At 32.5% G+C, this 72,089-nt stretch overlaps 1 protein-coding gene across 2 annotated transcripts; it reads left to right on the top strand.

Moving 5' to 3' along the window:
* The first annotated feature begins 42,936 nt into the window (after positions 1 to 42,936).
* On the top strand, positions 42,937 to 46,499 carry LOC126883879 (uncharacterized). 2 transcript variants are annotated; one of them, XM_050649581.1, is made up of 5 exons: positions 42,937 to 43,830; positions 43,898 to 44,070; positions 45,843 to 45,914; positions 45,974 to 46,040; positions 46,275 to 46,499. In XM_050649581.1, exons 1-5 carry the CDS (start codon positions 43,751 to 43,753, stop codon positions 46,321 to 46,323), a joined length of 441 nt encoding a protein of 146 aa, XP_050505538.1. In that variant the 5' UTR covers positions 42,937 to 43,750; the 3' UTR covers positions 46,324 to 46,499. The 2 variants fall into 2 exon arrangements, with proteins under 2 accessions (XP_050505538.1, XP_050505533.1); XM_050649576.1 differs by having other exon boundaries at positions 42,945 to 43,830; positions 45,974 to 46,027.
* Positions 46,500 to 72,089: the final 25,590 nt, after the last annotated feature.

Below are 72,089 nucleotides of genomic sequence, written 5' to 3'. Positions count from 1 at the left end.
CGAAACTAAAATCGTCTCTAGACCTGTAGAGTAACTTTATACATCAAGCTTTCTGCAGATAATATAATGTAGTTTCGATGAGTTTGTTAGTTTGAAATAAGATGGCTCTTATTAGTTATTACTTCTTGTTTAATGGGTTTTCGAGAAGGTGACAGGTGCTATCGTGGCCACGTTCCGTATGTACTAAAACTTAGCAAATGTTGTCCGAGTTTTACAATTTGCGTAACGTCCAACAGTCAATTTAAACAGGAACGAATTGTTTAATTTGATACATTTGATACATATAACTTGTTTTGTTATACAGTAATGAGTGCGGTAATAACCGGCAAAATAACGCAATAGATGAAAAACATAATAGGGCTTTTCATCGATTATCATTTGTTTCGAGCTTCTGTCATATGTTTTATAATCTGTGTATAATTACCACAGAACGGCAGATCTCGCCAGTGGCGCACACCAACACCCCCCTTCACGCGACACTATATACATATACACGAAATTTTCCATTTTTTTAATCTGACTGATTTGAAAGATGTGCCAAGTCCCATCTTAAAGTTCAGGAAAAGACTCACTCATTCATATGTCAACCATCCATTTTGGTTCAAGGGTGTGGATTTTACGGCCCTTTGTATTTAGGGTCTGTTTTTAGTTCTCGTCCCCAAAACTCCCAAAAACTTCAAAAATTTAAGTCCGACCTTTGCGGCTTTTAATAGTACTGATGTACCTTTCCAACACATGTCTAATTTTAAAAATCGGTTATACCATTCAAAAGTTACCGAGCTCAGAAGTATGACTCAATTTTTATTTAAAAAAGGGAAAATGTTTGTGGATATGTATGTGTGTTTGAAAGTTAAACCGATTTGAATTTTTTTTTCTGTGTTTGAAGAGGAAGTCATGGCCGATTCAGAACCGGTGTAGTTTGTGATTTTTGACCACCCATAAGCAAGCTAGAGGACTTGGCAAGTACAAAACGGCATATTATTGGGGGGTGTTGAGTTAAGCTTTCAAATGTTGACTAAGCCGTCAGGATCAGACATACGCACGGCTCAGTATAGCCAAAAAACTGAAAAACTATACTTTGAAAATTTTGGTTTTTCGACAATTACTAAAAATTTCAACTTACGAATTGCTATATAACTGAGCGTTTGTAGAAGGACTCTAGACGAATCTAACGGTTTAAACGTCATATCCGGGAAAAATTCGAATTTTTAAATTATAGGCTTCATAAATATGATCAAATCTATTTCCTTTTGGAGAAAACGGTTCCTCAAGCTCAATAATTCCTGTAATAGCTTCAGTTATCCTACTTGACCTTAGATCCATCAGATACTACTGCTAAATACGTTTCAAACTCATGTTTACTGATCAAGATCGATTAAGCCTTTTAGAAGTTATTAAGCTACAAAATTATAATCCAATTAACGATTATTCCCGAAATGGTTTATGTAGTTGTAGTGATTACGACGCTAAATTTTATCTGGCAACGGGCAATCCGACTTCATTTACCGGTGATCTCAATATTTTTTTTCAATCTATTTCGAATAGAAAAAAATCTAGTGTAGATTCGATGGACACTAGATCATTTGGGAGATAATGCAACAAAGGTGACCATTTATAAAGCTTAACGGGTAATAGAAGAACATTGCATTCAACTTCATACATTTAGTTTAGAAATAACTTTAAAAAACTCCTGATACAAGAATAAAAAACCGCTAAACGCCTTAAAAATGAGTGGTGCATACAATATTCCAGTTACAAAAGATCTGATATGAATATTACGTGGCGAAAATGTATTTTTATTTTGATGTAAAACAAAATTCTAGGTTTATTTTAAAAGATTTTTCCATAATATTTGCTAAATTTGAAGTAAACGCGACACAAAAGAGTTTCAAAATTCAAACTGTATCAAAGTTACTCTTTTGTGGCGCGTTTACTTCAAATTTAGCAAATATTATGGAAAAAACTTTTAAAATAAAACTAGAATTTTGTTTTACATCAAAATAAAAATACATTTTCGCACCACGTAATATTCATATCAGATCTTTTGTAGCTGGAATATTGTATGCGCCACTCATTTTTAAGACGTTTAGCGCTTTTTTATTCTTGTATTAATATACACGGATCATACGACATATGACAGAAGCTCGAAACAAATGACTGTGAATGAAAAACCCTATACTTACGTTGTGAAGTTAAAAGAGATACACCTAATACAGGTGAAATTATCGATATATATGTCTATATAAATGTGGTGAAATTATCGATATAAACGTGAAAATTAACATTACATTAATTAGTATTCCCCCTTAAGACGTATCGGAAGAGTATGAAAATGAAAACTGTTACTGTGGCAGGAGAATTTTACAAACTCCTGTCATAGACGTCTAAAGGTGGAAAACTGTGTAATGTAATGTTAATTTACACGTTTATATCGATAATTTCACCTTTACTAGTTTCATTCCTTTTTACCTCACCATATATTATGTTTTCCATCTATTTAAGAGTATATACTCGATCATAGTTCTTTGTCCTCTGGTATTTTCAAAAATATACTTGTGTTGTTGTGAGTTAGAAAGTTATTATTAATACGTAAGTAATTCATTTGTAATCTAGAAGTCTGCTAGTTGATCATCGTTTTCATTTCTGATATCCCCGTTATATTGTTGTTTTATCCCTATACTCTGGGCTAATTAACAAAATTCATGGAAAAGTTATTTACCAGCAATTTTATTGCTGGAATCGGATTATAAGATCCTATATATTAATAATATAGGTATGCAAAGTCCGCAGATAGTGTGCTACTTTTTTTATAAACAAAATGGCGCCGACAAATCGTATTTTTTTCAATTATTGCTCTATAACTCCGAAGATTTTAACTTTACAACAAAAACACCCAAATAAAAATTCACCGTAATTAAATTCTGCATAGAGATATGTTTTTCACGATTTGCTCCGACGAAAATTTTCCTCGGAAAATGCGGGTTTTCCTAACAAAAACTATAATTTTCAAATAAAGTTTTAGGTAAGTAATTATTAATCAATAATTAAATAACTTTGTAACATCAAAGATTTCTTGGTATAGATTGTAATTCCAGAAGCCGGTGAAAATTAAACGAATATTTTAGCAACAATTCAATTGTTAATTAACAATTTACGATCGCAATAATATCCAAAATAATCATGATACATTGATCAAACTTATAAAGATTATAAAGATGAGATGCTTGTTTAATATTTTATCGACAAAATATAAATTTTTCTTTTTTTTTGCATAATCTTTAAATTTTGAAAAAAAATAGTTATAATACGTTGGTCTAATTAGTAAAGTACAAAGAAAGGTTATTTACCAGCAATTTTATTCCTTTAATCGAATTATAAGATCCTATATATTATTAATATAGGTATGCAAAGTCCACAGATAGTGTGCTACTTTTTTTATAAACAAAATGGCGCCACCAAATCGTATTTTTTTCAATTATTGCTCTATAACTCCGAAGATTTTAACTTTACAGCAAAAATTCTCAAATAAAAATTCACCCCAATTTAATTCTACATAGAGGCATGTTTTTCTCGATTTGCTCCGACGAAAATTTTCCTCGGAAAATGTGGGTTTTCCCAACAAAATCTCGAATTTTCAAATAAATTTTTTGGGCCAGTAATTATTTATCAATAATTATATAGCTTGGTGAAATAAAAGCTTTCTTGGTATAGATTATAAATTCAGAAGCCGGTTAAAATGAAACGAATATTTTAGCAACAATTCAATTGTTAATTAACAATTTACAGTCGCAATAACAACCAAAATAATCATGAGACATTGATCAAACTTAGAAAGGTTATAAAGGTGTGATGCCTACTTAATATTTTGTCGACAAAATATAAATTTTTCATTTTTTTGCATAATCTTTAAATGTTGAAAAAAAATTCTTATAAACAAATTAACATTTCTTAGAAATTGTTTATTATATTCTAATTTTAAAAAATACTTAAAATGCGTATTTCATAGGTCATGAAAATGAATGCTTTAAAAAAATTTTGCAACCATTTGCAAAAAAGTTAGGAAACAGCAAAATAAATATACGATATCTCCATTGTTTATAATTTGTTTTAATTGTTTCAAAGCTTAAAAGTGAGTCTATGGTACAATCTAATTACTCAAAAAGAATGTCAAAAATTAGTGCAATGGTTATATTTTAATCAAAGATTAAAAATACTTTTTTTTGTAATTTTTAGCGCGAAAGTAGGCTTGATACAGAGCCGGAGATAAAATGTTCACTCGAAGCGGCTGACACGCTTAAACTCGCGCGAGTTGTGCGCGAGTTGTGTATGTGGGCGGGTAGCTACCGTACTGTATTATTCTACTTTCCCGCGTTTAAATTACAAAAAAATATATTTATAACCTTTAATTAAAATATAACAGTTAAGCTGATAATCGATATTGTTTTATAAATAATTAGCTTGTACTTTAAACTCACTTCTAAACTTTGAAAGAATTAAAAAACATTATTAACACCGTAGTAATCGTATGTTTACTTTGCTGTTTCATAACTTTTTTGCAAATGGTTGCAAAAAAGTTTTAAAGCATTCATTTTCAAGATATTTGAAATGCGCATTTTAGCTATTTTTAAAATTATAATATAATAAAAACTTTCTGAGAAACGTTAATTTGTTTATACCTATTTTTTTTAAACATTTAAAGATTATGCAAAAAAATAAAAAATTTATATTTTGTTGACAAAATGTTAAAGAGGCATCTCACCTTTATAAGATTTCAAAGTTTGATCAGTGTATCATAATTATTTTGGTTATTATTGCGACCGTAAATTATTAATTAACAATTGAATTGTTGCTAAAATATTTGTTTAATTTTTACCAGCTTCTGGAACTATAATCTAAACCAAGAAGGCTTTTAAGTCACCAAATTATTTAATTATTGGGAAATAATTACTTATCTAAAACTTTATTTGAAAATTAAAGATTTTTTTGGGAAAACCCGCATTTTCCGAGGAAAATTTTCCGGATCGGGAAAAGATCGGGAAAACACGTCTCTATGCAGAATTTAATCACGGTGAACTTTTATTTGAGTATTTTTGTTGTAAAATTAAAATCTTTGGAGTTCTAGAGCAATAATTGAAAAAAATACGATTTTCGGGCGCCATTTTGTTTACAAAAAAAGGAGCACACTATCAGAGGACTTTGCATACCTATATTATTAATATATAGGATCTTATAATTCGATCCCAGCAATAAAATTTCTGGTAAATAACTTTTCCCAAAAATGGCCTATTCTCCGATAATCAGCCCAGACTACTAGTACTATGTCATACCTAACACGAGCGTTAAAGCGTCATAATCAAGTGCATTTTTATTTTATGGAATTTCGTTTACTCTGGAAGTGTTCGTAGAAGCTTTTTCTTGTAGTATATCCCTGTTGATCTTAGGTGCATAAATTTATATCATATTTAAGGTTTAATGTCCAATTTACTCTATATGCATACTATCCTTTCTGAGTTATTTGAGTGGCTTAATATCAAAGACGGACATGTGTCATGCAAGAAAAATGGAGATAAATGGTTTTTTTTGTACACAGCTGCTATTATTCTTTTTATAAAAATGTCACTTCTTATAATTTTAGTGAAGGCTTCAAAAGTAATCTTGTGGACATTCTGATATCAGAAATATATGAAATTATTATAAAATTATTACTTGAAAATACAGATGTCCGCTTTTGGAACAAAATTGGGTAAATGTCCATGTTTGATACAAATATGATGGTAGGTGTCCGTTTTTGAAACCAACAAATTGTATTTGAAAAAGTGAACCCTCGTTTGGACCTAACTTAAATTTATTGCTTATAACATTCATATAGGGAATCAGGTATTTTGAATAAAAATTCCAATTTTAAAATATTTTATTCAAGTTGCATTAGTACCTACCTACAAAGCAATTTAACTAAAAATATATAAAGTAAAATATTTGAACTTATAAAATATTTTTTAAACTTTAGTAAGATTCAAATTGAAATTAATACAAGATCACCATCAAAATCAGCATGATCATTATTTTCACACTCACATGAATCGTCACATTCAGCCGAAATTTGAGGTTTTGCTTGCATTATATTTTTGTACCACTGCAAAGTATCATTCTCCCTCCAATTTATTCCAAAATGTTTTCAAGCAATTTTGCTACGTCCTTAACCTTTTCTGCTTTCAGGGGCACACCAATACGAATTTCTTTTCGGTTGATCTGTCCAATAGTGCAGTTGGCCTTACATATTTTTCTCTCTGCACCAGTGTCAACGTTGTAAGCCATCTCTCCTTTCACAACTACGTTTTCCAATTTAGTTTCCCGAAGTACTATTCGGCGGCAGGTGGAAATTTTGAAATGAAATTGAGCCGCTGTTTTCATAAAACTTTTCGTTTCTTGTTTCCAGTCCAACGGTACCCAATCCCTTCCAATCAACTTAATCGTCCCATATTTCGCAAAAATTTCATGATATTCTTCTTTTGTCACAATTGTGTTGATTTTTTTATTTGTTCTCTATCATCTCAAATACTCTGTCGGTAGGAAGGAATGAGTGCCCGGTTACAGGAAAAACTGTTTCAATTTTTCGTACGTTTGCTGTAGCATAGCTATCCATAAACTTGCAGCACATGGTTAAAATATTTATATTCTTATTTTGTCCAGTGCAATCATCAGACACCAAATGAATGGGGTCATATCTTGAAAGATCAGCTGATCTCAACTCATTGAATACAATGGAAGCAACCTCGTTAGATGATTTTTTGCTTCGTCTTCTGTCCAGGAATAAATTGAGACAGCACTGGGATTCAGAGATTCATTTGACAATCCTTTAACTACTGCAAGGTTTGCAACCGAATATTGGAAGATTGTGGTTTTCCCCTTTATAGGATCAAGCTTCTTTCTTCTGGGCTTGGGTGGACCAGCCCGACAGTATTTCAAAATGAACGCATCTTGCTTGATTTTTTCTGGGATGGAGTAAAAGGCTTTGTGGAACTCCATGATATCACGCATTGTTAAAAGCTGGCACTCGTATCCAACTCGGTGATGACAGGTGGGGTACCTTTGGCTGAGTACCTGCATGAACAAACAAAAAGAGAAAATAATTAAACTCTGGTTAATTTAATGAATATACTAAGTAAATAGATAGCATTTTCATTAGGAATCTCTCAATTTTATGAAAAACTTCAACAAGTGGTACTAAGGGGGTCATGCTTTTACAGCCAACTTTCAAGCTTCATATTTTAAAACCAGACATTATCATATTACTTAAAAACTATTCATAACTCGGATAAATATATACAGTAACTTTTAACATATATCAAACTTCCACCCAACTATTGACATTAAAAGTTTAAGTACATGGTTGAGTTCAATGATTAGAATTACCTTTGCCTTTCTGGATGTTTCTTTTCCATTTTTAGGGATCGCTCTTCCTCTTACTAGTCATCCCTTGACTCACAGATATATTTGACTCCTTGAATTTACTTTGTAAGCTAATAATTTGAACAAAAAACAGTTTAAACTAGTAATAAACAAAAATAAAACGATTGACATCAGACAAGTTGAAAGGAGTGGCGGCCATTGTTGATTTCGCAGTCATGTGATCACAATACAGCATTCTCATTGGCTGTTAGGGAGATGTCCATTTTTGATATAAACCTTCATAGTAGTCCGTGTTTGAAGGAAACTATTATCACCGTTGAAAAGAACAGGAAAAATTCTATGATAAACTACTTCTAACTAATTTTTTATTTTTTTGCAAGTGTCTGTCTCTGATATGAAGCCACTCATTTATAGTTATCTACATTATTAGCAAGTTTCTGGTGTACTAATAGGGTGACTCATTTTTTGACTCCAGTTTTTCATTTGCAACTCCACTGTAGAACATTAGGAATTACATAACATAATTTGTTTTCTTCCCGTTCTCTCCGTCTATTGAAAGATACAGATCTCAATATTATCCTCTAACCAAATCATCTGAAGTTCCAACAACTCTATCTCTTTACAGTGTAATTTTAACCAATTTTTTTGGCCTTTTTTATTTCGGGTTCTTATTTGTCTTTGGATGTTGTACATTATTTTTTTGTTCTTTGATTTTCTTCTTTCTTCCACACGTTGCAGTATATTGTTATTCATCCAGCTCTTTGTTTTCTATTACATGTTCTTCTCTGATTTCTTTTTAAAGATTTTAAAGTTTTTCTGCATTATGTATTCTTCATGTTACTTAGCTTCTTTAAAAGAATCTGTGCGACTCTTTGGCGTTTCCTTACATTTTAGTATTTTTGTATCGCATTTTTTATTACTATTTATTTTTGCAATCTTCTTAGATCCAAACCCAAATTTACCAACAACAGAATGGGCCTAAAATGTTAGTATTGTCCTTAAGAACTTTCGGCTTCAATGCTATTTAAATGGGATTCAGTTTTTTCGAATCCTCAGAAAACTAATAAGTATTTTTGAAACATTTAAACGCAGAATGAAAGATTACGTTATTAATGAGGGCCAAAAGTCCCTGAAAACTTCTATAATGTTTATTTTAATAAGTTACAGGGGTGAAAACTGAGAGAAAATTTAGTGATTTTTAAGTTCAAATATCTCATTCAAAAGAAACTTTTTATTCATTTTAAGGGACTTTCTGCCCTCAGCAATAAAGTAATCTTTCATTCTGCGTTTAAATTTTTTAAAAATACCTACTTATTAGTTTTCTCAGGATTCGAAAAAAAAAAGATTACATTTAAAATACATTAAAAATTTTGACAAGCGTCAAAATGTTCCTTTCGCCTTAAGCTATTTTCTTGTGCCATTTTAATATTATTTTCTATTATTATTAATCCAGAAAGCCTAGCAGAAAGCATCCGCTAGTAAAAATATTCTAATTCGGATTCTTTGCACAATCTTACTCAAAAAGGACTCCTTTTAACAAATTTGCATGTTTCCAGGACCAAAAAGTGGTCAAAAATTTTTTAAACGTTTTTTTTTGTTTTTTTCCTAAAATGATTTTTTTTGCACAGAAAAAAGTTTTTTAGGTTTTTTGGATCATTCCAAAGAGAAAAGGTCTTTAGTGACTTTTCAACAAAAATGATAGTTTTTGACATATATATATATATATATATATATATATATATATATATATATATATATATATATATATATATATATATATATATATATATATATATGTATATCCAACACTTTGAGGACTTAAAAAAGTATAAACCCTACACTTTGAGGACAAATGGTCAGTTTGGGGACAGTCCCCAAACTACCACTATATAATACCCTACAGTTTGAGGACAGAGTACCCAAAGTGTATGAAATATCAAAATATTTACAAATCATGTAGTTTGAGGACACCTGTAAGTTTTTAATCCTTAGTATTGTGTATAAGGCAACGAGTATACGTATAGTGAAATCGATGTGTTTTATCGCCGGAAATTGTGATATTTTTCTTGGATGCGCCAATGTGTTCGTTATACAGGACGTAGTCAGAGAAGTCCTCTTCTTCTTCTTGAAATTCTTCTTCTTTTTGGAATTCTGCTTTTTTTCCCGTCATATGTCAACACGTCAGCTGACATTCATCATACACAGAGTAGTAAAAACGTTCTTCTTTCTTTTTCAAATTCTTCTTCTTCTTTTCTTTTCTTCTTCTTTACGTGCCATCTTTGCGACGAAGGTTGGCAATCATCATTGCTATTCTCACTTTCGACACTACAGTCCGAAAGAGTTCAGTTGAGCTGCATCCAGACCATTCTCTCGAGATTTCTGATCCAGGACATTTTTCTCCTACCTATGCTGCGCCTTCCTTGAATCTTTCCCTGCATAATTAATTTTAGGAGTTCATATCTGTCACCACGTGTTATATGACCAAGTATTGAAGTTTTCTTATTTTGATGGAATCCAGTATCTCCCTGTTGTTCTGTATTCTCCTTAGTACTTCCTCATTGGTTATTCTGTCTGTCCAGGAGATTGTCAGCATTCTTCGACCCGTCCACATCCCAAATGCTTCCAATCTATTGAGGCATTGTTTATTGAGAGTCCATGTTTCCACACCATACAAAAGAACAGAAAATACATAACATTTTAGTACTCGCTTTCTAAACTGTTTTTTTAACGTCATTTATATATCTTGTAACAGAGTAGTGAAAACGTTCTTCTTTCTTTTTAGAATTCTTCTTCTTCTTTTCTTGTAACGTCATTTATATACCATTCAGTGCTACCTTCATGTCAAACGGCAACTGTCATTCATTCAAAATATACAGAGTATAATCAGAAACTCGTAACATCCATATACTGGGTGTACTCAGAAAGGCAAAACAGATACAGTGTGAAGTTGAAAAATAAAAATAAATCAGGAAATCGTCACGGCAAAGTATTGAATATTCGCTACTTATCAATTATCTAATAGGTCTTCTATTTACATGAACTACTCAACACGGGTATCCTACCGCATGTCCACGCTTTGACGCAGACCTTCCATTTAACGTCCACTGCACGGCACGGGTCTACGTTATTTCATATTATGGCCAAACCATCGAAGGTCTACGGCTAGACACGTCTCCCGTTGAACGTCCACTACACTGGTGACCAAACGACTTAACGTACAAAGATACGCTACAAACCACGTGATTAAATATATCGAGTAGAATGCAACGACATAGAAAAAGCAAACACGACGTCATGTCAAAGAGTCCTTAGGCTTATAGCGACCAAGCGGCTTAGCGTGCAGAGAGATATGACATACTAACGCTCGGTTTCATAATCAGTTAAAGTGGGCTTTAAATTTTAAGTTGTTGTTACCTTTATCAATGCAATTCATATGTGTAAATGTCAACGCTAAAGTGAACTTTAGTTCACTTTAAGTTGATTATGAAACCGGGCGTGAGTGTTAGAATTAAACAAGTAGAATGGAACGACATAGAAAATTTCAACATGGCGTCATGCGAAAAAGTCTTAGGCTTATAGCACTTAAACAGTTTAACATAGACATATGACTAGTGTCTGAAATATATGCAAAATGCATGTGCATAATGCATGCAGCATATTTTTTGGGTTTCTTTATAAATGCTTATTATGCTATTCATATTTACTTGATTAAGAGCATATTGCGGCATACTTTGATGTATTTAAAAATCTATATAGAGGGTGTTTCATTAATAATGTCCAATCTCTGAGTGCTCAGTATATTAAAACTATTCGACGTATCATTTTCATACTCGGCAGAAAGTGTAGGTACTATACAACCTATGAAATTATGTTAAATAATGGTTTCCGGCTATTACCAGAGGCGAACGACAGGGGAAGTGAATGGTTGACCCTTCCCAAATTTTACGCCACTGGCGGAATTACCATTTTGTCACAATTTTTCGATTCTCCAATACTCTCTATGTAAATAATATACTTTTCACTCGTAACGATATAGTCATTCGTTTTAGAGATATTTCAAGTTAAACAATTAAACATGTAACAGGTATTTTGATTAATGAATTGTGCCGCTTCATTTTTAATTATCAAAAATAAACAATAATTTTAAACTAATATATCTGATAAAGGAATAACATGAGGCTTTTCATAAGCAAACGATGTGCGAACATACTTATGGGTTATCATTTTCTACGTTAAACGAAAATTTGAAAAAAAGTGACATGAGGCCTTTCATAAATAAGCGATTCACTTATAGGTAACTCGAGAACGACTAAAGAGAATTTTATAATTTTTATGTTTTTGGAGTTGCCTTCGTCGAGAATAAAATAATAGGTATTAAAATAAGTTCGTTTCATGCTTGTCCATTCCCTTAAAGTATTAATTTTAAAATAGGGTTTTTATAGTTGCGTCTATAAATATTACTTAAAGTATTGCCAATATTTTACACTTTATTTAGTCATCATCCAATCTTCGCTTGTCCACTGCTGGACATAGTTCACCCTCATAAGTTATTTCGGTCTTGTGCCTTGTGCATCCAAATCCTATGACAACGTTTTAGATTATCAGTCCAACGTGTTGGTTGACGACCTCTGCTTCGGTAGGCATGATCTCTTGGCCTCCATTCCAGTAGCCGATTTGTTCATTTGTTATCTATCATTCGAGCCACGTGACCTTCGCAGTTCCATTTCAGTGTTGCTATTCTCTCTATTGCATCAGCCACTCCTGGCCCTGGATTCCGTGCACTGTAGATATCTACATGTCGCTTTCTATTGGTGTCAATTTTCGTAAAAATATTTGAATTTTAGCTTTAATTGAATTATTTTCTAGTTTTGCTAGGTTATACTCTAATTGATGCTGAAGTGAGACTTAGTAAAACAAGAAAATATTTGAATTAAAACTAAAAATTCAAATATATTGACATTAATAGAAAGCGATATGCGCAGTGTCAATATATTTTAATTTTTAGTTTTAATTCAAATATTTTCTTGTTTTACTAAGTCTCACTTCAGCATCAATTAGAGTATAACCTAGCAAAACTAGAAAATAATTCAATTAAAGCTAAAATTCAAATATTTTTACGAAAATTGACATCGATAGAAAGCGACATGTAGATATCTACAGTGCACGGAATCCAGGCCCTGATCTTTGTAGTAGCTGGCGGTTTGGGATCTTATCTAGTAGTGAAAGGCCCAACATAGCACGCTCCATCGCCCTTTGAGACACACAAATCTTTTGCACTGTTCTCCTTGTCATGGTCAACGTTTCCGCTCCATAATTCAACACTGACAAAACACATTGATTAAAGGTTTTTCTTTTGAGGCATATTGATATATGTTAGACGATTTGAAAATATGATTCAGCTTGCCGAAGGCTGCCCAAATCAGTCTTATAACGGCGGAGAAGCTCAACATTTTGGTTATCTTTTACTATGCGAATCTCATGACCTAGGCATTTATATGCCTACTTCTTATGGATGTCTAGGGCCCCATGATGCCTTAAACATGTAATTCAAAAAGTTAGCAAATAGCAGTTATTTGTAAAATTATTAATATCGCTAAAATTATTATATTATAAATTAGTATAGCAGTTAATTGTTAAAATTAAATAACATTTGTTTCATTCGGGGGAAAAGTACAGGTGATAACAAAAGACTAAAAAAGCAGAGTTGAAAAGACATTATAAGTAAAAGAACAAGCAAAATAATACTGTAACTGTAACAGTAATAGGCTACGGCACTGAAAAATAAAAATATGAAGAATACAACAAATAGACTAGATCGTTCAATTCTCACATTATTCTCTTATACTGAAAAAGTTAATGTCATGTTCTTAACTTGGATAAAGTTGGATTAGTGAATAATATTGACACTACTCCATATTCATAATAAATCTCATATCTAAATTCCAAACACTCACTTTTCTAGCTTTTTTGGCTGCAAAATCTTTAACCAAATCGTTAAGTCTAAGGCTTGAAAAAGCTCAGCATTTGAAATAAAACTATCCAAACTAGACAATCTAGAATCGGCTGATATTTTTTTTACTGCATCGTAATGGTTATATTAGTTAAGTAAAATAGCTTTTACAGCATGTTATTTGACATCATCTGATATCCTGTATACCTGATATCTTGTAAAGTTTACTCTTTTTGGAAGGAGTTTCTTTTCGTTATTGCTATTTTTTGACAATGTTTTCCAACACGGTACTGGAGTAGATTCACTCATGAAAACGTAAAATTCTTGAATCAACATGAATATTTTTGTTACTGCCAAACAACAATCAGCCGCATGTGTGCCTACTAGATTCAGTTAAAGAGCGGAGCATGGAACATACTCAGCTAAATTGTTAAGTTATTTTATTAGAGCTTGTAAACCTATATATTTGCCTGAAATATTCGAGGCATTATCATATGACTGGCCTCTCATATCGCACAATGGAATATGCAATTCTGACAGTGTATTTAAATAATTTCCGCCATGTGTGCTTCAGAGTGATCATGAAATTTTCTACAGGCATACCATCACTTAAAACATACAAACATAGTATGATCACTGTCAACTGGTCTGAATGGGTGATGTATGGTGTAGAATCAACACTGAGAGAATAGTACTTACTTTTCTTTAATTCATCCCCAATAACAGAAGCTATTTTTTTGTACGTTAACTCTATAAACTCATTACAAATTATAGTTTTGGACAGGCCGCGGCCTAGTGGTAAATCCGGCACTGGTGGTACCTGAAAGAATACGGGAACCATGTTCGTTCGGAATCCCTGTGACTTGAAAGTGTTTGTTCAGAAATTGGATTAAAATAGCCTACAGTGTTTCAGGAGAGAATAATAATTTATTAATTCTTTTCACACAGATAGATAGTGTTACATTATTTACAAAAAATCCGATGGCGTCATCACCTTAATGTGTATCACTCTGTACAATTAAATTTGGTTGTCAAATGTAGGTCATTAAAATTAAAAATCGACGTGTTTTAAATTTTTTTCAACAGGCTTTGAGTTTAAGAAAAATATTCAATTTATTCCATACCAAATTTACGTAATTTACTATTTTAATTGAGAAATAAGCCACAATTTAAGTTGAAAAAATGACTTTATTGACGCTTCGACTTTCAATTCGGATGTCGTGTTCTAAATACAAAATGTTAATAAATTTAAAAAAATTAGTTGTTCAGTAAAAAAATTCTTCTAATAATTTAATTATAATCTGACTCATTCATATCGGCAAGACATATATTATATATTTTAAAGCAGAAAACTTTAAAATGATAGTTAATATTTATGAGTTGCGTTTCTGGGACGACTTTATTGAAATTTTCAAATGGCAACTTTCTAGATTATATGAAAACTGGCAAGGTGTTACCTACCAATTCATAAAAAAGGTGACCCAAATCAAGTAAGTAATTACCGTCTAATAACAATTTCTTTGATATTTTCAAAAATTTTTGAATACAGCTATTTACAAAGACTTAATTCATTTTTACAGACAAATAAAGTGATTGTTAGTAACCAACATGGTTTCCAGTCCAAAAATCTACCCATACAGCAATGCATTTCTTTTATGATACTCTCACATCTTTTAGATAGTGGAGAAAGTTCTGTTGAGATATTTTGTGATGTCAATTAAAAAATATCGACATTCAAGGACGTGCATTGAATTGGTTGACATCCCATTTAACTGCACGTCGACAATACGTCAGCTTAACAGAAAAAGGCAAATTATCAAATGCGAGTCATGAATCTACTCTAAAGACGGCTGCTTAAAAAAGGAAGGGAATTCAATAGAACTATCCATTATCTCTTCATAGATTTCCGACAAGCATATGATAGCATTAAAAGGGATCAGATGTGGAATGCCATAGCAGAACTTTCAGTTCCAAAAAAAAACTTATCCAGAGTTAAGATATGTGTAAATGGCTGTAGACTGTAGATCCAGAGTACGGATAGGTAACAAACTCTCAGAATCATTCGAAATAAGCAATGGCCTGACACAAGGAGATGCGCTGTCACCTCTCCTTTTCAATATAATTCTGGAGAAAGTAGTAAGAACAGCACAAATTACAACAGAATTACTGACAGTAAATGGACCAAAATTACTACTAACATAAGCGGATGACATTGACTTTGTGGGAAACACAGTCACTAATGTGAAAGAGACTTTCAATAAATTAGAGGCAGAGGCAAATAAAGCTGGTTTAAGGGTAAATTAAGAAAAAACCAAATACATGTGCATCAACAGACAAAAGTGACGAGATAGAATAGGGCAAAATGTTACGATAGACCCATATAACTTTGAAAGAGTGGATAGTTTTAAATATCTCGGAGCAACAATCACTACAGAAAATGATAGCACCGAAGATATTAAAGGGAGAATTCAGGCAGCAAACAGATGTATGTATAGCCTCCACAATACTATTAAATCTAAGAGCCTAACACGAGCATCAAAGATCAGAATAGGTATATAAAAACAGTGATTAGACCAGTGCTCATGTATGGATGAGATGTGGACTCTGACCAAAGCAATTGAAAGAGAACTTGGATGTTTTCAGAGGAAAATCATCAGAACAATCTTTGGACCTTATCGCTACCGTAATAGCAACCAATACCGAATGAGAACAAATGCTGAAGTCAAGCTGATGTATAGCGCGGGCGACAGTCCAAGAAATTAAATATCAACGTCTAAGATGGGCTGGCCATGTTCATAGACTTTCTAATAACCGCCTTCCCAAGTTGATCTGGGAGGAAGCCCCCACAGGAAGAAAGACGCCCACGAATGCGATGGAGAGGCAATATATGGTCAGATTTAAGAACAATGGGACTACCCACTGACCCAACTATCATGGATGACCGTTCGAAATGGAAGCGAGTTGTGCAGTCAGCCAAGACCCACCCCGGGTTGTAGTGCTACCAAAAGAAGAGTCATAAATCCAACTGTCTCGATATTGACATCATCATCATCATCATCATCCAACCAATTCACGTCCACTTCTGGACATAGGTCTCCCTCAATTGTTTCCACACTTCACGGTTTTGTGCTGATTTTTGCCAGTTTTTACTAATCCGCCTGATATCATCTGCCCATCGTGTAGGCGGCCTTCCTCTACTTCGTTTATCTTCTCTTGGTCTCCACTCCATCAGCTTTCGTGCCCATCTTGAATCTTTCAGCCTGGCGACGTGTCCTGCCCAGTTCCATTTGAGCCTGGTGATACGTTCTACAACATCTGCGATACCGGTTGTTTGTCTGAGATCTTCATTTCTTATTTTATCCCGTAGAGTTACGCCCAGCATGGATCTTTCCATGCGCCTTTGAGCAACCCGCATTTTCGACGCTGTTGCCTTGGTTAGAGTCAGTGTCTCTGCTCCATATGTCATTACCGGTAGCACACATTGGTCAAACACTTGTCTTTTTAAACCGATCGGTATACTGCTCCTAAATATGTCTCTCAGAGCTCCGTAGGCTGCCCAAGCAAGAGTTAATCTTCTTTTTATTTCGCATGTTTGGTTATCTCTGCCAATTCTAATTTCATGACCCAAGTAAATGTACTTTTCCACTAGTTCTACTTCTTGTTCGCGTATAATCAGCTGCCCGCTAGGAATCAGATTAGTCATAAATTTAGTTTTAGAAAAGTTCATTTTCAGGCCTATTTTCCAGCAGATAGCGTCTAACTCATTTAGCATTTTCTTTACTTCTCCTAGGTCATCAGTTATAAGGACTATGTCATCTGCAAAACGAAGATGATTTAACTTTTCTCCATCTATTTTGATCCCTTTATTGTCCCAGTTGAGCATCTGAAAGGCATATTCCAGAACAGTTTTGAATAGTTTTGGCGAGAGTGTATTTATATTCTGGAAAGTTGTATATATACCTACATTTTAATAACCTCGAAAATTTTAAAACCCATGGGCAAATTCACAACTTGAATACTAAATATAAAGATACCTTACGTGCCCCAATGTGTAAGAGAAATATATATTTTCAAGTCCCCTAGTATAATGGGACAAATACTTTATATGGACTACCAATGCATATAAAATTGTGTAAGAGCCTGACAAGCTTTAAACTAAATTTAAAAGAATTTCTGATTACACACATTTTTTTATTCAGTTAAAGAATTTCTTCAACTCTAAATGTATTTTCGTTGTTAGTTTGCGTAGTGTGTACTGTACATAGTGTGGTTGTTTATTTGTTTGTTATATTTACTTAATGTACCTAATAATTGATTAATTCTATACAGACTATGCCTGTCTAAAAGAAAATAAACTATTTATTTATTTACAGTTCATTGGATTACATGAAATCAACCTTAACTTAAGAATATCCGCCACAAAAATCATAGCATGCGATTTGTGTTTAACCCCTTAATGTACACATTAATTTTGAAGGTTCGGTCAATAGACCAGGGCGCATCTGTAAAAATATTAGTACATTTGGACGTTGAGAGGTGACTCAAATTTTTTTGCAGAAATTGCTTGAAAATAAATCAAATAATAATATTTGAGTTATCCTCCCTCTCAAAAAGGTCCGGAACATTGTTTAAATAATCAAAATGTCAAAAAATTAAGGAAAAATTCGATTTTTTTCTTGGTTTTTTTTATAATAACTTTAAAAGTATTCATTTCCGAGAAAAGTCGTGCTGACATAAAAGTTGCGTAATTAAATTTCCTACAATATAGAATTGGCTAAAAATTTACAAAATAGTCACCCTTGTTGCAAAATAGCAATAATTGTGAAAAAAACATACAAAAACAAGTATTCGCATTTTACGTTTTTCAACCATTTATGCTACACTTATGACCTTCATATTTCACCCTGAAAAACTTTATAATACAGTAAAACAATGCTGTAAATTTCATTAAGATCGGTACAACAGATTTTGCAAAATAAATTTTGCAATCCAGCTTTCGTAAAAAAAATTCATTTTTTCAAAATGTTACAGAACTGAAAATAAAGCAGATAGCAAGTTGAAAATTTTTTTGCGTATAGAAGTGTACTGTATCTTTCATTTGCAATTTTGCAAAATTAAAATAGATTAACATCACGGCGTCAGGAATTTTTTTAAATAAACATTATTTATTGGTGCTACGCGCAGGACAGCGGATAGTTTGCTCTGACTGGGCATTCCAATGACCTTTGATAATGATTGATACATTTTAATTTTTTTTACATTTCGATATAACTAAATAAATTTGTTTATTGCAAAATAAAAACACATACTATATCCTTTGAAATAACACTTTTATCAGCAAAAACTTTCTTTGTTCATATATTTTAACTTAAATAATAAAAGTTTATTATTTTTAAACATATGCAATTGTTTAAACAATATTTCACAAACAATAATAAAATTAGTTTTAATTTTTGTGGAATTAAAATATTAAAATACAACAAAATATAGAGTAAGAAAATAATATATTAGATAAAGATTGAAAGAAATGTTGGTGGAAATCAACTTGTGTGAATCGAACACCGCTGTCCTGCGCGTAGCACCAAAAATTATTGTTTATTTCAAAAATTTTCTGACGCCGTCGTAATTAATCGATTTTAATTTTGAAAATTGCAAGTGAAAGGTACAGTACACTTCTATAAGCAAAAAAATTTTTAACTTGCTATGTGCTTTATTTTCAGTCCTGTAACATTTTGAAAAAATGAATTTTTTTTGCGAAAGCTGGATTGCAAAATTTATTTTGCAAAATCTATTGAACCGATCTTAATCAAATTTACAGTATTGTTTTACTTAAAGTTTTTCTGAGTGAAATATGAAGGTCCTAAGTGTAGCATAAATGGTTGAAAAACGTAAAATGCGAATACTTGTTTTTGTACGTTTTTTTCGCAATTATTGCTATTTGGCAACTAGGGTGACTATTTTTTAAATTTTTAACCAATTCTATATTGTAGAATATTTAATTACGCAACTTTTATGTCAGCACAACTTTTCTCGGAAATGAATACTTTTAAAGTTATAATCAAAAAACGAAGAAAAAAATCGAATTTTTCCTTCAATTTTTGACATTTTGATTATTTAAACAATGTTCCGGACCTTTTTGAGAGGGAGGATAACTCAAATATCATTATTTGACTTATTTTCAAGCAATTTCTGCAAAAAAAATTTGAGTCACCTCTCAACGTCCATCTCAAAACAGATGCGCCCTGGACTACAAAAAATGAACGAATTTTTTAAGTAAAAATGTGGTGTTTATATATAATTAAATTGAATAACAATATTTTGGGTGCTTCAAATGCACTAACCCTTTGTATAAAAACAAAATAATACATACTGAAAATTCAAGTTTGGACTACTATCCCTTGCAAGATAATTCGGATGGAATTCCCCAGGTTAAGAGACTGGGCTGATATCAAGCACAAAATGACTACTCCCTTAATGTTGTAACGAATAGTCACCCTTAGTCTTTCGTTACATTAGGTTCATTTTTAAATTCTATCCAAAGTTTAAAGGTACTTTACTAAATGATACAAAGTAGATGTAGCCAGGTACGTATTTCAATTTTGTGTTGTTAATGATTGGTACATAAAATTAAGCATAATTTTGTGTACCTACTTTAATCCGTTAATTGCATTTGTACTTGCAATTCAGAATTACAAATTTGTAGGTACGTAAAGCCATTGTTTATGAGATTAGAAAATTTCTTAGAATTATATTCAGGTAAAAGGATAATGTTTACTTATGTAATATCAAATTATCACTAAATGGACTTCTGTGAGAAGAAAGTTTATTTGAAAAGAACTTCATTTTTCTTTTGTCGTTCATTTAGAACAGAAGTCAGTGTAATGACTACACATACCGGCAAAATTAGCCGAACACCTTAAAAATGGCACATGTTTGATGTCTCGAATTTTCTAAACCAGTGGTCCGATTTGAGTGATTCTTTTAGTATGTTATAGCCTTATTATTTAAGAATATCGTTGAGATAATATTGTTGCTAGACAGGTAAATATCATTTTATACCGGGTGTACCAATCATACTGTGTTTTTTCTTAAAGTTTGGAACACCCTGTGGAATATTCTAGCACACTTAAAATATTAAAATTAAAAATAGATTGTAGAGTTAGGCTTTCTTAATATTTTCCTTTTCGATTCATTTAATTACGTGGGATAATAAAAAAGTTATGTGCGTTAACAACTATCCATGTTTTTCATCAATAAATCCTCACAGTAGGAGAGGAAAGTATGCTAATTTTGCAGTTACTCGAGCGTTATGGGGACCTATTGGATTGTGAAGAGTATGTGCTAAAACCAGAAAAAGTTAAGTTTTCGATATAGTGGGAGACTTTTCATTTTCTAATTTAATTTTCCATTTGCAACAATCGTTTTTTTTTCGATTATAGCGCGATCTATCCATCATTCGAAAAGATGTGTCAAAAAAAAGTTGCTTATTTTTACGTAAAGAATCCAAATCTGCAATAAAAATAGAGGTTCCTATTTAAGATTTTAAATTTAATGTCTTACCCCCACCTGCGTGGGGCTCGTTTGTTGGCATTCGATAGATTTTTGAAAAATATTGAATACGTGTATTTTGCAGTTTTACGATCTGATGTTCATTTTCGTCGATGTTGTATATAAAATTTGTAAAAAAACATACAAAAATAAAACACGTTACTTTAAAATCTTAAATAGGAGCCCCCAATTTTTATTGCAGATTTGGATTCTTGACGTAAAAATAAGCCACTTTTATTCGCAACATTTTTTCCAATTATGGATAGATGGCGCTATAATCGGAAAAAAAGATTGGTGGAAATAGAAAATTAAATTAAAAAATGGAGAGTCCCACACTTTATGGAAAACTTATCTTAACTGTTTTTGGTTTTAGCACCTACGCTTCACAATCCAATAGGTCCTCATAACGTTCGAGTAACTGCAAATTTAGCATACTTTCCTCCCCTACTATGAGGATTTATTGATGAAAAACATGGCTAGTTGTTAAAGCCCATAACTTTTTATTTTCCAACATAAGCAAACGAATCGAAAAAGAAAATTTTAAGAAAGCCTAAGGCTATAATTGAGTTTTAATTTCAATATTTTATATATGCTAGAATATTCCATAGGGTGTTCCGAACTTAATGAAAAAAAACAGAGTATGATTGATACACCCGGTATAAAATGACATTTACCTGTCTAGCAACAATATTATTACACCGATATTCTTAAATAATAAGGCTATAACATACTAAAAGAATCACTCAAATCGGACAACAGGTTTAGGAAATTCAAGACATCAAACATGTTCCATTTTTAAGTTGTTCGGCTAATTTTGCCGGTGTGTGTATAAATATGAGTGATATAGAAGTGAATTCAGGAAGTGAAGACCAGTCTGAACCTGAAAAACGTTCTGGTTATATTCATCTCACACACGATACAAAGTAAATCGTGCTTAACGTATACAACGGTAAGTACTCGTTAAAAATACTCTTTATTTGGAGCGTCTAATGTATTTTAGGAGTGAAGGGAAGAATTTGTATTATTTGGATGAAACTTGGTTAGACACCCACGATATAGTTAAAAAATGTTAGACCGATGGTAGTAAAAATTGCATCACCAATGTTCCTCCCTCTAGAGGGAAGAGAATTTGTATTTTACATTGGGGGGAGAATCAGGATGGGTAGAAGACAGTACTTTGTTTGAAAAGTGGTTTCAGCAGCAATTACTACCTAAATTAAAAATAAATAGCGTTATTATTTTTAATAGTGCTCCATATCATTCTAGACTAAAGAGTAAAATTCCAAACACTAATTCAAACAAAGCTGAAATTCAAGGATTTTTATTAAGAGGAAACAGTAGCGATCAACAGGTAGCGAAAACGCGTTCCAAGATTGCGGCTGTAATTTTGAATATTTTTTCGAGATATTTGGCACACGTATTCGTAATATAATAAAAAATGGCGGTACAGAGCCCAATTTGAAAAATATATTAATATGTGGAAATTACTCTGTAATTAAATACAATATTAAAAAAACGAGCCTGTACCGCCATTAAGAAGAACAAAAAAATACACTTTCTTCAAATAAACTTTTTTATCCGATGCCTAGATTTTGTGTCATTTTGGAACTACTAAAATTTTTTATTTCATTAGTAGTTCCAAAATGACACAAAATCTAGGCATCGGATAAAAAAGTTTATTTGAAGCAAGTGTATTTTTTTGTTCTTCTTAATGGCGGTACAGGCTCGTTTTTTTAATATTGTATTTAATTACAGAGTAATTTCCACATATTAATATATTTTTCAAATTGGGCTCTGTACCGCCATTCTTTATTATATTATGAATACGTGTGCCAAATATCTCAAAAAGATATTCAAAATTACAGCCGCAATCTTGGAACGCGTTTTGGCTACCTGTTGATCGCTACTGTATCACCTTAATAGTCCCAGTAATGAAGCTTAAAATAGAAGAAAACCTCGCAATTTTTACAGAATGGATAGATTTAATTGAAAATTTGGGAATAAGTAGTGGATAGTCCAAGAATCAATATCTATATGATGCCGAAAGGCGCTTTTACTATGGGGGTGGTTGCCATCCCATCTCGGGGGTGGAAATTTTTTATTATATTTTGACCGGAAATGTTGGTAAAAACATTCATTCTAAGAAAAAACGTTCAATACATTTTTTTGATAATATTAATAGTTTTCGATTTATTCGCTATCGAAAATGTTATCGAAAAAAGCAATGTTAGTCAGTTTTCTGTTAATAACTCAAAAAGTTTTCCTTTTATCCAAACAACTTTGCTCAACTGAAATGCACCTTTTGAAAAAATAAACACAACCGTTTTTTTCTAATTTTTTTAAGACCAATAGTGATCGAGCTATACTTTATTATAATATAACTCTTCTTGAGTTATGGTAGCTCTTTTTCGTCAAATGCTAAATATTGTAGTTTCAAAGTCAAAAGACGGGAAAACTATTCATTTTCGAGGATAATTTGTTCAAACTAATTTAAAGTATTTCAAAATATCTATCTCTAGAAATAAAAAAAGTCTCTAGCTCAAAAATTAAGTAACTTATAATGAAAAGAATGTCAGTCCCTATTTTTTCAGCTAAAAAATGATCCGACACAACCCCCTAATCACCACCCTAATTTAGATTAGTCATTGACCTTATTTGGTCTTCTTTATTTATGTATTATTAATAGGTTCTAGAAGTTAACCGGCTTATAATGATTAGTTTAAAAAAAATGGAGTTAAAAGCTAATAACGAATTATTGTAGTTTGGTAAAAAAATGTTATTTTCTTCAGAATAAGAAAATTAGCATCAGAGATACGAAAAAATGTTTGAATATGAAAGTGTTGCTTATTTAATTCCTAAGAAGATGGTTTGCAAAAATGTTTCTACCTGAAAAATTGAGTGAGCTATTGATAATTAAAACTTGTAATAACATCAAAAACCACCTTTACCAACCCTTTCAAAGTCACCTCTTTTTGCGACTAAGGATTTTAAAAGGATTTAGTATAAATAGCCTTATAGATCTTATAAAAACCTACAAGATTCTTTTTACCGAACTTTCTAAGATAAAAAATAAAAAAGTTACGGTTAAAAAATCAATATATTTTTTTGAAAAAAAAAATGGAGAAATCCAATTGGAAGCATAATAATGAAAGTTAACGGTGGTTTGAGTCATTAGACTTATTCATTCTTCTTTATTTATGTATTATTAAGATATTCTAGAAATTTGACTGGCTTAGAATGATTAGTTTTAAAAAAAAATGGAGTTAAAAGCGAATAACAAATTTTCGTAGTTTGGTAAAAAAATGCCATTTTCTTTAGAATATAAAGATTAGCATCAGAGATACGAAAATATATTTGAATATGAAATTGTCAGATATTTAATTCCCAAGAACGTGGTTTAAAAACAATTTTTCTACGGTAAAAATTGAGTGAATCGTAAATGAATAAAATACCGAAAAACATTGATTTTTTCGATATAAAACTAACACTTTCGATAGCGAATAAATCGAAAACTGTTAATTTTATCAAAAAAATGTATAGAACATGTTTTGCTTGGAATGAATGTTTTTATCAACTTTTGCGGTCAAAATATAATAAAAAAGAATGTGTGTGTACTTTGTACGCACGTAAGAAGATATTCTTCTATTATATAATAGGTAATTTAAACGAAGTAAAAAATATACTTAAAAGGTTATTTGTACTTATTTTATTTAAAAATCAAACTAACTTTCTTATCTACCACTTTCAAAAAAGAAGAATATCTTCAAAAATTATATAATAATATACTTACAATCATAAAAGCTATAAAAAAAATAAAAAAATAATAACTTGCTTGGGGCTTGAACCAACTTCACGTCTACCGCGTCGTACGAAAGTTGACGCCATTTCAAACTGCACCAAACTCTCGTATACGTCATGTGGAAATATACACAAACTAAACGTTTACACCATAAATTTATATGAATTTAATAAAATTATTAGTTTGATTTTTGTCAAAATAAAATACAACAAAATATAGAGTAAGAAAACGATATATGAGATGAAGATTTGTAGAAAGTTTGTTCGTAATCCGATTATGTAAATTGTAGATTGCAAAAGGGGTCGATTGGCCCAGTTGACCTTACTACCCTGCGACCTATAAGATCTTTTGTGTATACCCTACATCTATATTTTAGTCCAAAAGGTCTAGGCTTCTAAGAAAGTCCATTATCCGTTTTGGAGCTAGGTTTGTAATCTGATCAGGATCAAGGAATACCTGTTCCAGATATTTATGGCGTTGCCGAACAATTACTCTGCAATTGCAGATAATATGTTCTGACGTCTCATCTGCCTCATCGCAGAATCTACATGTCCCACTGTCCAGTATGCCCATTTTACAGAGATGGTATCTGAATGAGCAGTGTCCAGTGAGAATTCCTGTGATTACTCTGAGATCAGATTTCTGAAGCTCTGAGTAATTTCGCGTAGCGGGCAGAGGGTCGTAATAACCTTTTTGCCTGTCTTTGGCCTGGAACATTTTTCCAGTAGGCTGCACTGAGTTCCTTTTCATATTTTCGAACTTCTTCCATTATGCGGCTTTTTGGTATGCAACAAAATGGTTCAGGTCCGATGAAAGGAGTACAAGCTCCTTCCTTTGCGAGACTATCGGCAATCTCATTTCCGACAATTCCTTTATGCCCTGGCACCCATAGCAACGTTAGTTTGTTGCGACTAGCCAGTTGTTTAAGGGATTGTTTGCAATTCCAGGCTATTTTTGACTCGTAAGTTGTGGACTTCAGAGCCTTCAAAGCAGCCTGACTATCAGATGCAATAAATATTCTTGCTGAGTTGAGGCCTTTTCTTAGGCACTCTTGAGCACAGAACTCTATTGCTTAGTGTTGCCGCGAGACGAGAAATGACGAGAAATGAGGTAAGTCTCGTCTCGTCTCGTTAACTCGAGACGAGATTAAGTTTAAGTCTCGTCCCGAGCAGGTTGAGTCTCGTCCCATCTCGTCTCGTCTCGACTAGTCTCGTCTAGTCCCGTCTAGTCTCGTCTAATCGAACTTAGTTATTAAATATACATACTATAGTGCAAAATTAAATATGTATCACCTACAATAACAATTACTTTAAGTGCCAAATAAAGGAAGTCCTTGAAGGTAAGTACCCACTTATTGAGCACTAATTATTATTTTAGTAAACGAATAAATTTTAAACGTACTTATATTATTTAATGTTATGTAAATCTTCTATTTGAATTTTTTCTAAATGTGTTTCTAAATAAGAATTTTAGAATAATCCGTTGTTTAAAATCTCTATTGTTCTGCCACGTATCTAAGTCGTTAGGAGACAGTAAAATTTATGGGCTGTTATTCTTCTTTTTCTTGTATCTCGAAACTCCTTTATGCCCCAGGGGACCATCGTGGTGGGATATTATTATTTACTTAAATACTAGTACTAGAATTTACCTTATTTTTGTCATTAACGTGATAATTGTCGAATGAGACAGGTTAAGTTCCTAAACTCTGTTTAGACGCGTGTGAGTGTGAAATCTAAAGTTTAAAATAAGAGCATTTATATTAGCTGTAATGAAACGAAGTACGAATACTGAAGCTGAAACAATTACGAAACGTGCTAAGACAAAGGTAGTAATGCCAGTAATGGATACTGCGAACGACAATGTCGAAGAACAAGATCCACATGCTGTGATCGGCGATAGTGATAGAGATCCAAATTTTGCGCCAGAGGATTATGAAACCACGAGTGTTTCTTCCAATTCCCAAGTATCAGTTTGTTCCTAAACTTCTACTTCTAAATCAGGTAACAAATTTTCTGGTCAGTCAGAAAAATTTAAAGAGTACTTTATGTATTGCTATGACAAATCCAAGGAAAAATATGCTGAGTGTCTATTATGTAAAGTACGCGGACAACATGTTCAGTTAAAAATGAAGTACTCAAACACTACAGGATTAAAGAGACATTTAAAAGCTCGACATAAAAATGAATACATTCAAATTTATCCAAATAATACCACAGGAGAAAGCGAAACCGAAGGAAAAGAATCTAGTTCATATTCAAATTCCAGACAGCAAACCATCACCAATATGTTCCGGGATTCTCAACAGGTGAGTAAATATTGTTTGTTTCTTTCGCTTTTTCACCATTTTATTTTGTTTCGTAATATTGTACCTATTACGATATATTTAGGTCATGAAACATTAAACGTGTTTAATTTAGTAGTTTTTTACTACCTCTTGAATATGACTATATTGTGAAATATTTTTGATAAAACATACATGACTAAGTAGATAGCTATATGTTTTTGTTCGTAACATTGTGTCATTTATCTCGAAAAGTATTGATTTTACGTACAAGTAGAATATTTTATATTTTTATTTTTAGAAATAATTTTTCACTCGTAAAGGGGCGTCGTTATAGGTAGAGTTGGGATTTTATGTCATTTTATGTAAATCACATATTTTGCATAAAACTAACCTTTAGTGAGTGCATATTATTTCGTGTGTGTACATAAAACGAATATTTTTTACTTTTTTAACATAAAATCACATTATTCATCCATAACAACCTGAGTTTATAAAAAAACTTTTCAGGCATCCCTTTATCTACTTAATATCGGTTGGGAATTACGAGTATTTCAAACCGTTACTCTGTGCCGAAAGGGACAGTTATTTATTATTATTTATCACGTCTCTGCACCTATTACTTTCTGTAGGTAATTAAATATTACATTATATAATACATTTAAGTATATTTTGGGTACCGACTAAAAATTTCCAGTTAAAATACTGAAGTCGCCGGTGTAATCGGTAGCGCTTTGATAATACGAGTTTATGACCGCCCACCCAAATAGAGATAACAGACAATTACGAGTATTTTTAAAAGGTATCTACTTGGAAACTCGAGGTAGGTATTTAAAAATTTTTATATTGACTGTTTATTGTCTCCTATCCAAGATCGTAGTTTCTTATTGTTCCCATCTGTGACAGTCTGATGAGTAAATCCATAAATACCTTTCCTTTCATTATTTGTCATTTATTGTTCAACAAATCAACAGCAACATTTTCCGACTACTTTTTTGAAGGGTCATATCTCTTAAAATAATCAAATAATCAAAAAATGTTTCAAGTAAAAAGTACTAAATTTTAGCTACAAATTATGTTTAAACTATTATTTTGTGTCTTAATTATTTTTTGAGATATAGCCGATTTTCTAAAACACAATCTTGAGTCACTTGTAAAATACGAGCGCATTTATAGACCAGGGAAATTGAAATTCTCAGAATAGACTCACTGATACAGGTATCTTAGTGAAGTGAGTTCTTCTTAGTGAATTTAGTTATAATAATATATGATATGTAAAATATGAAAAAGATTTTCTGTCACTTTTCACGCATAAACAATATAAATAAATTAGGACCTCGATTAGAGTTCAATAAAAATAATGTAGGTTAAAGCCAGTAAATTTTATTCAGTATTGAAATCAAATCTTTTTACTAAAAAAACATGCAAAAATCTTAAGCATGCGAGTTATCAAAATTATTTTTGTTGATTTGGTACTTAACAAATTAGAAACAAATAGTTTTTAAGATAAATATAGCTAACGCTGCTAAAACACAATACAAAAAATCAATTTGTTCCATATTCATACTTTTTGCAATAATTTTAACATTTAATTTATTGAAATATATATCTAGCACGCTGATTGCAATATCAGGATAAATAATTATTTAAAATATTTTTGCCTGACTTCGAAATAATCAACTTCACAGTACTAATCATACTTATACGGTTGTAAAAAACAATTTTTGTTATGTAAATATGTACTTATATTTATTTACTTATTGGTTTACAGCATAGTACCACAATCTCCAGAAATCAAGCTGAATTTGACGAAATGGTTGTCGAGTGGATAGCTGTAAAATACCTCCCTTTTAATTTTTTTGAGGATGAGTTCTCCCAAAAGATCTTTGGGTACTTGAATAACAAATTCGTTTTTCCAAAGCGTACATGTCTTAAAGCAAAATCTATTGATCGGTTTAATAAAATACAAGAATGTGTAATAAAAATTTTAAATTGTAATTCATCAAAAATATCTTTTACAATCGATGGATGGACATCAGTAGCCAACAAATCCTTTTATGGAATAACTGCTCATTTTGTGGACGAAAATTATATATTACAGTCTCTTGTTATTGACTTTGTTGCATCACATGGACACCACACTGGGAGGGATATAGCACAAATATTTCATTCTACGATACAAAAATACAATATTGTACAAAAACTTCAGGGAATTACTGTGGACAACGCAGCTGCAAATACTAGATTTATGTACGAATTATCCCAAATTCCAGAAACAGAAATTGACGTTACGTTCGATCCCGTGGATCAACATTTTAGATGTTTCGAACATATTTTAAATCTTGCTGTCCAAGATATATTTAAGATAGTACGAGACGAGCCTACAAACGAATGGGATGAAATTAACGAATCCGTCTCTAATTTGGAGGAAGATAATGATAAACCATTAACTAAATTAAGGCTTTTATTTTTAAAAATGAAAAGAAGTGAGCAGTGGCAAAATAAATTTAAAAGTTGTTGTGACGTAACAAACGTTAAATATTTAACAACGAATGTAGATGTTTCAACGCGCTGGAATTCGACAAATGATATGTTAGCTACTGCAATTAAATTGAAGCCAGCGTTGAATGCCCTTTGTGAAAATAATATTGAACTAAGGTCACTAAAATTACAAGAGGATGACTGGACAATATTTTGTGAAATACAGAAAATATTAAAATATTTTAAATCACTTTAACTATCCTTGGGCGGAGAGAATTATGTAACGCTACCATTAGTGATAATTGGTTTTAATATTCTACTAGACAAATTAGAAACAGAAATTTTTTCCAGGGACGCAAAAGTCGATAAAACGGCAATTGATGTTATGATACTGCTCGGTTTTTAGGCAGCTCGTGACAAATTGATTAAGCATTATTGTAAAACCAATTGGATTTATTGTGTGGTGTTACTATTAGATCCACGTCATAAGAAAGAGACCTTTTATTTGCCAAGTTGGGGTCAAGAACTTCTCAATTCATCGATGCACAAATTCAAACAAATTTATAAAAACGATTATTTCATATCACAATCAAGTAGTGCACCACAAAGTACTGAGAATTCTATCGACGATGATGAAGATTTTGACCTACACTGCCTTTTCCACAAGAAAGTACCCAATTCTGAATTAAACACTTGGTATACTGAATTAAATGAATATTTTAATACACCAAGGGCCCACAGAAATGTCGATATTGTGCAGTGGTGGAAGGAAAATAATAGTAGATTTCCAATGTTAGCGAAAATGGCTAGAGATTATTTTAGCATTACTGCTACCAGTGTTCCGGCAGAGAGATTATTTTCGAGAGCAGGTTTAACAATTAGAAAACATAGAAATAGATTGAGTGAGGAATCCGCTAGATGTCTATTGTGCATTAATTCATGGTGCAACAATAAACTTTACGAAACTATAAAAAAAAAGAGAAAGATATTTAAATTGAACGTTAATTTATAACTTAGTTTAGTGATTTTAATTATAGTTATACTTAAATAAAAAATATAATAATGTGTTTGATTTATCTTTTAGATTTGTATAGAGTGTACATTTTAGTGTTCAATGATTTTATACATTCTGTTTTCTTTTGTTTTTCGAAACACAAATTAAAAAATCATCTGCAATTTGTTTACATATTATTTATCTGCTATTCAATAAAGTACCGTGTAATCTTGCTAACTTTAGGTATTCTGCTACATTTTTCTGTTTGTATCTACTGTTGTCCAATTTAAGTTCTCATTGTCATTATTTTTCAAATTTACAATATTTTATATTATTATTGAACTATTTGACCGATATTTTTATACATATCATATCTATCTAATAATTTGAGTAGACGAGAGCTTTTACAACTAAATACCGACCACAGAATAGAAATCCTTTTTAATCTGTATACCGACGTTGTAAATAAATTCTAGGAAAGTGTTTAATATTAAAGGGATTATCCGTGCATCTATGGTCCTTTCGTATTATACCTGGGAATGGGTGGAAATACCGTGTTCTTTTCTCTTCCTGTACATAAAACATTACTATAATTGTTAAAAGATATAAATAAAACTCAAACATAATTTTAGGTTCAAACTGAGGGAGAATGTTTTATTATTATGTTAAAAATGATCAAAATTCAAAGGGAGTAATATTATTTAGCTTTCATAACTTACGCATTCCGCGTTCTGTTAATTTTCGACTGGAAGTACTTCCAGGTAACAAGAGTCTCGACGAGAGTCTCGACGAGAGTCGTTGTGAGTCTCGACCCGGCGAGAAGTGACGAGACGACACTGAGACTCACTCTCGTCCCGAAAAGTCGGGACGAGACGAGACGAGACGAGACTGATCTCGATCTCGACGGCATCACTACTATTGCTATTAGTTCTGCTTGACATATTGTTGGAGCATTTCCAAGGGCTGCGGATATCCTAATATTAGGACCTGTGATCCCTATTCCTACTCCTTCGTTTGTTTTTGACCCATCAGTATAGTAAGTGAGGGCACCTTTTGTGATTTGAGCGATTTCGTTTTCTGTCAACTCGCGGTCGTTAATAATAACATCTCAACACAACGATTATGTAAATTAAAGCATTGCCTACTAATAGGTAACTACATTATTTTGTTTACATATTCTAAATAGATAGGTATTGAAACTATTAAGGCCGCGTCCCACCATCAAATAATTTGATCAAACTGGTTTGAGCAAACTGAAAGTGACAGTTAGTGACGTCACATCCTGAGTGTTCATTGTGGATAATAATGAAAAATTTTGATTTTAAATAAAGTACAAACAAGTTAGACAACTCAATACAAAAAATTTGATCAAACTAGACTGATAGTGAGAGCACAGATTTTTAGAATTTCAAAAAAACTGCAATTGTGACGTCACTTTGACGTACTTCCTGAGTTTGCTCAAACTGTTTGATCAAATTATTTGATGGTGAGACGCGGCCTTCAGGTATTTCCAACTGAAACATTTAGAATTACGTACCTGCGACTTTTCAAAACTATTTAAAAAGTCACTATAATTATAAATTTGATTTTATTTCTGTCCACACATCAATAAAAACTAATATTATACAATATTTTTGTTTACCGATAACCTCCATATTGAACAAATATTGACAGATCATTTCAAAATTTCAACACCCAATCAGAGCCCGTATAACAACTAATACCATACTGTCGGTGTGCGAATGCGCGGGGATCAATCAAATTTTACCCTCAATCGATTCGCCGCTAAAGAAGAATATCTTTAAAAACTCCAACCCCGAGATGGGGTGGCAACCACCCCCATGGTAAAAGCGGCTTTCGGCATCTAGATTTTGACCCTTAGACTATCCACTACTTATTCTCAAATTTTCAAGCAAATCCATCCACTCTGTAAAAATTGCGAGGTGAAATGCTTAGGTTCCTGTACTATAAAACATGAAATATAGTTTATGGATTCTTACACAAAAAAAAAGAACTTGTAACTATTAAAATTAGTTAAATGTGAAAAAAATTACGTTATCGACAGGGTAGCTGAGATTTATGGCCATAAAGTATTAAGATTACCTCCTTACTATTGTGTACTGAATCCAATAGAATTGTTGTGGTCTCAATTAAAAAGTAATGTGGGGAAAAATAATAATTATCCTAAATCATTTTCGACTGTTGTAGATTTAATTAAGACCGAATGTAATAATATTACAGCAGATAATTGGAAAAAATGTATAGAGCATGTCAAAAAAATAGAACAAAAATACTTACAGTTCCAAAACATTATAAATAGAATAGTTATAGATTTAAACGATAGCGATGATAATGATACCGATTTAAATGTAGATGATAGTTAAGTTTAATTTTTTTTTTAATTTTATACTATGTTAAATATATATTTTAATATAAAAGTATTACTTCTATGTATTTTTCTTTTACTTTGTGGGATTGCCGTAATTTTGATCAAATGTATCAGTATATAAGTAAGTACGACCCTGTATAATACAACTATACCTAGAAAATCCGAAATAACTTGCAAAGAATAGTACAAGTTACTGGATAAATAAATCTAATTTTACAATGTCTTAACACTGGCTGTCCTGTGCAATAAAAAAAGGAAAAAGGTGGTATTTATGTACCTACCGCTATATAAAAGTAGGTATAGGTATTTACTTACAATACGCTTCGAATAAAAACAGCTTTTTAATAATAGTTCTACAAAATTCAATGTATCAATTTTGTCAATGGTCCTACTGCAATTTATTAGATAAATAAATATCATTTTTTATTTACACTTAAACTGGCTTGTATTTAACTGGCTTGTATTTAACTGGCTTGTATTTAACTGGCTTGTATTTATTAAATATTTAACCTTAAAAGTGTTTTAAAGATCCGTACAAAATGTACAATTATGAATTAAAGGTAGCCGAAAAATGAATGAATCGTCTTGCATTTAGACCAGGATTTTGTAATTTTGTAACAATTTAATATATTAACTTTCAATGTGTTTACTGAAAATAGACAAACACGTTCTAAATATTTATTACAATTTGTTGAAAACTGTATTGTCTAATGGATCCTAATGTTTGAAATTGGTCCACCTAACTTAGGGTAACCAAACGTCCCGAAAAAACGAGATTGTCCCGTTTTTTAACGATTTGTCCCGGGGTCCTGAAAAAGTCTCTCGGGACGCGTAAATGTCCCGTATTTGCGTTGGGTTGATTTTATGTATCTGACTTATTTTCTCTCTTTAATTCTTCTTTAATGTCGCCATTTGTTTTCATTCTTATTTCTCCCTCTCTTGTTACATTGTGGACCTGTATTGTTCTCATTGTTTTTCTTTTAAATTTCAGAAGGCTATCTTCCTCTTTCTTATCGTTGTTTCGTCGTCTAATGTTTTTGATCTCTTAGAAGTCGAAGTCTTTGTTTCCATTGATCTCCTTAGAAGTTGTTCCGTTGAAACTGATCCTTGGTCTGGTTTTCTTTAGGCTCACTGTCAGCATATGTCTTAATCTTTCTGAGATTCCAACATTCTCTAGCTTCTCCATCATTTTCCAAATCTATGAATATTAGGTGCGTTTTTCTGTTGTATTCTTTTGATTTGTGAATGATTTGCTCCATTGTAGGTATGGTATTAATCGTCCCGTTTTGATATTCTCGTAATATTCGTTCAACGCATGATTTAAGTCTCATGTTTAGTATGTTTGCGAGAATTTTATATTATATGGTGTTTAGTTAAGTAATTTCTCTGCAATTCTGGCACTCCTCCCGATCTCCTTTTTTTATACAGTGATGAGGGCGCTAATAACCGGCAAAATAACGCAAAAGATGGAAAACACATTAAGTTGTGAGATAAAACCTATACATTCTACTTAATATTTCTCACCTTTAGACCCATCGGACGAGTTTGGCAACTGCCACTGTGAGAATGAGAGTTTTAGTTGGCAGTTGGCATACTCCTCTGATACGTCGAAAGGTGGGAAACAAGAAATAGAATGTAAGTTTATAGATTTTTATCGCTAAATCTCCCACCACCACTAGGTTCATTTCTTTTTATCTCACAACTTAATATGTTTTTCATTTTTTGCGTTATTTTGCCGGTTATTAGCGCGCTCATCACTGTATGTAGGTATTACTATAATATCTGTGTTCAAATCGTCTGGTAATCTGCTTTGACCATATTTGTTGTAATAGCTGGTTTATTTGTTTATGGAATTTTCTTCCTCCGTATTTATTAATTCCACTGCTATTTCATCTTCTCCTGATGTTTTTTCGTTTCCTAGGATTTTAATATTTGTTTTTTTTTTCTATAAAAATTTCTACTTCGTCGTTATCTTCTACAACCTTACTTTTTCATCGCAGTGTGTTTCCTTCATAGTAAATAGCATTTTTTTGTAATATTATTCCCATATTATGCTGATCTGTTTGTCTTCAAATACGGTTCCTCTTTTTTGGTTTTTTAGTCCTCTTGTTTAAATGCTGGGCGTATTTTTTGTTGCTCTGACTTTTTTGTAAAATTATTTTATTTTATAGTTTGCTCTGTCTTTTTCAATATCTATCCTCCAGCGAAACCAGTCATTTTTCTTCTTTTTATGTATTGAGTTGGCTTTGTTTCTCGCTATTTTGTATTCTTCCCTCCTTGGCAGTGGAGCACTCAGAAGGTGGGGGTTTGGGGGTTAAACCCCCTTTCCCCCTGGGCATATGAAAAATATAATTATGAATAATCGTAGGAAAATTTAACTTGTCTTTCACAAACAATACAAATAAATTTCGGTGCCCAAGCCAACCCCCGCCCCCCCCCCACCCCACAGAAAAATTCTAGATGCGCTACTGCTCCTTGGATGTGTCCCGTTTTTTCAAGTTTATGATTTGGTCACTCTAACTTAACTTCCCTTTTAGCTTGGTCATTTAATATATCTGATTTTTGCTGTGTGCGTTTCGGTTCAATAAATTGAGCAATTTCTCCTTCATTCTGTGATTGAATGAGAGTTTTTTCCCCATTGTCTTGGTGGTACAAGAAATTTGGTACTCTCCCCTGTGGTTCATATAATATCTATACCAACTGCACATGCTCACACAGGCTGTTCTTTACGGTACACTCTACACTGTCACATTTGTATTTGTATACATGTATGCAAATTTTACATAAAGTACAATTACGTCCACAAACTTGCGTTAACTCTATAATCATCAAGTTCTTTGGAAGATTTTAGCAAAATCTTCCCAAAAAACTGATGGTTTATAGCTATATGGTTTATAGCTAAAGCGTTGATTGAGGTATTGGGTGGCCACTCAATACCTCAATCAACGGCTAAAGCAAATGTACCGCACGTCCGCACCTATGTTATTTTAAATTTCTTAATAAAACTTCCTAAATAAAAAAGTTTTCTATCTCCTGCAAAGTTGACTAAATTACCTTATTAGCTCAAATGTAGGGTCGTCTTAACTATCCTACACGATATAGAAAGAAAAATGCAAAATTTTTTCCATTTCCATTCGATTCTTGAACTCTGTTTTTGTTTTAAATTTAGTCTATGGAGCATTGCACTTTTTAAGTTTTTTATTGTTGAAAATTCTATCTTCTTCTTTACTTGCCGTCTCGGTTTCGAAGTTTGGCTATCATCATTGCTATTTGTACATTAGATATAGATGAACCGAACAGATTTGGAGTTACAACCAAACCACTCTCTTAAATTCCGCAGCCAAAACATTTTTCTTCTCCTTATACTTCTTTTTCCTAGAATTTTTCCCGAGATTATGTTTTCTCATTCTTCTGAGTACCTCTGCATTTGTTATTTTATCGGTCCAGGGTATTTTCTATATTCTTCTATAAATCCAAAGTTCGAATGCTTCTATTTTGTTGCAGCAGTACTGATTCATAGTCCATGTCTCTACACCATAGAGAAGGATTGAATGAATACTATAACATTTTACTGGACGTATTTTTAGTTCTAAGCTCAAGTCTCGACTGGTTCGTATTTTTTGATATTCATAAAAGCGCTTCTCGCTTTCTCAATTATTGTGATTTCCTTCGTGTAATCGTTGTTTTCATTTACGTGTGTTCCTAGATAGTTATATTTGTCAACTCTTTCAATCTGCTCATTTTTGATTTAATTTTAATTAAATGACAATATTATACATTTTTGAAATATACGTGACATCCTTAGTTTACTGTAAGGTTACGCCACTGACTTTACTAATTTGATTTTTAGGCACTAATATTTTTATTTTGAGTTGACTTTATTTATTGTTAATAACTTATATCTAAACAAATAAAAAACACTGGTAAAAGTAAAAGATGGTTTTGCTTATTTTCGATTCAGAGGGATGCACAATTGCTGTACAGCTGTTTCTGCCATTGCAGGCTTCCTCAACAGCGCTAGCGTGCACACCTCTAAATCGAAAAACAAGTTAGCCCATCTATTTAAGGAAAATTTCAAAGATCATTGAAATCTCCATTGGGATGCGATCCAGCGACATCTCTTAAACAAACTGAAAAGTCTCCAATGCAGAATTCACCATCATAATAAAATTAAAATGGTAAATAGTTATTTCAATCTGAAACTTTTCTTGTTGAAAGTTTTCTAAGTATTTACAATTTATAAGACAGCAGACGACGAATACAGACAAACAAAAAGGACTTTCTACTATTGGACCAAGAGCTAGCAACGTCGGGAAAACAGTGATTTTAAGACACTTGGTTTTTTAATATATTATTCCCTATGCTTCCTTGAACACCTTACCGCCCATCTGGCTACTGAGACAGGTTGCGTTCATTACTGCGCAGTGCACCTGTATAGGTAAATATATCGAATTTAAAATTATTTTAAGACGAAAAATTTTTTTGCCATTACTTTTTAAACATTATTAGAAATATGAATTATAATTGCCAGGCATTTCTGTGGTTGCTAAATATGCGCCAGACGCTATTTTTTATAAATAATAATTGAAAAATTTAAGTCATTTTAGTATGTCTGAAATTTTAATATGATATTATTTACACATAAATAAATGCAAAATTAATTTGCCAGGCATTAATTCGGTTGCATTCATCAGCCAGATGGATTTAAAATCATAAAAATAATGTGTATTTTCAGCAAAACGATCGCTGCTTGGGTTAAGAAACTAGACAAACAAAAGATACGACAATTTTGGGGGTGAATGTTGTCCGCACATGTTATTAAGATGGTCAGTCACAGTCGCAATAAATTCACAGTTTGTTAACGATTCTTGTCGAGTTTCTATTTAGTGAAAAGTAATTGTGATACAATATAATGGCAAATAAAATACAATGTGTGTTTTGCAAGGAAAAAAAAAACGAGAATATAATAACTTTTGTGGATGAAAAACTGTTAAAGTGTAAAGAAGTTTTGAGTGCGCGTATGAAATACAATTTAAAATATAATAATGTACAGTTACCATTTAGCAACCACAGAAATGTCTGGCAATTATAATTCATGTTTCTAATAATGTTTGAGAAGCAATGACAAAAAATTTTTTGTCTTAAACTAATTTCAAATATATTTACCTGAATCTTTTGTTTGTCTTATTTCTTAACACAGCCAGCGTACGTTTTGATGAAAATATATATCATTTTAAATGATTTTAAATCCATCTGGCTGATTACTGCAACCGAGTTAATGTCTGGCAAATTAATTTTGCATTTATTTATGTGTTAATAATATAATATTAAAATTACAGACATACTAAAATGATTTACATTTTTCTATTATTATTTATAATAAATAGCGTCTGGCGCGCATTTAGCAACCACAGAAATGTCTGGCAATTATAATTCATGTTTCTAATAATGTTTGAGAAGTAATGACAAAAAAGTTTTTTGTCTTAAACTAATTTCAAATATATTTACCTGAATCTTTTGTTTGTCTTATTTCTTAACACATCCAGCGTACGTTTTGATGACAATATACATTGTATATCATTTTAAATGATTTTAAATCCATCTGGCTGATTACTGCAACCGAGTTAATGTCTGGCAAATTAATTTTGCATTTATTTATGTGTAAATAACATAATATTAAAATTTCAGACATACTAAAATGATTTAAATTTTTCATTTATTATTTATAAAAAATAGCGTCTGACGCATATTTAGCAACCACAGAAATGCCTGGCAGTTATAATTTATATTTCTAATAATGTTTAAAAAGTAATGGCAAAAAAATTTTTCGTCTTAAAATAATTTTAAATTCGATATATTTACCTGTACAGGTGCGCTGCGCAGTAATGAACGCAACCTGTCTCAGTAGCCAGATGGCCGGGAAGGTGTTCGAGGATTCATAGGGAATAATATATTAAAGAATCAGCTGTCTTAAAATACTTTCTCGAAAACGTTGAGAGCCATTTAGACTATAGCGTCTGGCACGTATTTAGCAACCACAGAAATGTCTGGCAATTATAATCCATATTTATAATAATGTTTAAAAAGTAATGGCAAAAAAATTTTTCGTCTTAAAATAATTTTAAATTCGATATATTTACCTGCACAGGTGCGCTGCGCAGTAATGAACGCAACCTGTCTCAGTAGCCAGATGGCCGGTAAGGTGTTCTAGGAAGCATATGGAATATTATATTAAAGAATCAGCCGTCTTAAAATAGTTGCTCGAAAACGTTGCTAGCTCTTAGACCATATATGCAGTCACATTCCGTTTTCATTCGTCTAGGACAGCGATACTCAACCTTTTTCTTTCCTGGGCCACATAGTAGCTATTGCCACAGCTTGCGGGCCGCAATCAAGATGAAGTAGTATACAGGGTGTTTCATTGGGAAACGGAAATACTTGAATGGTGAATAGAGGTAAATGAGGCGGTTCTAGACATATTAAATTTATTGCTCCACCGACTTTATAACCGAGTTACAGGGTGTTTTATCTATTTTGCCCATTTCTTTCTGGACCCATAACTTTATAACCACCTTGTATATTTTTTGATATTTGGTACACATATGTCACATTTAGAACCCAAACCACCCAACTACTAATCAGAAGAAAAATCCAGATTCGGATTAAACAAAATTATAAATCCATTGTGACCTTGAAACAACATCCTGTATATTGAAATTTTCAAAACCCGTTTTCACATTTGGAAAGAGCTTTAATGGAGCTTCCATTTTTTCCGCAGACAATTCAATGACTTTAATTTTGAAATTATGTCGAAATTTTTAAGAACTCGACCTTTCAAAACAAAAATTTCGATACAATTTCAAAATTAATGTCATTAAATTATCTGCGCAAAAAATTGAAGCGAGAATTAAACTTAGTTTTTGTGCTCGTTTCAAATGTGCAGACGAATTTTGAAAATTTTAATATAGAGGATGTTGTTTCAAGGTCACAATTATTTTAACTTTTTTTATTAATCTGGACCTGAATTTTTCTTGTGATTACTAAATGGGTCATTGCAATGTAGTAAATAAGTATTGATTATTTTTAAAATGAGTATTTGTTCATTAACTTTAATAATTTATTATTAAAAGTTAATAATACCTTGCTTTTAAATCAGAGTTCTTAAAAATGTAAATATAATTTTAAATTAAAGTCATTAAATTGTCTGCCTCATGCACAAACACGCCTCAAACACAACGGCACACTATCAAATAATTTGAAAAACACGTGGAATTTGACAAATAATTTGATCATAGGGCCCTTCAGTTAGCTTTCGGGTCGCATAAAAAAGGCTAGTGGGCAGCATGCGGCCCGCGGGCCGCAGGTTGAGTATCACTGGTCTAGGAAAAGGACAGAATTGTGAAAACCGCAGATTAAGGATGTACCAGAAAGAACTTTCAACAAGAAAAGTTTCAGATTTAAATAACTATTTATTATTTTCATTTTATTATGATAGTGAATTCTTCATCTGAGACTTTTCAGTTTGTTTAAGAGATGTCGCTGGATCGCGTACCAATGGGAATTTCAATGATCTTTGAAATTTCCCTTAAATAGATGGGCTAGCTGTTTTTAGATTTAGAGGTGTGCACGCTAGCGCTGTTGAGGAAGCCTGCAATGGCAGAAACAGCTGTCCAGCGATTGTGCATCCCTCTTAATAAAAAACAAGCAAACCGTGTCTCCATAGCTGATTGTGTTACCCAAGACCTCGATATGACCAGAGGAATCTCATCAGTATTAACATCAAGTTTGGTCGTGTGTGTGAATTGAAAAACCCGCAGCCGAGAGTCGGTAAGGTACTGCGTTTAGAAGATAGCGGTCGTTGTTGTACCTGGTGACTAAGAGATCCGCTTCCGAAAACGCAAATTATGAGAGCATTTGGTTCGCGCTATCATCATTAAGACACTCCGTGTGCAACTATAACATCAGGAAGTTAGTCTTACCCAAATAGACCATAGATCGGAGAACCTTGATTGGAAGATCGTAAGAGGTATGATAGAAATGATTTTTCAAGAGGCGGGCGTACAAATTACCGTGTGTTGCTTTAATCCGATGGGATTGTGTTCTTAGAAAACCGTGGACTGTTAATTCTTCCTCCGAGGCTTAACCTGTCGCTGCCACCAAAAAGAGATGCCGGAAATTTTTTGATTGGAACGGCCAGAGCTAAGAGGGGGCAGTGTAACGCAAATGCGCGTTATTCCAGCTCTGCAACTCTGCAGTTCTGGTCTATCTTCGGCGCGCTACGGGAACCAAGCGGTGCGGACTATAAGAGGAAACCCCGAACGAGGGCAGAGCAGTTATTACTAGAATTCCGTGTGATTATAACCGTTTGAAATAAATTGTATATTTGTAAATGAATTAGTAATATAATAAATAAATAAATATTGCAGTCAGTAAATAAAAATAAATATGGACCCAAATTGATTAATTACAAACAACATTGTAAGTAGAAGCAATTCATTCTACTATTCAGTCCCTAACATATTCCCATTTTCAAGATAATATCCCAGTAATAATATTCAAATTGCGCTGTTTATATCCAGCTGTAAATAGCATGTGTGCTACTGAGATCAGCTTACCCAACAGATTCGTAGATTTAGAATTGTGGTGGTTGGATTGTATCGACCCGATAACACTACATCTGCTATATCTCCAGATTTCAGTTTAAATTAATATAAATATGGTAATTACAAACAATGAATGCATGAAATAATTCTTGTCTCGTTGTTACAGACCTGGACCCCGCGTACCAAAAAAAGTTGATTAACAGCAAGCTGAAAATTTGTTAATAGCTTAACGTTGTCTAGTCGGACAAACTTTGATGTACGGGAACACTGGAACAGGGGAAGTTTTAATTGGGAACAGTTTAAAAATTTGGAACGTCAGATTACGAACACGATCCATGTATTTTGTCGGACAGAACATCCAATTGATTTGTTACCCTTTCATTAAACTCTCATGCAAAAATCAGACTGCTATTACTAATCAACATGATTCCTGTCATTTCACATGTTCTTCGTGTTCCACTCATTAAAATACCCAGTTAGTGATAAACGCCATGATTTTTGCATGAGAGTTTAATGAAATGGTAACAAATCAATTGGAAGTTCTGTCCGACAAAATCCATGGAACGTTTTCGTAATCTACGTTCCAAATTTCTAACCTGTCCCACAATTAAAACTTACCCTATTCCAGTGTTCCCATGCATCAAAGTTTGTCCGACTAGACTCCGTTCAACTATTAACAAATTTTCAGCTTGTTATTAATCAACTTTTTTTTGGTACGCGGGATCCAGGTCTATTAGTCCTCTCATGTTCTTAACATTTTCTGTCAAAGAAATATTCATTTAGAGAATTGACGATTAATCCTACAGTTTGAGGACCTTGTAAGTATAAGTTATACGAATCGTATAAGAGTATAAGTTATACGCGTCCCTAAAGTGTAGGATATACATATATATATATATATATATATATATATATATATATATATATATATACGCGAGCAACGCACCATGCGAGTCCCGATATATCCAGCAGACCACCCGAGACCCACCATAACCAAAGTGTATAATTAGATTTTTATTATAGAAAAATAAATAATATAATATGAACTTTTATGGGCCCCAGAGAGGGGTAAGAAAAATCTTTTAGTTTAAAAAATCTATACCGAACATACCGTACGAGTCCCACTTACAAGTCAAAAGGACATGCGAGTCCCGCCAGTTATACATGGCACACTCAGCAAACAATATGAGACCCAGCGATGTTGCCACAACGCTGGGTCTCGTATTGTTTGCCGAATCTTTTAGGTACTTCCCCGGTTTTTATATTTCACCTCGAATTTAACAGTTTTGTTTCAGCGGTTGTTATTTTAATTCTTGTGAATAGTAAGGGCGGACGTAAAATAGTGGTTTTAGGCACAAGGATAAATATTAGGTACCTATGGAAAATAGATCGAAAAAAATTGATGCTATGAAACCAGAATTATTTGACGATTTAGTTACAGCCACAAAAGTAATTTCGGGATTTAGCAATTCCGATAAAAGCTTTAAATCTTCTTCATTAGCACTTCATATGGGTACCACTTTAAAACAAGTATGCGATATAATTAATCGAACGATTTTAAAAAAATCCCCACTCTTTACCTTTAAAAACCCTAATGAGGAAAAAAAGCATTCGAGATTTAAAACATTATTAGAGACCAGTTGGGCCAATGAAATTTCTTCATTGGCCCTTAAAACAATGAAAGAACGGCAATGGGAAAAACTCCAAATACTGCCGGTGACAAGTGACGTAATTAAGTTTAATAATTTTGTCAAAAATCAGGTTAAAGACAGTGCCAAAAAATTAAACAAACTTTTAGAAAAGGAGGGGAAATAAAATGACAAAAATAATTTACTTCCTTTATATAAAACCTTAGCAAAAGGAATAATGGCCCTTCTTTTAATACTAAATAGAAAACGCATCGGTGAGATTCAATACCTTGAAATTTCTACTTACAAAAGATCATTTGCGGACCCCAGTGTTCAAAAAGAAATTGCTAAAAGTTTAACTGTTTCAGAAAAACTATTGTGTAGAAACTTTAGAAGAATTATTACAGGTGGAAAAGGTAGCAAACCTGTAGCTATTTTAATTTCTCCTTTTTTAAACGAGAAAATTGAGCTGATGATTAAAATAAGGGAAAAAATAAAATAAATTCCAGAAGATAATAAATACATATTTGCAAATCCCAATTCGTCGAAAGGTTGGTTTCATGGAATAAGTGTAATTAAACAATTTGCAAAAAACTGTGGGGCAAAGGATCCCAACTCTCTAACTTCTACCAAATTTCGAAAACAGACTGCAACAATTTTACAGATTATGGACATTAATAATACTGACATGGAACAATTAGCCACTTTTATGGGTCATACAAAGAAAACCCATGAAGAATGGTATAGGTAAGCCAATCTTGTTAAAATGGTTTATTATTATATTAGCATAATTAATAGTTGTAATATTTTTTAGACTTCCTCAAGATCTATACCAGACTGCAAAAATAGCCAAACTAATGATCGCTTTAAATAAAGGTGATGTTAATATTTACAAAGGAAAGAGCTTAGACGATATCAATATAGAAGAAAATGACTACTTGGAAATTGAAAACATAGAAACAGAAGTAAATGAAATAAATGAAAAAGGTAGGATTAGTGTACTTGCATTGGTAATTGCCTAAAATTTAATAATCCATTTTTTAGAATTAACAGAGCCTACTCATTCTTGGAGTCCTAAAAGTAATTTTAGCGATGTAATTGACGAAAAGATTGAACAAGTATAGTATAGTTGATCCAAAAGATGACATAACCCAGACATCCAAAGTGAAAGTTATCCTTCAACACCAAATTATTCTATATGGTCCACACAATGTCCAGAAAAAAGTCACACCATTTTGAGCGTCGGGTTTGGGGGGAGAGGGGGGAGAAATCGGTAAATTCGTAGTTTTTTAAGTTTTTCGAAAATATTTCAAAAACTATGCGGTTTAGCATGAACAACCTTCTATACAAAATTGTTCTAAATTAAATTTGAAATAAAAAAGGCTCTATGCATAATCTTTCTAAAATGAATGGTTCCAAAGTTACGGAGGTAGTATAGTATAACTGGTCCAAAAAAGGCCTAACCCAAACATCCAAAGTAAAAGTTTTCCTCTAACACCAAAATGTTCGATATGGTCCACATATTGTTCAGTAAAAAGTTACACCATTTTGAGCGTCCGGTTTGGGAGGGAGATGGGAGAGAAGCCGGTAAATTAGTAGTTTTTTTGGGTTTTTCGTCAATATTTCTAAAACTGTGCTTTAGCGTAAACAATACTATATACAGAAATGTTCTACATGAAATTTAAAATAAAAAATGTTCTATACATAATTGTTATACAATCAACGGTTCCAGAGTTACGGAGGGTGAAAAGTCGAGGTTTTCGATACTTTTTATATTTTTTGGGCAATATTTATGATACAACTATACCAAAAACCCAGACATCCCAAAGTGAAAGTTATCCTCCAACACCAAATTGTTCTATATGGTCCATATAATGTTAAGAAAATAGTCACACCATTTTGAGCGTCGGGTTTGGGGGGGGAGGGGGGGAGAAATCGGTAAATATAAAAACTATCGAAAACCTCCACTTTTCACCCTCCGTAACTCAGGAACCGTTGATTTTACAACAATTATGTATAGAACCTTTTTTGTTTTAAATTTTATGTAGAATATTTTTCTATAAAACATTCCTTACGCTAAAGCACAGTTTTAGAAATATTGACGAAAAACTTAAAAAAACTACTAATTTATCGAATTCTCCCCCATCTCCCCCCCCCCCAAACCGGACGCTCAAAATGGTGTAACTTTTTACTGAACAATATGTGGACCATATAGAACAATTTGGTGTTGACGGAAAACTTTTACTTTAGATGTCTAAGTTAGGCCTTTTTTTGGACCAATAATACTATACTACCTCTGTAACTTTGGAACCGTTCATTTTAGAAGGGTTATGCATAGGGCCTTTTTTATTTCAAATTTAATGTAGAACAATTTTGTGTAGAGAGTTGTTCATGCTAAACCGCTTAGTTTTAGAAATATTGACGAAAAACATAAAAAACTACGAATTTGCAGATTTCTCCCCTCTCTCCCCCCCAAACCCGACGCTCAAAATGGTGTTACTTTTTTCTGAACATTATGTGGACCATATAGAACAATTTGGTGTTGGAGAATAACTTTCACTTTGGATGTCTGGGTTTGGGTCTAACTAAACCATACTACTAATAAAAATGGTAGGTAAAAGATTATTATAAACGAAGTCTTAAAAAATCATTATAATAAATGTTATAAATAAATAAAAAAAGGTGAGTAGCTCCTAACCCTTAAAAGCAGTTTTCTACTTAAAAGTAACAAATAAATAATAATTATTATTAATTTGCAGAAAAAGTTTCGTCGAAGGGTAAAAGAAAGTTATTTACCGATGAAATGACGCATCCAATGCAAAATAATAAAGGTAAAGAAGTTTTAATAAGAGTATATCGAAAAAATGCATGTATTATTTTATTTCTTTAGTTACAAAAAGAAAGGAGGTGCCAACTACTGAAAAAACCGAAAGCACTTCAAATGGTAATTTCTTTAGGTAACTATTACTCTGCTACTCGTAATACAATTGTTTTAATTTAATAATATATTTATTACCTAATAGGATTTAAAAAATATTTATTCGTAAATAACTCTATAATTTTATTTTTAAAAGGACAATTACCTGTTTTTGTTAAAATTAAAAATGCTTTCCAAATTATATAACTAATTTAGGGCATATTTTTTGTATTAATTTTTATGTATTATTTTTTTATGTATTCACTTTTTTTAGCGATTGCAAGGCACCGATGGACCGAAAAGGACAAACAAACTATGCTTAAATACTTTACAAGATTCATAAAAGAAAAAAGGGTTCCGAAAAAAGCAGACGTACAGGAATTTAAAAAAAAAACTGGAGAAAACTTTAAATCAATTGATTGGGTAAAAATTAAAACGTTTTTTTACAATTCTTAGTGTAGTTTTTGTGAAGCTTTTTATTAAATAAAGTGTTTCTAAACATTTGTGTTTTAATTCGATTTTGTTTGATATATATTTTTCGGTAAAAATTCATTTAATCTAGCAAATCAGATTTTTAACAAAACTATGATTAATTAAATAGTATCTTATATTATATAAAATTATTGTGTCATAAAGTACGTTCCCAAACTCCTCTAAAACGGTTCGACCGATTCTTATCCCCCTAGATGATAAGGGTTGTCCACCCCTAAAACATTTTTTTGGACTTGTATTTTATTATCTTTTTATAATGTGGATTAAAAAATACATACAACTTTAAATTTTTTCATCGCACAAACGTTTATTTTCCAACTTAACGGTATTAAAGAATGGCGGGAGCCCTTCTTTAATCCAATACAAAATCCCACCGAATACAACCAATACGTAATCAATAATCTGGTGAAAAGTAGCCTGCTGACAAAATATAATCAGTCCCGCGATTCTGTTTCTCGGCTACACGATTTACGCCGTCTTTAAATATGGCGGAGGACAGTCGTTCTTTTGGAATCGCGGCCCTGGCTAAAATAAAGTTCAAATGAAATTTCTTTCTTCTTCTTCTTCTTCAGGTGCCATCTCCGCTACGGAGGTTGGCAATCATCATAGCTATTTTAATTTTTGAGGCAGTAGCTCTAAATAGTTGTTTCGAGCTGCATCCAAACCACTCTCTCAGGTTCTTCAACCATGAAATTCGTCTTCTTCCGATGCTTCTTCTGCCATCTATCTTTCCCTGCATTATGAGTCGTAGGATACCATACTTCTCGCCCCGCATCACATGTCCGAGATACTGTAGCTTCTTTTCTTTAATTGTAAGTTCAACTTCCTTTTCTTTACCTATTCTTCTCAGTACTTCATTGTTTGTAACTCTATCTACCCAGGAAACCCTCATAATTTTTCTATAGGTCCACATTTCAAAGGCGTTAAGTCGTCTCATTGTCTCTACATTTAACGTCCATGATTCCACTCCATAGTATAGAACACTGTAGACGTAACATTTTGTTAGGCGTACTTTAAGAGCTAATGTTAAATCTTTGCTACATAGGACCTTTTTCATTTTTATAAAATTAGAACGTGCTTTTTCGATTCTGACTTTTATTTCTGCAGTGTAGTCATTATTTTCTGTTATAAGTGTTCCTAGGTAAGTGTACTTTTTTACTCTTTCGATCTGCTGGCCCTCTACTATCAAGATTTCGTTAGTATTATGGTTGTTTTTACTAATTTTCATAAACTTCGTCTTTTTGATATTGAGAGAGAGTCCGTACTCCCTACTACACCTTACTATTTTACTCATGAGTCTTTGCAGGTCTTGTAAACTATTTCTTTAGTAAATTATAACAAAGCAATGTTGCCGGGTTTTGGGTCTCGCATATTATGTTTGATCAATCTGGGTCTCGGATGGACATACAGCTTACATACAGTCTACCTGTGCGCCGCCTATGGTGCGTTTCTATGAACTAAATTCCATATATATTGCGATAGCAAACAGACTTCCGAGTCCAAAAAAAAATTTTTGTTGATCAGTTTTTTTGATAAATTGGACCTTCTGCAACCGATATACACGATAAAACCATGCGAGTCCCGCTGAAGGGTCTCGCATGGTCAAAACGGGTCTCGGACGGTGCGCAGCATATGGCAAAATGGGACTCACATGGCCGGTGTGTACGTCTATATATATATATATATATATATATATATATATATATATATATATATATATATATATATATATATATATATATATATATATATATATATATATATATATATATATATATATATATATATATATATATATATATATATATATATATATATATATATATATATTGATGCACGTTAAGTTGTGACTTCCGGTATACAGAAGAGGCTGTCCGACTTCCACCTTTTCTACTAGGAATTATTTTTTTAAAATTGTGTATTTGGTAAAAGGGGGGCTTATAAAATGGGTCTACCTATTGAGGGGAAAGGATTTACCAAAATAAATTTTGTATATATATACGTATATACCGAAGCGTACAGCATACGTTATGGCTTCCATATATAGGGTAGTTCAAGGTGCGTTGTCACTTCCAGCGGTGTTGTCATATTTTGGAAGTCACAACGACTCGTCTGCTGATTTACCTCTTACTTTAAGCGTAATGTGTGATCTTTTGAAACTTTTACTGTGAATACAGTTGTGAATGCAGTTCTATGTTTTAAAGTTGTCTATTTAAATTAAAAGATTGATATTCTTTTGATTAAACAGGTTTACAAAAAAAAATACATTTCGGAATATTTGACGAAACCATATGACTAGGGGGTTTTTGGGGTCGCTGGTCACGAATCCGGGGTCCGCTGACCTCTATCACGTCAGGTAATGGTAATCTCAAGGTCAAATCAAGATAAACCGACAGTCGCTCTGAAAAAGTATATTAGGGGGTTTTTGTGGTCGCTGATGACGAATTTGTGTCCGCTGACCTCTATCACGTCTAGCTCAAGGTCATTTTGAGGTCAAATCAAGATAAATGGACACGATCGCTCTGAAAAAGTATATTAGGGGGTTTTTGGGATCGCTGATCACAAAACTGGGGTCCGTTGAGCTCAACCGCGACAGGTAAAGGTCATTTCAAGGTCAAATCAGTTTTGTGGACTTGTCCTGATTTGGCCTTGAAATGACCATTACCTTACGTGGTAGAGCTCAACGGACCGCAGTTTTCATGATCAGTGACTCCAAAACCCCTATATTTTCAGAGCGATTGTGTCGATTTATGTTGATTTGACCTTGAACTAGACGTGATAGAGGTCAGCGGACTAATGATTCGTCATCAGCGACACCAAAAACGCCCTAATATACTTTATCAGAGCGACTGTCGATTTATCTTGATTTGACCTTGAAATGACCTTTACCTGGCGTGAAAGAGGTGAGCGGACCCCGGATTCGTGATCAGCCACCCCAAAAACCCCCTTGTAACATGGTTTCGTCAAATAGTCCGAAATTTAGTTTTTTTTTGTAAACCTGTATTATTTATGATATGATTGATATTTATTTTACAAATACTAATATTTTATTATTGCTGCAAAATGGATTTTTTGGAATTAATTAAAAAAGTGTTATTAGTAAGTAATTTATTTATGAAAATTATATCAAAAATTTTAATAAATAAATTTGAACTTATAGGAAATTTTAATATTTATTATTTTTCTTGATTAAATTTTGAATTTTAGATTTTATTACAGGCACCGTCCTTTTAATTTTTGATGTACCAATAATAATGTGTAATAAGAAAATTAAATGGCTAAATACACCAGGTGGGGTTGAGCTGCTAAAAAGCTATCTAGATCCATCTTTTTAGAGCAGATTAGTCCCAGTCTGCTACTCGATACTATTGACTGTGCTTCTCCAGTTCTTTCTATCCTCTGTCTTTTTCTGCTAGTCTCTAATTCCTGCCCTATATAAATTTTCCTTTACTTCCTGTAACCATTTATTCTAGTTCCTCCGCGTCTCCTTCTAACTCCGGGTTTCCATTGTAAAATTGAGTTTATAGTTGTTACGCTACCTGCTCTCCATATATGCCCCAACCATCTAACACTGTGCTGAAATCTGAAAATCTGGAATAATATCTACCCGGGTCGAAACATTTTTTTTAATATATGAAAATAGTTATTTATGAAACAGTTCGTGAAGTATGCTTTTTACGAATGCACGTGATGTTTAGAGCACAAGAGACAACGGAGCGAGTGCTATACATCGCTTAAGTTCGCAAAAAGTACTTCACGCACAGTTTCATACAATATTTTATCTACGATAAACAAATAAAAAAACTGTAACTCTTCATCACTGGAATTCATTCCTATTCTACAATTTTTAGAACTTATTTAAACATTCTAATTTCTTTCAAACCACAAAACTGTCAAATTTTTTTTGTAATTTATTGCTCATTATGTCATCACCATGACAACGCGAAAGTTAAGGATATTTGATTATATGAAAGTGTGTCAAAAACAGTGCGAAAAAGTAAATCCCGTTTAAAATACATTGTTACTTCACGCACACGTTATCCATTAAATAGATCGATGCAGATCGGCCTTATATCGGATCCTCTACTATTAGTCCGTTCGCTGACGGTAAAATATTGCAAAACCCATAAATTTTAAAAAACCGCTTAGATCAAGGGTGGGCAATTACTTTTAAGCGCGGGCCAAAATGAAAGTTTCAAAATGTCTCTCGGGCCGGAGGACTATACCGGATATGTACGCTGTGCCCACGCGAATTTTTTTCGTGTAGTTTATTCCCTGCCCAAGAAATAAATACTATAAGTATTATTTTAAAGCATTTGGACAAAAAAATTTGACTGTTAATAATTAGAAAATGGTAATAATAAATTGTCCTACTTGGGAATACATGCGAAAAACTTGTGCCCAGTAAAATATGTCACGTAATTGAAAAAAAAATGGTCATTATATTAAATCATAAGAAGATCCAGAAAAAGAACCAGATAAAAAATGAAGATATTGAGCAAGTGGACAAAATGAAATACTTACTTAGGAGTCTGGATTACGGAAGATTTAAATTCGAAATCATAAATTCGATCAAGAATAGAGCAATTGAGGGTAGACTTTTTGAAGATGAGGACACTTCTGAGTCACCAAAGACTCAATCTGCAAATCTGATATTAGTTGATAAAATGTTGTATATCCACTCTATTCTTTTTTATGGTGCCGAAGCTTGGATTGTTAATGCTGACTTAATGAGAAAGCCGGAAGCTTTTGAGATGTGGCTTTTTGGGAGAATTTAGAAAATACCATGGACCGATCATATACGAACAAAATGATGTTGCACGAAATGGAAAGAGACAGAGAACTTTTGACCTCCATTAAAAGGAGACAGACAGCATATTTACGGCACATGCTCAGAAATGATATGTACGAGTTGTTCGAAGGAAAAAGGGGTCCTGGTAGACGACAAATATTCTGACTGAAAACATTTGAGACTGGACCGGTTTAAACACACAGACGCTTTTAAGAAAAGCAGAAAATAGAGACGAATTTGCAATGGTGTTTTAGCCAACCTTCATTAGTGGAGTCGGCGTTAGAAGAATAATAATAAATTAATGGTAATTAAATAAATCAGTTATTGAAAGATTTTATTTTCTTATTTATTTATATTTTAACGATACAAATTAATTTATATTGATACATATTTTGTAAATATACCTAATATTAAATAAAATTATAAAAAAAAGACAAACATTAAACGTTAAAATTAATAGAATACTCATTATAAGTATAACTTCTATAATAGTTAATGCGAAACGTGAAATCGCGAATGTTCATGTGATATTATTTCTTCAAAATTGGGATCCAAATCACTTGTAGCAATCCTTAATATCGAGTGTAGATTTTCGTCAGTAATTTGTGATCGATATTTATTTTTCGTGGAAACCATCAACGAAAAAGTTCTTTCACAAATATATGTCGAACCAAATAAAACTAGGTATTTTTGAACATAGTTTAAAAAATGTTTAAAATGTTCTGTATTCAAAGCACCGTAGAAAGCACTCAATTCGTTTGATTGAACATTTTCTTTTAATAAATTATTTGCCTGTAAGTCAATTAATTCTAGCTGAATTTCAACAGGAGCTTCTTGCACATCGAAATTGAAAGGTTGACTAATTAATGACAAAGGTTTTTCAATAGCTTTGAAATCTTGAAATCTTCTTTGGAATTCAGTATGCAGGTCTTGTGTTACTGAACTATATTTAAGAAAATCAGAATTTTTCAATAATTCTCGTCGTGTTTGTAATGATGGGAAGTGGTTTAATATTTTTTTATTAAAGTTCTCAGCAAATAAGTTTAGTTTTATCATAAATGCTTTGACATTTGAGTGCATATTGAAAGCGAACTGGTTTTTCCCTTGTAAATTTACATTAAGTTCATTTAAATATTTTACAATATCTACAGAAAACGACAAATCGTTTAGCCATGCCTCATTTTGCAATTCAGGAAAATCATGTAGTTTTTCTTTTATCGACAAGAAGGATACTATTTCATCAAACAAATATTGAAATCTGTCCAAAACTTTACCGATGCTAAGCCATCTCACCTCAGTGTAGTAAGGAATTTCGTAAAAGTCACTTTCAATTTCTTTCAAAAATTCAACAAACTGTCGATGATTTAAGGCACGTTCCCGGATAAAATTTACAACTTTTGTCACAACAGTAACGACGTGATTCAATTTTAAAACTTTTTTACATAACACTTCTTGATGAATAATGCAGTGTAAAAATAATATGTCTTGTTCTGGCTGCAACTGTTTTACTTTGTCGCTGATTCGTTTTAGTAAGCCCACATTTTTCCCTGTTAAACTAGGACAGCCGTCCGTAGTGATGCTTACTATTTTGTTCCAAGGTAAATTTACTTTAACTAAACACTCTTCAACAGCGTTAAAGAAGTCTTCACCGGTAGTTGTATCTTTCATTGGATGCACACTAAGAAGTTCCTCGCGAATTTCACATTTTTTGTTAATGCCCCGAATAAATATTAATAATTGACTTGTGTCAGTAATATCGCAGGACTCATCCAACGCCAGAGAACAATATGTAAAATCAGCAATTATTGTTTTTAGCTGGTCGAGTAAATTTCCTGAAATATTTTCGATCCGTCGTACTATTGTTCTCCTTGACAGGCTTAAATTTTCAAAAATATGTTTTTTTTCAGGACAACATATCTCCGACACTTCTACCATGCACTGTTTAACAAATTCTGCTTCAGAAAAAGGTTTACATAACTTAGCAATTTTGTGTGCAATAACATAACTTGCTTGTGTGGTAGATTTCTCGATGTTACTTTGTTTGCTAAAAATATTTTGTTGTTTATTTAAGTTTTTTGCTAAGTTGTCTGCAGCATTTTTAAGTTCTTCTAAAGAAAACGATGCATATTTTGGATGTTTTGATGTAAAATGCCTCTTTAAATTATATTCCTTGAAAACAGCAATGGTTTAATGGCAAACTAAACAAATTGCTTTCTTACCAATGTTCGTAAAAAGGTATTTTTCTGTCCATGCTTCATTAAAATTTCTGCATTCCAAATCAAGTTTTCTTTTTTTAGATTGTATCATTTTGCAAATGCTTACAAATAAATATTTTAATACAATAAAATAAAAACAATGTTTTCAAATTTTACTTACAAAATGTCCTCCACTTTTTCAATTTATTATATATTTGCAAAATAACACACACTGTATCAAAAGAAATATGAGGAGTAATAGGAAATACGACCAGTGCTAAATCAAAATAAACTTATACGCGTCTTTCGAAGTAGTTGTAAAACTTCGGCAAAAATCGGTAACAATGAATTTTATGCTGAAGTAGGTATTCCAAACAACCATACTTAATTCAGATTTAATAAATAAAGAATCATATTATTGGGACCAAAGTGCTGAGGTATTTAGATCATAAACTGTAAGTGATATGGTTGAAATAGATACCCAAACACCGAGTGCTTGTCTTGAGACCTTGAGAGTTAAATACGATTATTAATACCGAATAAACAATTATGAATCTCCGGGGATTTCCCTATATTTTAAAAGAAATTTAAAGTAAATAGTTACAATTAAACAGTTTTTAAAAATATAGTTAGCTAAGGCTGTTCGTAATTATAATACTCTCTATTATTTATATAATTTAATAATTTATGTGAACACTATGCAAACTATTACTGTTGATTTCAACAAAATCACATAAAAGGGATTAAAAAGATTAGGTACTTGCGGGGTTTTTCAACGGGCCGGACAAAGTAAGCGAAAGGGCCGGACCCGGCCCGCGGGCCGGCTTTTGCCCACCCCTGTGCTATAGCCTTATTCTTTAACTATATCGCTGTAATAACATTGTTTCTAGACAGGTAAATTATCATTGTATACTGGGCGTACCAATCAAACTGTTTTTTTTTTTCAATTTTCACAACACCCTGTGGAATATTCTAGCCTTTATACAATATTGAAATTAAAACCCAACTATAGCCCCAGGTTTTCTTAACGTTCTGTTTGTTATTCATTCGCTTATGTTGGATAATACAAAAGTTAGGGACTTTAACAACTAAACATGTTCTTTATTTTATCAATACATGGTGTTTCTAAATAAGTGCGACAAACTTTAAGGGGTAATTCTGCATGAAAAAATAATGATCGTTTACTTGATAAAGCTATGTCCGCAAATGCTTGCAAATATAAAATTCTTTTGCCAAACGATCATTATTTTTTCATGCAGAAATTACCCCTTAAAGTTTGTCGCACTTATATTTAGAAACACCTGTATCGATAAAGAACATGGCTAGTTGTTAAAGTCCTTAACTTTTTATTATCCAACGTAAGCGAATGAATAAAAAAACAGAATGTTAATAAAACCTGGAGCTATAGTTAGGCTTTGATTTAAATATTTTATAAAGGCTAGAATATTCCACAGGGTGTTGTGAAAATTGAGAAAAAAAACCCAGTTTGATTGGTACACCCGGTATACAATGAAAATTTACCTGTCTATCAACAATATTATCATAGCTATTTTGTTAAAGAATAAGGCTATAACATATTAAAAAAAATTACTTAAATCGGACAACAGGTTTGGGAGATACGAGACATCAAAAATTACCCATTTTTTTGGGGTGCCCGTTTTTCGTGCCGGTGAGTGTAGATTAAATTAGAAGTTCATTGTAAAAAAGAAAGTAAACAAAAACACGAGAAAAATGAATTTATATAAGTAAATAGGTAAGTAAATATTATAGATTAAAATAAGTACAGAAAATATATAATTATAGAGATATATAATCACTTATTGTACCTTCATTTAAGGCTAACTTTAAAAGTAAAGCAGATCTACTATTATTCATGTTTAAAAACAAAAGGCACACAAAACACTAAGTACGATTAGGACCGCGAATCTACAACAGATAAATGTCTGGAAACCGTTACACAGGGTTGCCAAAAAACGGAAGTCACACCGAGCGGTGTGGTATACGGAAGACGCTACGCGTTGTGTACATAGCCTGTATAGTAGCACGGGAGCGACACTAGCGCTGGTGATATACCGTCGAACTAAAATCTGATCTTATGAGTATGTTAGATACGATATGACTTCCAGCGAAATTTTTAATATAAGCCTTCTGATACCATCTAGTAGCCAAATTCGTAAAAATATAGGCAAAACGTTGTGACTTCCGAAATCGGAAGTCATAACGGTATATATGAAGTAACAACGTATTACGAGAATCTACTTTGGAAGTCACATGGATACATGTATCAATATATATATATATATATATATTGTTATATTTCTATTTGATATAAAAATTAAAATTTGATAATTATAAACAAAATTCACTTTAATATAAAATATTTTTAATTTTCTCAACCTCGGGCATATAAATTTAGAACAACCTGTATACAACAAATTGTTATATTTAATTTTAAGAAGTGATTAGAATAAGCGTACGAAACTCGGAACAATGTGCTTAGATAAACAAAGTGAATGACGCGTACCATTATCGTTCTTCTCGGAAGGTCGATCATTAGCCTATGCTAAATAAAACTCAGTGAAATAGATGATAGTTCATTATCGTTTTTCGCGGAAGGTTTCGATCATTAGCCTATGCTAAATAAGACTCATTTGAAAGAGAGAATAGGTCATTAAAATTTGTAAATAATTAGAAAGTATTTTAGAATGGGAATTAAATATTTTCTTTTGAAATCCATTAAGCATATTTAGAAAGATTAAAAATTGGTTTTGAGGAATATTACGAATGAGAGTTGGTGGTGGAAGATTGATTTGTGAATCTGGAAGGGATATTTAGAAAGTAGGGGAATGAATGACAAAGTGAGATCAGAATGTTTTGAGCTGTCGAGAAGTGAAGTCGAGTAGTAGACGGTAGTGTTCGAGGAGTGAGAAAGCCGGTGTAGTTCCGTGAGTGTGGAGTATCTATCGTGGAACGAGAAGTAGGCCAGGTCGAGAGTAAAAGAACCTCCTTGAGCCCAGAGTGTCCCGGTAGATGATAGCAGTTTCGAAAAAGGTAGAACACAGCATCACGACAAAAGCAGGAACGAGAGCTATTCGAGCTAGTTTTTCAAAGGAGAACATCACTGGAAGCCAGGACGAGGTTTGATCGCAGCCAAGGATAGCAGGAAAGGGTCTTGTGTGAGGACATTTTCAGTTCACCAGGAAAAGGTCAGTCTCATTTGTTTGGACATGAATGTATGGGTTTTTCGTATTAAATTCCACATAAAAAATTGAATAACATAATCAATAATATCAGAAAAGCTTCATCAAACTTAAATAGAGTTGTTCCTAATAACTCCTAATGGTTAAATGTTAATAAAAACTTTCAATTGAAAACCAAAAGGAAATAAGATTCCCATTTGTAAATGTTATGTTTAAGAATAATAAGAAATAGCAAATATTAAGCATTGATTGCCTTTTAAATAAAATAAAAAATATATTGATTATAATTGTAACCCATATGTGTATTTTTTTTACTCTTTTCTTTTCTATCCCGATTAGGAACCATTAAGAAATATTTAGAAGCCACGGAAGTAAGTAATTAATTTATAATTCGCCCTGAGATTGAAAACATATTGATATGTGATCTGGTTAATTAATTGGATTATTATTAATACATTGATTAAATTAAGTAACATATAAGAATATTATCTCATATCAATAATCAAGATCACATCAACTGTCGTCCAACGTGGAAAGCATTGTAAAGTATTTCTAGTGGCAAATTTGAAGGATAGAAAGAGTAAAGCCGGTATTTGAAAATTTATATGCCTGTGGTAAAAAGTGAGATACTTACATTTGATAACATAAAATTTTAGATCTCTTTAGGTACAAATTTTACATAACTGATTTAATATTTTATTTTTACGATATTTACATTTGAGATATTTATTGACAATTTATAATATTTGGGTAAAAAAAAAGTCGTATTGGTAACATACTAGTAAAATTTCATATTTGGCGGGGATAATACTTCTTGAAAACAAATGTCTGTGACAAGAAGCCAAAGCAAGGATAACAAAAAACAAAAAGAACATTCAGACCAAGAAGATATTTTAGACACGACAATCATGGCATCAGAACAGCAAGAATTATCAGGAAGAGATAAACTATTACAACTGATGCAACTCCAGTCACAAAAACTGGATGACAATCAAAGAGAAACAAAACAAGCAATGGATGAAGCAAAAAGGACAATGGATAAAAATCAGGAAGAAACATCAAAGAAAATGGATAAAGTGGATCAAAAAATGGATGAAACACAAAAAAAATGGATGAAACACAACAGAAAATGGATGAAACAAAAAGAATAATGCAAGAAAATCAGAAGGAAACAAAACAAGCCATAGAAGAGAACAACAAGAAAATGGAGGAACGCATAGAAAAGTATGAAATGAAAATTAAGGATCACATGAAAGAACAAGAAATGAAAATTCAAAATAAAATAAAGGAGATAACAAATTGCCAGAAAAAAGAAATGGAAAGTTTGGAAAACAAGTTGCAAAACGCTATTCAAGCAGACATAGAAAAAGTGGAAAGAAAGATTGCGGAAATCAATACTCAACAAAATGTCGGAGAAAGAAGAGAAATGGTTATACATAGCACAGATGACGTGAAGATAAGGTTTGGCGGGGACGTAAGAAGATTACACCCAGTGCCGTTCATAAATAGCCTGAAAAAGAAAATACAGCACATCGGAAATTTCGAAACAGCAAAAGAAACTATCAGAAACCATCTCAAATATGAAGCAAGCCTATGGTTCGATAGTAAAGAAGAAGAATTCGGCATTTGGCAACAATTTGAACAAAAATTTTTGAATTATTTCTGGGGAAAGGTCCAACAATTGGAAATTAACAAGGAATTGCAAAATGGGAAATACAATGATAGGATGGGTGTATCAGAAAGGACATATGCTTTGCAAATTTACAATAATGCAAAACATTTACAATATAATTACTCATCGGAACAATTAGTCGAACTGATTGCAAGACATTTCGAGGAAACGCTGGAAGACCATATCACATTGCAAAATTACAAAGACATAGATAGTTTATGCCAATTCCTACAAATAAGAGAATCACGTCTAAGAGAAAGAAAATCAAGAAGGTCGCGAGAAGATTACAGGCCCCGAGAAACACAAGATTACAGAGATAGAAATCAAAATAGGAGGGACTATACAAGACGAGATTTTAATCCCAGAAGGGAAAACGAAAATAGAGACAACGGAAGAGGAAATTATGAACAAAGAAATAGGCAATGGAATGAGGACAGAAATCGAGAATACCAGAATAGAAACACCACACGCTCAAATCAAGAAAACAGAAATAATGGTAGACAAAATGAACAGGGATATCGAGAAAACCGAAACAGATCCGACAGACCAAGAGAAAATAGAAGAGAAGTAAATAATACCCAGACAGATGAATATGACGGAGAGAGACATTATGACGAAAATATAAACAACGATGAGCAACCGGCGTCTTTTCACGACGGCGCTCACTAAAAACCAAAAATCAAACAGGAATCTTTTGTCACCCCAAGGAGTTTATTAAATTGGCAGGAAACAACGAAAAGAAAAATGGAGTTAATTTAAAATTTGTGGATGGATTTATCAACGAGAAACCAATTAAAATTATGATAGACACTGGATCTGAAATAACATTGGTCAACAGAAAACTAATAGAAGAAGTTAACTTAACAAATTTAATTTATAAAATACCTAGGGTAAATTTAGTGGGCGCAAACAAACGGACATTGGCAACTATAAATGAAGGCATACGAGTAATGGTACGACTGGGCAAGAATATGTATGCACTACAATGTGTAATAATGCCAAACATGTCACATGACATGATAGTAGGAGTGGACGAATTGGCAGAAAAACATGTAGTGATAGATTTTAAAAATAATACGATGAAACTAACAGAAGAAAAAGAAAAAGAACAGGACAAGGAACATGAGAAACAAAATACGGACGAATCAGGTAAAGAACAAACAGTGGAAATGAATTTGGCAGCGAAGCAAGGACAAAGAAAAAAAAGGAGAAGAGGTCAGAAAAAGATAAAAGAAAATGAAACCTGTGGCTCCTCAAAAGAAGAGTTGAGCCCAGAAGAAGAAAATTTGAGAGTATCAGAAACAAAGGAAACCCGGGATTCCTCAAAAGAAGAGACGGGCTCAGGAGAAGAAGAAATAAAGCTAAAAAATGAAAGTGAAAAGAATATGATTGAAACAGTGGTATTTGAAGAGGAGGTATATGCAAACGAGGATGCAGAATGCACGGTAAACATGTGTGAAGAATCTGAGAAAAAAGACAGAAAATTGATATGTGGAGAAGGGAAAGAAAAAGAATTGCGGTTGATGTTAAGAAACTACGAAAATTTGATCAATGAGGAAAACAGAGTGGCTAAAAAGTACGAACATTCATTTGAGGTGAAAAACTTGGGAAATTTTCGATCAAAGACTTACCCGATTCCATACAAGTATCGACAAGAGGTGAAAGAAGAAATAAATAAAATGTTGGAAGATCAAATCATCGAAAGATGTGATTCACCGTATGTTAACCCGATTGTGATAGTAAAGAAAAGCAGTGGAGAATTGAGATTATGTTTAGATGCCAGGAATATCAACCAGCACACTGTATCACAATATGAATCACCTCTAAACATCGAGGCCATTTTTGGAAGAATCACCGGGTCACACATATTTTCGAAAATTGACTTAAAACACAGTTTTTGGTTGATACCGTTAGCTGAAAAGTGTAGAAACTACACCGCTTTTTCTATTGATGGTATTGTCTACCGGTTTAAGGTAGTGCCGTTTGGATTACAGAGTGCTTGTGCTGCACTCGTCCGAGCTCTACATACCATTTTGAATCGCCACGAAGATTTCATAGTTCATTATATCGATGATTTATTAATTTTTTCACAAGATACTCAGAGTCATCTGAAACACATAGAAATAATTCTGGAAGAATTGGACACAGCGGGATTGAAATTAAACATTGAAAAATGTCAATTTTTTCAAAAAGAAGTCATTTATTTGGGTTTTCAATTGGACACCAAAACAGTAAGATTATCCGAAGACAGAGTCAAGCTCATAGATGAATACCCAAGACCAACGAATTTGAAAACATTGAGAGGTTTTCTTGGCACGATTAATTATTTTAAAAAACTGATTCCCGATTTGAGCCAAAAGGAAATCCCTCTGATAAAGTTGCTTAAAAAAGGAATAAAATGGAATTGGAAAGAAGAACAGGAGGAAGCTTTCGAAACATTAAAACGAGAATTCGCAAAAGGAACGAAAATATACCACCCCATTTACAATTTACCTTTTATACTCCGAACTGATGCGTTCATACAAAAATTTGCAGGAGTTCTGTCTCAAATACAAAACGACCAAGAAGTGCCGATATGTTTTATATCGCGAGTGACTAAAACACATGAGAGAAAATATAGTGTTACAGAATTGGAGTTTGCCAGTGTACTATATTGCGTAAACAAATTGAGGTTTTACTTATTGGGAGCAAAATTCACAATCGAAACAGACCATGCAGCTTTAGTACATATCATGAAGAATAGATTAGTAAATAATAGAATACATAGAGGTATTCTATTATTACAGGAGTATGATTTTGAGTTCCGATATATAAAAGGAAAAGACAACATAATAGCCGACGCTCTAACACGGGATGAGGACACGGGAAAAAAGGAAACAATTACTCTACAGGTGGGACTAAATAGATTAATACAAGAAGAAGGGATATATTCGTTAAATGAGATAAGGACAAACCAAGAAGACCTAGAGGAAAGAGAGAAAAGAAGAGCGGAAGTAGAAAATGACATATATTTTAAGAGAATAGACGGAAAGGAACTATATTTAGTGACACAGACATTGGCCGAAAAGATAATAAAGAAATTACATGAGGACAATGGGCATATCGGTAGCAGAAAAGTTTGGCTCGTTTTTAGGGAAAATTACATCAGCCGACAGGATTACCGCATTGCAAAGGAAATTACCCAGAAGTGCGATGTATGTCAAAAATATAAGAGTCGGAATTTCAAAAACGAAAATGTTGCCAAAAATATTGAAGCCCGAAACAAACTAGACATTGTAGCAATAGATATGTTAAGCGATCTAATTATGACCACTAAAAGGAACAAACATATTCTGGTAATGGTGGATATGTTTTCAAAATACGTAAAATTATATAGTTGCCGCACCACAAAGGGGGAGGAAATATTAAGAAAAATCGACAATTTTATAGCCATAGTAGGAACACCAAAAAAGATTCTACTGGACAATGCAACGTATTTCCGAAATGATCGTTTCAAGGGACAACTTCGAGAACGAGGAATAGAGACAAATTTTGTCAGCATCAGGCATCCACAGAGTAATCCTTCGGAACGATTCATACAGGAAGTGACGAAATTTCTTCGCATTGCAACAGATGGTCAACATCGCCACTGGGACAGGAAAATGGCGGAAATAGAAAGGTATCTAAATACAATTCCGAGCACAGTAACAAAAGAGACCCCAGAATACATCATGAAGGGTGTATTGCCGATAAGGCCATGGGAAGACCAAGAGCCAAAAGAATATCAACAGGTGATTGAAACCGTACAGAGAAGATTACGGCGAAGCAACGAAAAATATATCCAAAGACAGGAACAAAATAGAAAAAGAAGACCAGTGACTTTCCAAAAGGGTGAAAAAGTACTCGTGAGGGCATTACGAGTATCAAATCTTCCTGGCGGCATTTGCGCAAAGTTGATGCCTGTTTTCGAAGGCCCGTACATCGTGAATAATGAAAATGGGATAAATAGTTATGAGTTGAGGCACAGGAACTCGGAAAAGATCCGAGGAATTTATAATATTCACGATGTATACAAATATCACGTATAAAAGACAGAATTACATGAAGTAGATAGTAAGTTAGGATATAAGACGTAGACTAAAGTAAGGAAATATACAGGGAGTTGGTTTTGCCTCGAGAAAATTTATTTAAAAATGCAGATAAATTTTATCGAATACAAGGCGGGGATTTGTTATATTTCTATTTGATATAAAAATTAAAATTTGATAATTATAAACAAAATTCACTTTAATATAAAATATTTTTAATTTTCTCAACCTCGGGCATATAAATTTAGAACAACCTGTATACAACAAATTGTTATATTTAATTTTAAGAAGTGATTAGAATAAGCGTACGAAACTCGGAACAATGTGCTTAGATAAACAAAGTGAATGACGCGTACCATTATCGTTCTTCTCGGAAGGTCGATCATTAGCCTATGCTAAATAAAACTCAGTGAAATAGATGATAGTTCATTATCGTTTTTCGCGGAAGGTTTCGATCATTAGCCTATGCTAAATAAGACTCATTTGAAAGAGAGAATAGGTCATTAAAATTTGTAAATAGTTAGAAAGTATTTTAGAATGGGAATTAAATATTTTCTTTTGAAATCCATTAAGCATATTTAGAAAGATTAAAAATTGGTTTTGAGGAATATTACGAATGAGAGTTGGTGGTGGAAGATTGATTTGTGAATCTGGAAGGGATATTTAGAAAGTAGGGGAATGAATGACAAAGTGAGATCAGAATGTTTTGAGCTGTCGAGAAGTGAAGTCGAGTAGTAGACGGTAGTGTTCGAGGAGTGAGAAAGCCGGTGTAGTTCCGTGAGTGTGGAGTATCTATCGTGGAACGAGAAGTAGGCCAGGTCGAGAGTAAAAGAACCTCCTTGAGCCCAGAGTGTCCCGGTAGATGATAGCAGTTTCGAAAAAGGTAGAACACAGCATCACGACAAAAGCAGGAACGAGAGCTATTCGAGCTAGTTTTTCAAAGGAGAACATCACTGGAAGCCAGGACGAGGTTTGATCGCAGCCAAGGATAGCAGGAAAGGGTCTTGTGTGAGGACATTTTCAGTTCACCAGGAAAAGGTCAGTCTCATTTGTTTGGACATGAATGTATGGGTTTTTCGTATTAAATTCCACATAAAAAATTGAATAACATAATCAATAATATCAGAAAAGCTTCATCAAACTTAAATAGAGTTGTTCCTAATAACTCCTAATGGTTAAATGTTAATAAAAACTTTCAATTGAAAACCAAAAGGAAATAAGATTCCCATTTGTAAATGTTATGTTTAAGAATAATAAGAAATAGCAAATATTAAGCATTGATTGCCTTTTAAATAAAATAAAAAATATATTGATTATAATTGTAACCCATATGTGTATTTTTTTTTACTCTTTTCTTTTCTATCCCGATTAGGAACCATTAAGAAATATTTAGAAGCCACGGAAGTAAGTAATTAATTTATAATTCGCCCTGAGATTGAAAACATATTGATATGTGATCTGGTTAATTAATTGGATTATTATTAATACATTGATTAAATTAAGTAACATATAAGAATATTATCTCATATCAATAATCAAGATCACATCAATATATATATATATATATATATATATATATATATATATATATATATATATATATATATATATATATATATATATATATATATATATATTGTTTTGATTCTACTTATTGATATCTACTTTGATTGGACTAGCTCAATTTAATAAATTTATCTCAGGGTTTTACATCATCCAATCGCAGAAATGCAAAACCAATACTCAGAAAAAACTCATGGAAAAATAAAAATGAAAAAAATAAAATATAACCGTATATTAAAGAAAAATTAATTATACCAAAGAATTCAAACACAAATTTTTAATAATAGAATAAACTGTGAAAACACACAATCTATGAATCTAGAAATGCTTGTGCAAAATAATGAAAACAATTCTGAAAAATACCGCAAATTATTTTGAAATCAAAATTACCCAGTATGAATACAAATTAAATTATAACTAGTAAACAAAAGTCAATTTAAAAATCACGAAAAGGTTTCTGTGAAAGTTTGTGTCAATTTAAAAATCACGAAAAAGTTTATGTTCTATTTCACTTGAGTCTTTACATAGAGGTCGATGCAACCAAAGAAAACCAAAAGTGTGGCAAACAGAGACTATTGACGGAGAGAACAATGTATTTTGGATACCTTAGTACAGCTGCTTTCACTTGACATTGAATTTTCTTTTGACTTCCAAAAATAACATTTTTACTTTGTGCTTTTTATATACGGGCACCTATAAGGCTTTTTAATTTACGAAGACCGACACTTGTTACTCATTCTTCAACAGTACCTTCTATTTCAGCTCTCTAAAACACACCGCCTCTCGTTCTTGTCTTGTCAAAAAAAAAGCAAAAAACCATCTTTTTTGACATCCTTCAATCTATCTCGTCCCTGCAGTTCCATTCGTCCAAACAAATATCCTTACTACGTCATATCAACGCCTCCAAACGCTTTTGCCGCTAATTGTTCTTAGAAACACTGTCTATTGAATGTAACTGCACTGTTAACATGATAAACGCATTTGTCCAAAATTGTCCAATACTGGGTAATTGAAATCGTTATCTATATTTACAGGGTGAATGAAAAAATTAAATATAAAAAAAATTATTTTAACGTAATACAAATTATCATACAATTAGATAATTAGATTTTCTTCTTTTTCCTCTCTGCTTTTCTTTATCTATGACAACTTCCCCGACCTTGGGTATGAACAAAAATTGAGATTGAAAAGAAAATAATTTTTTTCAGACCCAAATTACTCAAGTAAAATGTACATAAATTCCAATTACGGGCTCCTAGATAAATACTTATGGCCCCATTACTTTGTTTAATAATGACTACTAGATTTATGTGTTGTAAATGACATCTTTCAATTATTTTATTCCTCAACCTGTTATCTATTTCTTGACCTACATATTTTCTATATTTACACGGATTAGAATATGTCTTCGAGCGGAAATTAGATAAGTTTTTCCTTTTGATTGTGGGTTCATATTTTGTCGGTATTCTATTTTCAGTTTTGATTTCTCCCGCATGTTCTGCCAATAATTTTTTTAAGTCATGCGTCATTTCTTCTCCACAGACTATTATTGATGTCTCTTGTTCCTTTTCGCAATTCCTTGATTTTATACACATATTGAACTCAACTTCGTTCTCATTCTCCTCCGATTCTTCTTCTCCAAAAACTACAGTTTCTTCCTCATCCAATATTTCAACTTCTTTTTGTGTCATGTTTGTACACAACACTTTCGGCGCAGTACTGACATTTAAATTTTCTTCTTCCTCTTCTTTCTCTTCAGGTCCTATATTTGTGTCCACCTGTATCGGCGTTACACTTCTTTTCTTCCTATGTCTTCTCCTCCTCTTCTTCCCCTCTTTTCTTTCATCGGTGTACATCGTTTGCGATACCACACTTCTCATTTTATTAGATTTAAAATTTGTTGTTAAAACATTTACTTCATTTCCTATGTCTTCTTCTTCCTTCTCCTCTTTATTTTCAACTTGCTTGTTAGTCATTGATGTACACACCTTATTCGGCGCTGTACTATCTTCCTGCTCATCTTCTTTTTCCTTTAAACCTTCTTCCAGTATGTCCTCTCCAAATTTTATATAGTTGTTTGCAAAATTAATTTTCGTTCCATACTTATCCAATTCATCTATTCCAATGACAATATAAGGACATTCCATGTCCTCAATTATAAAACAATTTATCAAATATTCTCTATTTTTAAATCTCAATGTCAAACCAATAGCCTCATTCGTAGTCGAAATCTTTTTTGAATTAGCACTCACTAACCTTATTCGAGAAATATTATACTTTTGAGAATTTAGTCCTAAATCCTTTATCAATTGTTTATTAACTAATGATACCTCTGAACCATTGTCCAAAAGGATATCCAACTTTTTATTTTTAATATACCCCTGTACCATAACCAAATTATTACGCCCGTATTCAACCTTTTTTTTCGCTAAAGTGATAAATTCCCTAGGGTGAGTATATATTCCTGAATTTGATTTTATCCCTGTTTTTAGTGAGTGCTCTCCCGAAAAGACGGCCCTGCTCTATTGCTTTCTACTTCCACATTGTCTATTTCTTGGTGTCCTTGTTCATCTTCTCCTTCTCTGATTAAACTTAGGTTGTTTATTTCTCTGTTTTGTTCTCTTCCTTGTCCATTGTGGTTGTTATATTGGTTTCCTCTGTTAAAATTTTCCCTTCCTGTATTTGGCTGATATGGTTGACTGTTATAATTTCTCCCATTGTTTTGAAATCTATTTTGCTGATATCCATTTCTATTCTGCTCATATCTATTTTGATGAAAATTGTTTGTATATCTTTGTCCTTCGTTATCCCTATATCCATTGTATCGGTATGTATTTTCATTACCAGACGGTCTGTAGTTGTGTGTTCGGTTTGTTTGGTTTCTCCCATTGTTTTCCGTTTGCCTACGTGTCCTTCTTTCTTTTCTTCGAGCCTCTCTTACAACTAAGAACTGGCATAAACTGTCCATGTCCCTATATCCTTGCAAGGTAACATAGTCTTCCATTGTATTGTCAAAATGTCTTGCTATCAATTCAACTAACTGTTCTTCCGAATAATTATAATTTAAATATTGCCCACTAGCGTATACTTGTAATGCATATTTCTCTTCAGATGTTCCTAGTTTCTCATCATATTTCCCATTTTGTAGTTCACTATTCACGACCATTTGTTTCTCTTTTCCCCAATAATATCTCAAAAATTTTCTTTCAAATTCTTCCCAATCTTGTAACTCATTTTGCTTACTCTCGAACCATAATGCTGCTCCATCCTTAAAATGATTCCTTATCATATCCTTAGCATCTTCAAACTCTTCATATCCTTGTTTTCTATTTTTAAGCATCCTAATAAATGGGACTGGGTGCTGTTTCTTTATATCCCCGCCAAATTGGACCTTATTTTCTGCTCCATTGTGTATAAATACTTGCCTCCTTTCTCCAGTATTATGTTGTGTTTTTACTTCCAATAGTTTCTTATCTATTTTTTTAAATCTATCCTCTATTTCCTCTTCTCTACCTTCTACATGTTTTTCCAAATTATGTAGTTTCTTGGTAAGTTTTTCTAAATTTTGGCTAATTTCCTTTGTTTTCTGCTCTACTTCATGTTTAATCTGCTGTAAATACATTTGTACCTCCTCTTTATGCTGTTCTAGTCTCTGCTCCATTTGTTTAAAACCTAGATCTTGTCGTTTACTGTTTTCGTCTATAAGTTTTTCTATTCTTTCTGCTTGTTTTTTGCTGTTTTCTTCCTGTATCTGTAGCATTTGTAATATCCTATCCATTGTTGACACTTTTGTGGTACTCTCCTTGATTGTTGTTTCTGTAATACTAATTTCTTCGTCTATATTTTCTATTCCTTCCTCGCTATAACGTTCTTCTGTTTCCTTTTGTTTTTTGTTGAGTCTTGTCTCCATTTTCTTTCCTTTTTCTGGACTTAACAATGTGAACGTAAAAACCAACCGAACTATTATCTTTGCTTATTCCACAAGAATGTTGATCAAATAAAAATATCTGGTTATGTAAAAAAATTGTTCCAAGATTATTCAAAGCGAAAAAGGTTTGAATATTACAAATCAAAAATACTTTGTCAAAATTTGGCAGAGAGAAAAAAATTAGAAAAATCCTGTAAGAATTTATATATTTTCCAGTACACTTTGTCTGGGTATTGGTGTTTCTGCTTTGGCCTCACACGCTTGGGCGACAATATTGTTTTGATTCTACTTATTGATATCTACTTTGATTGGACTAGCTCAATTTAATAAATTTATCTCAGGGTTTTACATCATCCAATCGCAGAAATGCAAAACCAATACTCAGAAAAAACTCATGGAAAAATAAAAATGAAAAAAATAAAATATAACCGTATATTAAAGAAAAATTAATTATACCAAAGAATTCAAACACAAATTTTTAATAATAGAATAAACTGTGAAAACACACAATCTATGAATCTAGAAATGCTTGTGCAAAATAATGAAAACAATTCTGAAAAATACCGCAAATTATTTTGAAATCAAAATTACCCAGTATGAATACAAATTAAATTATAACTAGTAAACAAAAGTCAATTTAAAAATCACGAAAAGGTTTCTGTGAAAGTTTGTGTCAATTTAAAAATCACGAAAAAGTTTATGTTCTATTTCACTTGAGTCTTTACATAGAGGTCGATGCAACCAAAGAAAACCAAAAGTGTGGCAAACAGAGACTATTGACGGAGAGAACAATGTATTTTGGATACCTTAGTACAGCTGCTTTCACTTGACATTGAATTTTCTTTTGACTTCCAAAAATAACATTTTTACTTTGTGCTTTTTATATACGGGCACCTATAAGGCTTTTTAATTTACGAAGACCGACACTTGTTACTCATTCTTCAACAGTACCTTCTATTTCAGCTCTCTAAAACACACCGCCTCTCGTTCTTGTCTTGTCAAAAAAAAAAGCAAAAAACCATCTTTTTTGACATCCTTCAATCTATCTCGTCCCTGCAGTTCCATTCGTCCAAACAAATATCCTTACTACGTCATATCAACGCCTCCAAACGCTTTTGCCGCTAATTGTTCTTAGAAACACTGTCTATTGAATGTAACTGCACTGTTAACATGATAAACGCATTTGTCCAAAATTGTCCAATACTGTGTAATTGAAATCGTTATCTATATTTACAGGGTAAATGAAAAAATTAAATATAAAAAAAATTATTTTAACGTAATACAAATTATCATACAATTAGATAATTAGATTTTCTTCTTTTTCCTCTCTGCTTTTCTTTATCTATGACAATATATATATATATATATATATATATATATATATATATATATATATAAGCGATTAAAAATTGAAAAATAGCGAAATCGGACATTTTTAACCCTCAAAAACTATGTGAAAAGCTGAAAATTTGAATGTTGCCAAGGTAGGTAGATATTCTTTAAACATCGATTGATGAAATCCCGAAGAGCTTTTTCCAATACAATATTTAAAACTCCTTTGTTTTTTAATTGCTAATCAAGCGTGCACGACACTATTTTCCACCGACAGTATGGTGCAAATGAAAGGAATAAATTCGTTATTTCGTAAACCGGCGACTTTAACGACGTTCTACACCTTCGCTCCGGGGGGTATGCCTCTCAGAGGAAAGGGGGGAAACTTATATGCAAGCGAAAGTTGGTAACAATTCATTTATAGCAGAATACTCAAATCATATGTTTCAGTATTGAATACTTTATAAAAATAAATTATAATTAATTACGGAAATTACGGAATAAATTACGGAATTAATTATAATAAATAAATTTAAAATAAATGGTACGGTAAACAATCCTCATTTTTTAATATGTTATTCCTTACAAAAAAACCTTTCATTTAAGCACAAATAATTAAAAATCGTAAAATTGGGTCAAAAGTTATTAACTTTTTAAGAATTCCCATAAGAGCCCATGTTAAAACTTAATTTTGACCCTTAATAGTAATTAAACGGCACGGTAAAACAATTTTTTGAAAATCAAGTCTTAGTTTTTTGAAGTAAACTATAACATACTAAAATTTCATGCAAATCTTTAATTCTTTGCCGAAGGTGTAGAACGTCGTTAAGGAAAAATCCCGAAACAAGTCGATTTTTATTTTTAAGTTATGATATTGTGGCATATATGGTATACTAGTGACGTCATCCATCTGGACGTGATGACGTAATCGATGATTTTTTTAAATGAGAATAGGGAATTGAAGATCCTTTCAGACGAGCTACCACACGACCCCTATTCTCATTTAAAAAAATCATCGATTACGTCATCACGCCCAGACGGATGACGTCACTAGTATACCATATATGCCACAATATCATAACTTAAAAATAAAAATCGACCTGTTTCGGGATTTTTCCTTAAAGTCGCCGATTTTCGAAATAACGAATTTAATCCTTTCATTTGCAGCATACTGTCGGTGGAAAATAGTGTCGCGCACGCTTGATTCGCATTTAAAAAACAAAGGAGTTTTGAATAATGTATTGCAAAAAACTCTTCGGGATTTCATCAATCGATGTTTAAAGAATCTTTACCTACCTTGGCAACATTCAAATTTTCAGTTGTTCACATAGTCTTTGAGGGTTAAAAATGGCTGATTTAAAATTTTTCAATTTTTAATCGCTTATATGTCAAAAACTATCATTTTTAGAAAAAAGTCACTAAAGACCTTTTCTGTTTGGAATGATCCAAAAAACCTAAAAAACTTTTTTCCATGCAATAAAAATAATTTTAGGAAAAAAACAAAAAAAAAATGTTTAAAAAATTTTTGACTACCTTTTGGTCCTGGCAACATGGAAATTTGTTAAAAGGAGTCCTTTTTGAGTAGGATTGTGCAAAAAATCCGAATTAGAATATTTTTCCTAGCGGATGCGCAGTGGCTTTCTGGACTATATTGGCATTTTAGCTAAAAAGACGATGTGTAAATAATGGCATTGTATTTAAAAACAGAATAGCGTTTAAAACGTATCTATCTGAAACCACTTTAGTAGAAAACAGTAAACCAATTGAAGTGTCCAACTCCAACCAACGGACGGAATATTAATCCACTTCACTTAACCTGTACATGTATGCTAGTATCCTATCTACCTAAAAATCCGAGTTGAAACCGGACGAAGCGTCCAAATATAAGAGACTAGATTGCGGAAATGGTGGTTTCTCATTGTTTTTCTCCTTTTGTTTGGAAATAAACAAAGCGTTCGAGGGTGAAAAAGTTGCGGTTTACAAAGGCAGCGAGTTTCTGCTCTAACAGGATGATGACCCTCTAATACTGAATACCTATTTCGAAACGGTCGAAGTGGTGGGCCGTACACAAATATATTTCCGACGTTGCGGTTTCAACTACTGAATTTTAAATAGAAGAGAAAGATACATTCTCGAATAAAATCGGCTTTTTAGTAGCAACTGTCTATTGTAAACGACTATTTTTTTAAACCTTACACATTTCAAATAGCTTTTTTGTTTGTATAAAAAATAATATATTGAAATGTCGAACCCGCTTATTAGAATATTGGTTACAGGAATATCCCGGTTTAAGGAATAGAATTTTGAGGTCCTCGAAACGTTAGCTCTGTTTCACATTATAAAGATTTTGACCGTGCGATGTGTTGAGATAATACCTATCACAACATGACAATAGGACGTCATAAAAATCGTCCTAACAAAGAGAGAGAGACTGTACTACTAAAGAGGTGCTGGTTCTAAACACAATATAATGAGGTTATCTACCTGTACCTGTAATAAAGGGGGTGAGAGAGGGATATTTAAACACTAAGGTTTAAAGGAGCTTTTACCATGAGTACTAACATTTTATTAAGAGGAAATATATACAAAATAGAGTAAGAAAACCTAGGAGAGAAAGAGAACAAAACGTACATAAAACATAAATGCGTGGATGCAACACTAGCGTTGATCCAGAGAAAACAAAATACCTACTACAAAACTACTTACGAGCTACCAATGAGTCCGTGTACGCACTATATTGTCTGTTCAAAAGTCACTTGTTCCACGATCCAGTCTGGAGACGATGTGGGTGAAGGCAACAGAGTGTTGCGTCTTCTTCTTTCTAGTTGAGAAACAGGTGAGTCCCTAC

Source organism: Diabrotica virgifera, chromosome 1 (genome assembly GCF_917563875.1).
Source record: "Diabrotica virgifera virgifera chromosome 1, PGI_DIABVI_V3a".
NCBI lineage: Eukaryota > Metazoa > Arthropoda > Insecta > Coleoptera > Chrysomelidae > Diabrotica > Diabrotica virgifera.
The sequence above is the reverse complement of the archived record's forward strand: the minus strand, read 5'-3'. Positions and strand labels throughout refer to the sequence as shown.

What these genes read in the sequence shown, in the direction of transcription:
- LOC126883879 (XM_050649576.1), top strand. Translation starts at nt 43,751, where the DNA reads ATGGACATTAATAATACTGACATGGAACAATTAGCCACTTTTATGGGT. An exon ending in AAATGAAATAAATGAAAAAG is followed by an intron (nt 44,071 to 45,842) that starts GTAGGATTAGTG and finishes ATTAATTTGCAG; the next exon opens with AAAAAGTTTCGTCGAAGGGT. An exon ending in TCCAATGCAAAATAATAAAG is followed by an intron (nt 45,915 to 45,973) that starts GTAAAGAAGTTT and finishes TTATTTCTTTAG; the next exon opens with TTACAAAAAGAAAGGAGGTG.